At 50.5% G+C, this 63235-nt stretch overlaps 3 protein-coding genes across 6 annotated transcripts; 2 read left to right on the top strand and 1 right to left on the bottom strand.

Moving 5' to 3' along the window:
• Nucleotides 1-15115: 15115 nt before the first annotated feature.
• Nucleotides 15116-21351, bottom strand: MRPL32 (mitochondrial ribosomal protein L32). Of its 2 annotated transcripts, none has more exons than XM_044656772.1 (3): nt 21202-21351; nt 17513-17694; nt 15116-15723 (listed from the first exon to the last, which is right to left on the bottom strand). In XM_044656772.1, exons 1-3 carry the CDS (start codon nt 21293-21295, stop codon nt 15469-15471), a joined length of 531 nt encoding a protein of 176 aa, XP_044512707.1. In that variant the 5' UTR covers nt 21296-21351; the 3' UTR covers nt 15116-15468. The 2 variants fall into 2 exon arrangements, with proteins under 2 accessions (XP_044512707.1, XP_044512706.1); XM_044656771.1 differs by having other exon boundaries at nt 21154-21351.
• Nucleotides 21352-21512: 161 nt separating this feature from the next.
• On the top strand, nt 21513-28013 carry PSMA2 (proteasome 20S subunit alpha 2). The gene is made up of 8 exons (XM_044656773.1): nt 21513-21579; nt 24701-24777; nt 25056-25188; nt 25269-25391; nt 25687-25768; nt 26860-26933; nt 27577-27634; nt 27746-28013. Exons 1-8 carry the CDS (start codon nt 21539-21541, stop codon nt 27860-27862), a joined length of 705 nt encoding a protein of 234 aa, XP_044512708.1. The 5' UTR covers nt 21513-21538; the 3' UTR covers nt 27863-28013.
• Nucleotides 28014-28299: 286 nt separating this feature from the next.
• On the top strand, nt 28300-32294 carry C1H7orf25 (chromosome 1 C7orf25 homolog). 3 transcript variants are annotated; one of them, XM_044656775.1, is made up of 2 exons: nt 28300-28512; nt 30806-32294. In XM_044656775.1, exon 2 carries the CDS (start codon nt 30825-30827, stop codon nt 32088-32090), a length of 1266 nt encoding a protein of 421 aa, XP_044512710.1. In that variant the 5' UTR covers nt 28300-28512; nt 30806-30824; the 3' UTR covers nt 32091-32294. The 3 variants fall into 3 exon arrangements, with proteins under 3 accessions (XP_044512710.1, XP_044512709.1, XP_044512711.1); XM_044656774.1 differs by lacking the exon at nt 28300-28512 and adding an exon at nt 28768-28853; XM_044656776.1 differs by lacking the exon at nt 28300-28512 and adding an exon at nt 28937-29065.
• The last annotated feature ends 30941 nt before the right edge of the window (nt 32295-63235 follow it).

Raw genomic sequence — 63235 nt, forward strand, 5'->3', positions numbered from 1 at the left:
AAGGAAGGAAGGAAGGAAGGAAGGAAGGAAGGAAGGAAGGAAGGAAGGAAGACAAGTATACTGTCAAAGTAAATGAACTTACCCACAGCATTCATAATTTCTCAATTTGTGTCTGCCACAACATAGGTGGTTAATAAATGCCTGCATGGAGGGGAGAGAGAGAGGGATCACTTTCTACCTGACTCAAAGTCCCCCCGTCCACTCCAACGCCTGCCCTCCTATTCTCGGTTTGCTTTACAGACCTTCCTGGGCTTTTTAACTCCAGAGCTCTGCCTCCATCTCTCTTAACCACCCCCAGGAACAGTTGGCCGAGACTTCATTATTCTCCACAAGTGGAGTCAATGGGATACCCTGGGAGGGGGCAGTGGGTTCTCCTTGGAGAGAGTCCAGGAGGTGACAGCAAGTAGGATCTGGGCCAGGTGATGAGCGTTGCCTTTCAAAGGAAGGTGGCTGCTTCTAGGTGAGGGTCTTGGAGGAAGGTGGCACGGGAAGAGGTGTGAGCGCTCGTGGTATAGAAGGGCAGCCAGCACTGGAGAGCACAGCTGGGCTGAGGCTCCCAGATTACTCTGCTGTCCTGTTGAGCACTTTGTGGCTCAGGTAAGTCAGAGGCAGAGGGCTGGGCCTAAGAGAAGGCTGTGACAAGCACTTGCTGCATTTTCGATGTGACGTGCTATTATGTACTGACGAGATCTGCACCCAGAAATGGGCTGCAATTATGGGAATGCTTTTCTCGTGGGCTAGAAAGGCCGCAAAAATCGGCTTTTAGTCCCCAGATGCCTCTTTATCAAGCTTCTGAGAGAGCGCCCGCCTCTCCCCGTTTTTGGTCAAAAACCCCAACCTGAAAGCTTCCCGGGGCCTTCATTCCTCCTTCTTCTCGGAGATTCCTACCCAAAGGGCCCACCCTCTCCATAGAATTTATAGCATAATTGGGAGCTGGCTGGATTCCTGCTCCCAACAACCCTGATTCCTTTTGTGCTTCCCCCCAGGCTTCCATTACTGCTGCCTGGCCCAGAGCTCGGCTTCTTTTGTGACCTCTCAGCCTGCTGTTCACTACCCAGCGGCCTTTCAGTGCAGCTCATTGAAAGCAAACTAATGAGCTTCTCTGGGAGCAGCAACTTCTCCCCTTCTTGTCCTTTCCTCCAGCCCCCCCAAACCCCAAAGTGGAGCCCTTAATTCATGGGGCTTCAGCAGTTTGATTTGTAACCGAGCATTACAAGAGAGGTGTGTGTGTGTGTGTGTGTGTGTGTGTGTGTGTGTGTGAGCGTGTGTGTGTGTGTGTGTGTGTGTGTGTGCTTGAGCGTGTGAGTACAAGTGTATGTGTGAACATGTGAGTATATGACTGTGTGAGTGTGTGAGTGTGTGTGTGTGTGATGGCAGCTGGGACTCAAGGGCTCCTCTTGCTCCTTTTGTACCCCTTCGCTCTTTCTGGAGCAGGAATGGCCGCCCTGCAGTTGCTCTAGCAGAGTCCTCCCCATCCAACCCTGAGAGCCTGTGGTTTCCCAGTAAATACACCTAGGAGGGGAGTTGGTCAAACTAGGCTTTGGGGGGAGCCTTGGAGGGTGTAGCAGCAGCCTTTGATGCCCTGGGTGGGAGAATTGGGGCCACCCGTGGGGGCAGGCCCAGGAGCACCTCCTTCTACCCCCCAACTTGTTTTATTTCATGCCTGGAGAATGTTCTCCCTCCTCATCTCTGCCTCTCGGCTTCCTTCACACCAGCCCGCTCTCTCCCTTTGTCCTCCCCTTGACAAGCCCCCTCCCCCCCCCATTTACTCTCTATGTAGTTCTTTGGGGATCTTTTGCCCAATGTCTTCCACATTGAATTGTGGGGTCCTCGAGGGTCCTTAGCCCAGTGCTGGTGCTGAATAGCTGCTTGCTGGCTGCTCCCTTCTGTTTCCTCAGATGGGGGCGGCTCGATGGACTCTGGCTCTCGTGGGTCCTTCTTCCTTTGTCTGGGTTCTCTGGGACACCCTGCACCAAAGTGATCTCTTAGAAAGTTGCTTTTTGTTTTGTTTTGTAAATCTTCAGAGAGCTGAGCAGAGCCAGAACACGGCAGCAGAGCTGGGAGTCTGGGGGCTGGAGGGGACACACCGAGCAGGGGCTTCAGCAATGGCTGCCAATGGTTCCCCTGATTTATTTCTTTTATCTTTATAATTACTCATCCTCAAATAGTAACTGATCTTTAAAGCAGACTTCAGTGTTGATGCTTGCCCACAATAGCTCCTGAAGGAAGATGGGTCAGAACTGGGCCTACATCTTCCATCTAAATCCATTGCGATTATCCCCATTTCACAGATGAGAAAAAGTTCTATCATGTTTAAGTTACTAGTCTACAGTCATAGAGTTGGGTCGGGGAGTGGAAAAAAAACCACACCACAAATTGAATCCTGCAAGAGCTTACAGGGGTCCCTTAGTCCAATCCCCCCATTTTACAGACCCAAAAACTGTGGGCCACACAAGTAAAATATCTCAAGTAAAATGGGAGGTCTTGAAAATGAGCCTGGATGACTCATGGCCAATGCAGTTGTAAAGACGATGCCGCTCAGAAAGCACAGAATGGAAGGCTGGGAATGAAGATCCCTGCAATTCGGCGTTGGCTTCCCCAGTTGCTCATGGAATAACGTCAGCTGTGCTATTGAAGCTTCCCTATCCTTATTTGTCAAATCAGAGATTTGGACGAGAGCGTCTACAACGTCTAAAGTCGATGACGCTTCGGTCCATCTGGAATCTGGCAGGAGAGGGAGGAAGAACAAAACCCGAACCCAAGAGTTTGGTTCTAGACGAAGCTTACATTTTTACCAAATGACTCCTGAGGCATCGAGTTCAAGCGATATGTGAGCAAGAAGGCCCTCTGCAATACCTCTGAAAAATTGCGATCCAGACTCTGCATGAAGACAGATCTCCACTTTCGGGGAATTCCTTCCCACTCAGAGCAGCCGGGTCCAGGCTTTGGACTCAGCTGTTAGATCGGACCTAACGTTTAGCCTCTATAGAGTCTGCTTGTTCCTCTCGGTTTTTCCCTCTGGGGTCAAGCAGAAGAAGGTGGATTTCTCTTCCACGTGGCAGCCCCTCACATGGTAGGAGTCTCCCTCCGGCTTCTCTTCTGCAGGCTCAGCATTTCCAGGCCCTCCAGCAGGACCTCAAGGCATGCTGCCTCCCCCTCCCCCCCCTTGTGACCCTTGACACTGTCTTCACATGAACGTGGTTTAACGTTTTTCCTCTTCCTTCTTGCCAAATTGCTAAGATCAAGGCAGATGAGTCAAAGACGTTTTGTAAGTAAATAGTAAATCTATTCATTCGTAGGTGGGTGCTGGACCACGTCTGAGTTACTAGAACACGGTGCAAACAGGAAACAACTTATCCTTCTGACCAATATTTGTGGTCAAATGAGAACATAACAATGCTATTCTCCTAAAAGAGAATTTGGATTAAATAATGGACAAAAATGTAACGTAAACGTTTTTTTAAGAAAATGAGACAGGGAGCAGCTGGGTAGCTCAGTGGATGGAGAGCCAGGCCTAGAGACGGGAGGTCCTGAGTTCCAATCTGGCCTCAGACACTTCCCAGCTGGGAGACCCTGGGCAAGTCACTTGACACCCATTGCCCACCCTTACCACTCTTCTGCCTTGGAGCCAATACACAGAATTGACTCCAAGATGGAAGGTGAGGGGTTAAAAAAAAATGGGATAGTAGATCTTGAGGAACAGGATCAAACCATTTTCTCTGAGAACTTTGTACACGTGTACATATATACAGATGTACATGATTGGCTTCCAACTGTGTTTAGTTTGAAAATTCAGGCTTTGTGTGTATTTAAATAATAAGTTCTCAAAGTTAGATGAATAATTTTACAATAAAATTGTATTGATAATTATAAAGTAAGTGAAACTATTTCCCCATTTTTAAAGTATGTGTCTGATAATATTAAAAGGTAGATGGGAGAGTTTGTTTTACAGTTAAACTGTGAATTTTTTTTTTAAAGATTCTTATATCAGGGGAAGCTAGGTGACTCCATGGATAGAGCCAGGCCTGGAGAGAAGAGGTTCAGTCTGGTCTCAGATACTTCCTAGCTGTGTGACCCTGGGCAAGTCACTTAACCTCAGCTGCCTAGCCCTTCCCACTCTTGCCTTGGAGCCAATACTCGGTATTGATTCTAAGATAGAAGGCTTTTTTTTTTTTTTTTTTTAAAGATTCTTATGTCAGGCACAAGGTTTGAACAATAGTAGAAAGAGCAAGTGATATATAAAAACAAAGATTCTCTCAAATTTTCTGTTTGGAGAACCAAATATAAGAGATTGTATTACATTTTACTAAGTCTCGTTACTGGCAGTTTTAATCTAGGAACCTCTATAAGTGATTTGGAACCCCTTCGGAGCTGTCCTGAGAATGAAGCCCGTTCCAGAATGTACAAGAGATTATATCCAGGGACCAGATGACAACGTGAGACATCTAGAACTCAAAACGTGATGATTCCATGTTGGGAAAATGTTGTTAGGAGATAAAGAGACTTGATGTGAACACGGAGGACCATTATTGTAATGGTTTTGCTTCGTGGTGTGTTTTTACAAATTTCCTTGGTGACATGCATAGGTCCCCTTTCAAAAGTGGGTCCCTTGGGAGCCCTCGAAGTAGTTTGCTGTGTAACCTGATTTATGGAAAACCTTAGAGACTTGGCTTATAGATAAGTGATGTGAGGGTGGAGTAGGTGCTTTCCCAAGTCAAAAGGGTTAAAGGAACTGAAGAGAATGAGGACAGCAACTAGTTAATTGTGAGAACTGAGTGAACCACACTGACTCCATCTTGTGACTGTAAAGATTAAAATAAATATACAATAATATTTTATAAAGTTTATTAATAACTACAGTAAAAAACAAACAAATTAGCTAATCCAGCCCTGATGGCAAGAGAAGAGAGGGAGGAGTTACAGAATTTACAAACAATAACATAAAGACACAAGTAAACAAAAAGGGGAACGGAATTTTGGGACGAGGAAAGAATTCTGGGAGATGAAGTCCAAGGGACAAAATTCTCTAACTATACATGACTTGGGCTAGTTTGGTAGCCCTTCTATTCGATTATGGGCCCAGTCCAAATTCTGTTTTGTGAGAAAAGTCTCTTCCATTGTGGGAACTGGGAGAAAACCTTATTGCATTATTTGAATTTAGCCCTGAGTGGCTGGGAAACCCAATCATCTGCACTTGCTGTTTAGAGCCCCTTCACTGAGGACCTCCATTATATTGACCAGAAATGCAGTCAGGTCCATCGATGGACTCATAATTGCACATCGCAAACAACCCATATGTCTTATCTGAAAACTGGTCCCATACTGAATAATCAGTTGTTTCCATGTTCCTTGGGCACGAGTGGGACACTCATTTCCTCATTTCAGAGAATTGTACTTGTTCGCTCTTCCCTTCCCAACTTGGAAAGGCTCTAAGCTTTCATCTAATTAGAACTCAGGTTTCCTAATGTTGTATTATTTCTTTTTAATTAATTAGTCTCATTTGATTAATTATTTTTACTAACAAAAGTCCGTCTTCCCCTGTATTCGGCTCTAAGCTGAGGAAGGGGCCTGCTTCTGATTTGCTGGGCTTAATAAATCGATACGCTCAGAAGATCAAAGCCTCGTCTCCTCAAGTGTTCCATCTTTTGCGGGTGACACCCTCGCCGAGCCGGTCATCTTTCCCGACTTTTTCTTTTTCAGGTAAATGATCTCCTGGGTTTTCAGAGAGCCAAAGACAATCTGGGTTGAAGGCAAGAGGAGGTCCGAAATGATCGCGCTTCTCTAGGGGGAGAGAAGGGGAGGCTGGAGTCCGAGGTGCCATCTACGAAGAGAAAAGGGGATCCAAAAGCAGTGCCAAAAGACTGGGGGGCACCTCAGGGAGTAAGCCTGAACCTATGACACATCCAGAGAGAATTCCTGCCCCAAACCCTGCCAGGTGTTCTCTGCCCAGATTCCAAGCCCTACAGGTTCCTTTTGAACATCAAAATAGCCATACCCACCCTCCATTATTCACAAGATAAACGGATGCTGGATTACTGTCAGGATCAAATAACCTATTGATCTCATGTTTAAGTGGCAGCAAAGAACCCCCGAAGATAATCATTACACTAACAAGGAGAGATTTCCATCCCTTCCTTCCTGGTGGTCTCTAGGGAGGTACCTGGAGGACGGCTTCTTTCTGAGGGCTAGAAGCACCTTTTGGAAGCCTGCGCCCTCCCGCGCTTTAGGACTGGAGGCTTTTGCTGTTGCCAGTTCCTGCAGACATGGATGGGTTGTTTCCTTGGTCTCGTATCTCCCAACTAGAATGTAAGTTCTTGAGGACAGTGACTGCCTCCCTCTTGTATCTGTATTCCCAGTGCCGAGCACATAGTGGTGCTTAATAAATTCCTGTTGATGGAGGGATGGATGGTGCTAGATGTTTTTAGTAGATATTTCTCTGTTCAATAAACCAGCTTGGCTCAGCTGGCACCAATCCAGCATTAATGAGCTCAGGGTAAAAATGCAGGATGCCCCTGGAGGCCAGTTAGTTGTGCTTCGGTGCCCCGTCTTACAAACGGGAGCCTTTGTTGGAAGTAAGAACGCCTAGAGATAACATGGAGAGAGGATTCAAATCCTTTAACTCAATGGGGAAATAAGCCTATCAGCAGCTCACAGCACGTGAAAGATGGCCCGGCATTACCCTGGCATCCCTTGCTGAGATGCATTCCATCCCTCCAACCAGCCTTGGTCCTAGGCTGGTGGCCGCCATTGTGGTTTTTGCCTGCCTCCCCGCAATCCCTCAGGGTGACGGATGGTCCTGGGGGTCCGTGTCGCTCTGGTACAAGGAGCTAATAGAAATGAATCCCTAATCACTGCCAAAGTCAATGGCCGTAACCAGGGATTGCAATGAAGATCCCAGCTAAGACGTAGTCATTAGTGGCACTGGGGTGGTCAGCTGTGAACTCAGCTTCGTAGACACGCCGGAGTGCAGCGGAATTCCTTTTCCTTGGAATTCATTTAAGCTGAAGTCAAAATGTCCACCTGGGTCCTAAGCTGAATGACCAAGAAATATTTGGACACTTCAAGGACTCGTGATTTCTTCTGTATGGACAGCTTCTCCACCCCACCATGACAGGAGGTGCAGTGGCTAGAGCACTGGGTCTGGAGTCAGAAGGAACTGAATTAAAATCAAGCCTCAGACACTTACCATGGGCAAATTACCCAACCTCGACCTCAGTTTCTTCACCTGTAAAATGGGGGTCATAGTAGCACCTACCTCTTAGGATTGTTGTGAGGATCAAATGAGACAACATTTGTAAACTGCTTCACACAGTACCTGGCTCATAGTAGGTGTCTAATAAATGCTTGTTCACTTTTCCTTCCCCTTCCCCATCAAGACTGTATCTCTTCCATGGCTTAGCAGATGACATTCCAGATTTGCAGTGGTCAAAGACTTCATCAGCTTTAGTCGAGGGAGGAGTCTCTCTGGACTTGGCCAGAATGGTCTGGGGGGCAGATACAGGCAGACCATCAGCCCACTGATTGCTGGCTCTCACCAGGGGCTCATTCCACCTCCTGCTCATTATATATATTTTTTTAAACATTTAATTAATTCTTTCAGTTACACGGAGAAATAATTTTTAGCAATTGTTTTCTGATGTTTTAGGATTCAGATTTTCTCCCTCCCTCTGTTCCCCACCTTGTGAAGGCAGTAAACAGTTTGATATGGGTCATACCAGTACTTCCACACAATATAAATATATACATATATATATTTCCATATTGCTCGTATCCTGTATCTTTTTGAAGAGATCTGGATGATCTTCTTGAACACAGTTGTTGGTAATTAATAGGCTGCTGGCTCCCCAAGTCCCCCATGGGTGCTCCTTCGATCTTTGGAGCAACATGCAATTTTGATTCTTTGGATCACGGTGCTCTGTAATTCACTTATACGGTAGGATTGGAAAAAGATTGGTGTTAACCTTTGGCTTTGTTTTAGGGGAAAGCTTGGGGGTCATTAAAGCTGCAGTGCACTTTCTAAGTTAAAGGTTAAATTATTAATAAAATTTAAAATGAAATACAGTACTATGAAACATCCAAAAGGTAATTCAGTCTATTCTTCTTTTTAATTTTGGCCCAACTTTTTGTCCATCTACTGAATTGGTCCAAGACATTCTTACTGAATGAGGAACCAGCTTCTATGGTGTCCATTTAACTGCAATGATCATCTGGACAGTGGGTGGTCTTCATCTACCTGGTCTTTCTGTTTTGGATGGTGAGACAGAACTCTTCTGAATCTTTCCAGCTCTTACCCTTTGAATAGCTGTCGAAACAATCTTTCTAAGGTTCTGGTCTGCCCATAGCACTCCTGCTGTTCCACCTTCCTCAGAAAAACAAAAAAAAAAAAGAAAAAGAAAACCCCAAGAGTTTCCTATTGTTTACTGAATTAAGAACATATTCGAGGGCAGGGCCAAGAGGGTGGAATAGAGAAAGTACTAAAGGTAACTCTCCCAACATTCCCCTTCAAACAACTTTCAAATAATGCCTCAAAATGAATACTAGATGGCAGACAAAACACTTAGGGTGAGACATTTCTCCAGTCCAAGACAACTTACATCAAAAGGAGAGGTTTAAGGCACTGGGATGGGGTTTGGCCCAGAGTCTATTGGCAGCAGCATCTTCTGTGGGACTTGGAGGTGGCAATAGCAACACTGGTACCTTCAGGAGCTCTCCAGCCAGAAATGGCAAGGGGGTCAGCCAACCTGTAGAAAGAGACTACAGCCGACACCTTTGCTATCACTGGGTACAGGACCAGGCGCTATTGGTCAGCTCCCCTGACTATTTAAAAAAAAATCCTATTCTAGTGTCAGGGAAGATCAAGCACAAACTCAGAAAACAATTATGTCAGAACAACAAGTGAAACCTCAACAAAGGAGCAAAATGGATACAGACCTAACTAGAATTCTTAGAAGAGCTAAAAAATGATTTTAAAAATCAGAGAAGAGTAGAGGAAAAATTGGAAAAGAAATCAGAGTAATGCAAGAAAATTATGAAAAGGTAATTAACAGCTTGGTAAAAGAGGCACAAAAATTACTGATGAAAATAACATATTAAAAAACAGAACTGGCCAAATGGTAAAAGAGGGACAACACTTCACTGATGAAAATAACCACTAAAAAAAGCAGAATTGGTAAAATGGAAAAAGAAGTACAAAAGCTCACTGAAAGAAATAATTCTTTAAGAATTAGATTCAGGCAAACAGAATCTAATGTCTTCAAGAGACATCAAGAAATGATAAAGCAAAGTCAAAAGAATGGGGGGAAATCCCCAGAAAACTGTGAAAGACCTTACTGGAAAAGCAATTGACCTGGAAAATAAAGGAGAGATCATTTAAGAATTATTGGATTATCTGAACCCCATGATCATAAAAAGGCACGAATATCATCTTTTAAGAAATTACAAGAAAAACTGCACTGATATCCTAGAGTGAGATGGTAAAAGAGAAATTTAAAGAATCCACAATTTGCTTTCTGAAAGAACTCCCCAAATGGAAATTCCCAGGAATATAACAGCTAAATTCCAGAGCTCTTAGGTCACAGAGAAAATATTTCAAGTAATCAGAAAGAAATTATTTAAATATCACTAAGCTATAGTTAGTAAAATATAAGATTTAATGGCTACATGTTAAAGGATTATGGGGCTTGAAATATGATATTCCTGAAAGCAAAGGAGTTACTATTACAACCAAGTATAACCTATCCAGCAAAATAGGGTATATTCCTTCATGGGACAAAAAGTGGCTATTTAATGAAATAGAAGATTTTCAAACATTTCTGATGAAAACACCAGAGATGAATCAAATACTAGACTCAAGAAAGAAAAAAAAAAGGTAAATGTGAAAGAGAAATCATAAAGGACTCAATAAGGATAAATTGCTTATATTTCTATGTGGGAAGATGATATATGTTACTCCAAGAACTTTATCATTATTAAGAATGGTGTGGCACAGTGGATAGAGTATAGGGCCTGAAGTCAGGAAGACTTCAAGTCTTGATTTCAAATCTGGTCTCAGACATTTGCTAGCAGAGTGCCCTTGGGTAAGTCATTTTACCCTGTTTGCCTCAGTTTCCTCATCTGTAAAATGAGTTGAAGAAGGAAATGTCAAACCACTCCAGTGTCTTTGCCAAGAAAATCCCAAATGGGGTCATGCAAAATCAGTCATGACTGAAATAACTCAACAACATACATTGATAAAGGAAATAAAAATAAGTCAATTATATTGAGGTGATCTAAAAAATGGATGAACAAGGAAAAGGGATGCACTTGGAGAAGGAGGAAGGGAGAGGAAGAATGAAGAAAATCATCTCACATGAGGGAAGCATACAAAAAACCCTTTTACAGTGGAAGGAAAAAATGGGGAGGACAACTCTGAAACCCGCTTTCTCTAAATTGGTTCAAAGAGGGAAGAACGCGCGCACACACACACTTTCATTTGGGTGTAGTAAGCTATCTTACCCAACAGTGAAATAGGAGGGGAAGGGGATAAGAAAAAGAGGGAGGGGAATGATAAAGGGAGAGCAAACCAAGGGAGGCAGTAGCCAGAAAAACACATTTTTGGGGAGCAATAGGGTAAAAAGAGAGAAGGATAAACAGAAGAAAAAAGGATAAAACAAAACAGAGAGAAGCCATAACTGTGAATGTTAATGGGATGAACTTACCCACAAAATGGAAGTAGATAAAAGAATGGATTAGAAGTCAGAATCCATATGTTATTTACATGGTGTGTTACGATTAAACAATTAGGTCCCCAATTCCAAATAAACAGGTGGAAATAGAAAGATACAGACACTGTATACACACAAATTAAAATAAAGTGCTAGAGCAGAATCCATTATGATTCAGCTAATGTAAAAAACACAGGGGTAGAGATCATGATCTCAGGCAAAGCAAAAGCAAAAACAGACCTAATGAAAAGAGATAAGCTTTCTTAATTAAAGGTACATAGAAAATGAATATCAATACTAAATCCATGTGCACCAAATGACATAATGTCCAAATTCTTAAAGGAAAAGTTAAATGAGTTGCAGGAGGAAAGAGACTGTAAAACTACTAGTGGGGAGCCTCAACTTTCCCCACTCAGAGATAGACAAATATAATCATAAAAAATAGAAAGAAATTAAGGAGATGGATAGAATATTAGAAAATTATATACGATAGCTCTGGGGGGGGGAGGGTAGAATAGAAAAGGTATAACTTTTTTTCCTCAGACGTGCCTGGCACCTTTACAAAAAATGGGTCAGATATTTGGGCATTAAAATCCTCCCAAACAAAGGCGGAAAAGCAGAAACATTACCCTTTTCAGACCATAATGCAATAAAAATTATTTTCATTAAGGAACTGTAGAAGCATAGGTTAGAAATTCATCAAGTAAGTCGGCGTTTATGGCCTCCTTCGCGCCAAAGCCCGTGCCAGGCGCTGGCGTGGTCCGGGCTGGCGGCCAGCCTTCTGGTCCTCCCCTCCGGAGAATGGATGGATTCTTATCAGCTCGGCGAGTCCCGGCTGTTTGCGTGGCGCCCGGAAGCACCCGCGAGGCGTTTCTGGCAGGACCTCAGCTTTCCGCCTGGCCCTGGCTAGCCCCTCGCGTGCCCCAGCGCTTAATTCTGCATACAAAAGGCGCAGCTCAGAGTGAATCCAGCCGCTTCTGGCGGTTCGTGTTTGGATCCTAATTTTACGTCACTTTCTAGGTCTTGTCGAAGAAAATTGCTGTTTGCCATAGGAGGTCTCGGTGGAAAATGAAAATAAAGCAAAGTGGGAAAACGAGGCAGAACTGGGTTATCCGCGTAGAGCTGGCCTTGGAATGGCTTTCCATGCTGGAAACGCCTTGTCTCATTGCTTTCCCATGCGGACACGGAGCACGCGGGCCGGGTGAAGCCTCTGCGAGGAGGAGGAGAAGGAGGCCGCTTTACAGCTCCAGAGCAAAGCCACCGGTCCCCCAGGGGCTGCCAAACAAAAACATGGCCGCCTCCTTCCGGAAGTGGTTGTTCAAACTCGGCCTATTTTCCCAGGCTCCTCTTGGGTTCCTCCAGCGGCCCTCCGCGCCAGATACTGGAGAGCCGCCTCTTGGGTCGAACAGCAGAGCCGGGCTGGAGCTTCCTCTGGATGACTCGCGCTCCATCCTACTTCAATCCCCGTTTAATGATACAGGATCAAAAGCAGGGATAGGACCCGGCACAGGAAGGTTCGAACAGCAAAAAAGGCTGAACAATTGCCTCCAAGGAGCTTCCGGTCTTCGAGGGGGGCCACAAGATGAGCACAACACAAGGCAGAGCCTGGCTGGGTAACGGGGAGCCAGACAAACGCGGATACTTGGGGTGAGCCGTGGCAAAGTGAGGAGTCTTGACGGGAGTAAAGAAGCAGGAGCCCAGGCTGGGCAGAAGGAATGGCCCCCAACAACGGCATGGTAGTCTGAGATGGTCTATGCCAAGCTCAGGGAACAGCTGACAGTCTAGTCTGGCTCAGATGTGGAGCCTGAAGACCCGCTGGGCAGAGGAGGAGGGGACCGCACATTGGAGGGCCTTAGGTCCCAGGCTCTGGAGTTTTTATTTTATTCTCCATGTACAAGGGAGCCATGGAAGGTCTTTGCCGGGGAGTCCTATTGGTGAGATCAGTACATTGGGCAGAGTATGGGAAGAAAGTGTTGAAGAAGAGCAGCCATGGGCATGGCAGAGCGAGTCCCAGGTCTGGTTCCAATCTGGTCTCAGATGCTGCCTCCCGGCCCAGCCTTGGTCCTTCTGTCTGAGAGCCCTTACTAAGAGGGAAAGGAAGGGTTTAAAGAGGAAGAGGAAGGCTCAGAGGTCAGCCAGGAGACAGCTGGGCCACAGAGGAGGTAGAGAGTGCGAGCACCTGAGGCCACTGCCAGGACTGGCATCTGGCTGACTCCTAGCCAGGGGAGAGCATCGCCAGGAAGAGGGTGGGGAAGGTGTGAAGGGAGTTTGGGACCTGATTAGCTGGCAGTATCAGTGTGATGCCCCACCGGACACTTGGGAGGCGAGTGGCTGCGAGACCAATGAGCTCAGGTGGAGTCCGTGACATGACTGGGCAGGATTCAGGGCTTTTTTTGCCAGGGACATTAAAGTTACTCTTTTTCTTTGAGAAAAGATTTGCTCATTCCACTTAACTGGAGACTCCTGGAAGGCGAGAAAGATGTTACACCTGCTTCTCGCCTGGTGTCTGGTGCCCCACACCACCAACCAACTGGTGGGGATCCTTGGGAGCTGGCACTCAGGCCACGAGCTTTCTAAAGGGCCTGCAGTGTACCAGGTCAGGGCCAGGGCCTGGGGAGGCCAGTGGGGAGATGCCACAAAGTTCTGGGTCTTCTCTTTTGAACCTTTCGGATCAGGTGGCCCTGGGCTTGGATCCTGAGCCAGAGGGGCCCCCAAGACCTGTGCCTTCCCTCCCTGTTCCAAGGCCAGTGGGTGTGCTTGTCTGTGTCTTGACCCTGGGATGGTCTGTCGGCCTGCAGAGCTCTCAACAGGGCCACATGACAAGCGCAGGTCAAGGAGCAGTCCAACATGGGGCACAGGGCGCAGAATGAATAACCTGGAGGAAACTTAGGAGCCTCAGAACCCAAAGGACATCCTCTGCATAGGAAAGCCCAGCCCAGATGCCTGGTGCTCCTCTTTGAAGTGTCCGGCTGCCCAAAGAGATCATAGATAAACAGAGTTGTACAAAAATATTCATACCACGCTCTTTGTGGTGGCAAAAACCTGGAAAACGAGGGGATGCCCTTCTATTGGGGAATGGCTGAACAAAGTGTGGTATATGCTGGTGATGGAATACTATTGTGCTCAAAGGAATAAAGAACTGGAGGAATTCCATGTGAACTGGAAAGACCTCCAGGAAGTGATGCAGAGTGAAAGGAGAACCAGGAGAACATTTTACAGAGATGGATACATTGTAGCATGATCAAATGTAACTGCTACTAACAATAATGCAATGATCCAGGACAATCCTGAGGGACTTAGGACAAAGTATGCTACCCACATTCAGAGGAAGAACTGCAGGAAAGGAAACACAGAAGAAAAACAACTGCTTGAACACATGGGTTGATGCGGACATGATTGGGGATGTAGTCTGGAAACTACCACACCAATGCAGCTATCAATAATATGGAAATAAATCTTGATCGATGACACAGTAAGAAACCAGTGGAAATGCACGTCGGCTATGGGGGGGGGGGGTAAAGGGGAAAGTAAGAACACATGTAAACATGGCAAATTTTTCTAAAAAATGAAGTGACCGGCTGACCATCTCTGCTCTTGGACTCAGCGACCTGCCCTTGGCTTTTCCTCAATGTGGTGCCCTGGCCGGGGCAGGATGGAGGGGCCATCTCCTTCTTATTCCTGGAAGCGATGGCTCCCACGTGGTCCAGGTGGCGTCCTGGCCATAGGTGGCCCTTCCTCACACCGGGACCCTTTAAAGAGTCAGTGGCAAGCCTTTAAATGCACCTTTACGCTGGAGCTGTGGTTGGCCCCAGGCTGACGGGTCAGTGGGCAGAGGAGGCCCATAATGGCGGCCACACCGTAGCCCGCTGTGACCCACCTTCTCCTCCGGATTGAATCAAGCTGTCAAGCTACAAGCAGCCTCCTTGTTTAGTTCTTACCAGCAGCCTCCAGCATGCCTTGAAGCATTTTCCTAGGAGGATGTGTGAGGCCTTTACCCAAAGCTCTTTCTAGAGTCTCCCCTTGGTCTCCAGGGAGGACTCCGAGGGTGGGAAAGAGCGCCCAAGGGAGAAGCCCTGGGTGCGAATCCTGCCTCTCCCACTACGTGGGCAGCCCCAGAAAATCCCTGAAAACCTGACCTGCTTTCCTCACAGGTAAAATGAGAGAGACAGCCCTGCTGGAGGCACAGAGAAGATTATGGGTACGTGTTGGTTCTACCCACACCGGAATGGCAGCCTTCCAGGACATTTTTTCCTGAAGGAATGGCCAGGCGCTGTTCCCCCCCCCCCCCCCCCCCCATGTTTCATGGTTTTCTTTTTGCTAGCTTTTGCCTTCTGCCTTAGACTCTGTTGGGCCCGTCCCGTCTCTGGGCCTGACTCTCCAGCCACCCCCCCCCCACTCATACAGGGTCTGTCTCATGGTATCGCCCCTTGGGGGAAACTTGGGCTTTATTGTCTGTGAGGAATAGAAGCTCCAAATGAAAATTCTGAACAAAATTCAAATTTCCCCACCTTACATTAATTTAATAATCCCCCAATAAACACCCCCTGCCCCACCCACCCCCAACGTCTGACTCTCTGAATGGGAAGAGCCCGGCCGGAGGCTGCGTCCCCAGTTCTGGGCTCAGACACGGTCAATCTGGCATCCGAGGCTGATCCTTGAGCTGTTCCTGAGGCCCATCCCGAGGGGTGGAGAAGCCAGGGATGGGCCTGGAACCCCCAAGAAGCCCGAGTCGGCGTTCCCAGAGTCGTGCTGGATGGAGGCACTGTCAGCCCCTGAAGAACCAGGATGGCCGCTTCCTGTCCCGTTCGATGATCCTCTTGCCTCGATCCTCCTCCTCAGGACTCTCCCCGCGGTACAGGACCACCGTCTCCACGGCGGGGGCCCTCAGAGGGCCCCCCTCCTGCACCCCTATCTGCCTCCTGATCTGCACGGTCTCGGCACGGACCTTGCTGTAGCAGTAGCCACACAGGACGTGCTTGAGCTTCAGATGGCCACATTCTGGGCACACGTCAATGTTGTTCTAAAAGCGAAACAAAGCAGACGGCCGTGAGATGCCGCATTTCTGGGACCCAGTGTGTGTGTGTGTGTGTCTACAGAGGACGGACAGTGTAGACGGGCAAAGCCAGGAATCAGGGGCTCCCGGTGCTCCCGCTGATGCGCTTCCTCCCATGGAGGGAGCTTCGCATTCATTTCCACGTCCTGTTTTGTGGGGGCGCTACATGCCGTGCTGGGTATGAGGGAAGGAAAAGCCCAGGCTCTGGCCCGGGGGAACTCCCAGGGAATGGGGAAGACACTCTTCTGGCCACCCCGGGCAGGCCTGCACAGTGTAATGGGTGACAATGTGATGATAATATGATGCTGGTGGTAAAAGTGAGTCACCAGCCTGTAGCTAAAACTAGCAGGAGATTTGGGGCTATTGGTGATGAGCAGCCTCGGCTGTGGGGCTCAGTGAATCTCCGCTGTTAGCTGCAGGCTCCTTTAAGCTCCTTTAAGGTGTTGATGGGCGGCCCCTCCCTGCTGAAGTAACTGCCTTCCTATTGGGTGAGAGAAGAACCCAGCAGGAAGTGGGGCTCGAACTTCCTGGTTACAACGGAGACTTAGCTTCCACTTCTCAGTAAACGCAAGTTCTTAATATTCTCTTCCCTCCTCAGTCCCTTTAGCCTTAGTGATGTTGAAGGAAATACAGAAACTCTCTGATTCAGGCTAAGGGATTTATTTTAAACTGGGAAGGGAAAACTGAGGCAAGAGGATTCAAGGTCTTGAGAAGCTGTTGCTAGGGGCAACTGGCAAGTGTTGGCAATGGACCTAGAAGGTCAGGTCAGGCTGAGGGAACCAGCCCTCTGCCAGAGATAATCTGACACTGCCCTGATGTTATTTGATCCACCAGCTAAACAGATGTAGTTGTTAAGTAGGTTTAGGGGTGTCCCTAACCACTAGGATACTCTATGCTAAGTCCTGCCCACGTTCTACAACCCAACCTCCTTTCACCTCCCTTCAACCTCCCGGGGTACCCAAGGGGAAGTCAGGGGTAGCTGGGTGTCTGGGTGAGGTCAAGGAAATCAGAACCCTCAGGTTGGGTTTGCAGGGCCTTAAATAGTCACAGACCAATTGTCAGCTGGTACGTGGGTGGCACCTGCCAGGCCAGAGTTCCATTCTGCTAACTGACAGGATTGCCCAGGGTAATATTGCAAATGCAAGAAATCTTGCATTATAACAGGAAGGCCTGGAGGCAGCCTTTAGCAGAGGCTGGCTCAGAGGGAGCCTCAGCCACCACCAGACCAAGCGCTGGGACTCAGGAGATGGAAGGTCCCAGCAGTCCTGGATGGCGGAGCAGGAACCAACCTTAGGAGGGGGACAGCAAGGAGGCCCAGGGAGGGGCTGGGGAGCAGCTCTGGGGGAAATGCCCCAGGAACGTCCAAGGACAGTGGCTGAGAATGGCAGGGGAGTGGCTGGAGGGGTGATGGGCCTGCTGGCTCGCACCCCATCCTGTGGATAACAGATCAAGCGTGGCTCTCCTCCATTGGAGAAGAGAGTGCTAGGACAAATGGACAGAAGTCAGGGGGTCGACCTCCTGACCCCCTGCGCTGCCCCTAAGGGGGAGGGGCGGCCTTCGGGGGGCGCAAGGCTGGAGGAGCCCCGGCCAACAGGAGGGGTCTGGCTAGCCGGCCTCCCTCTGGGCCCGAGCCTCTGGCATTTGTAGCTCTCTGCTCACCACTGAGGGCTTCCCTGGCAAATGAGGACGAGACCCCGAGACACATCCTGCCAAAGCACTGGCCCGCCTGAGAAATCCCTTCCAGCTTCTTCCTTACCTTTGTTTTCAGCTGCTTCTGGAGGCATCGCCTCCGACACCGATTCACTTCGATGGTGCGCCGGTTCTTGGGGGCTGCCATCCAGAACACACCATCCAGAAAGGCAGGAGGCTCCCCGCCATGGCTGGGGTCTGCCAGGGCCCCAGAGAGCATGGCCGGACCCTGCACAGCCAGCGCCGGGCCTATCAAAGCAAACACAGGAATGAGACAGCTGTGACTCCCCCACCACAACGATGACCGCCAACACTCGGAGCTGGACACAGGTGGTCATCGGCCCCAGAAGGCAAGAGGAGAAGGAAGCCTGACAGGATCCATTCAGGAAAGGGCTCAGCCCCGCTGACGCCCCCTACCCAACACCAGGAGCTTGGATGAGTCACGAGGACAAGGACCCGGAGGGGATGGGGGGAGAAGGGGTGGAGGTTGGGCAAGGAGGGGTGTGGGGGGCACCCTAGGTGGGATCCGGAGAATGAGAACACAGACCCAGCAGAGGCTACTGGCCAGAAGCGCAGGACAGGAGAGGACTGCCCTCCTCCTCAGGCCATCTGGAGGAATCTGCTGCTGGGGCAGCCCCTCTACCCCCGCTACCTAGCTCAGAGGAGGCACAGAGAGGAGAGCTCAGAGGAATGAGGTTTCAGTGGACCCCAGGTAGCATGTCGGGAGTGTTTCCTGTTAGCCCAGGATGGCCCCTGTAGCTTTCACAGGTTAAGAAAACTGGGGCCCCAGCTCTGATGTGGGCTGTCCCTTCCCCAATAGCAGAGGGACCCTGTGAGGTGGGTGCTGTGACCATCTACATTTTACGGCTAAAGAAACTGATGCAAGGGTATGCCCTTCAATTGGGGAATGGCTGAACAAATTGTGGTATATGTTGGTGATGGAATACTATTGTGCTCAAAGGAATAATAAACTGGAGGAATTCCATATGAACTGCAAAGACCTCCAGGAATGGATGCAGAGTGAAAGGAGCAGAGCCAGAAGAACATTGTACACAGAGACTGATATATTATGGTAAAATTGAATGTAATGGACATCTGTACTAGCAGCAATGTAATGACCCAAGACAATTCAGAGGGATTTATGGAAAGGAACACTATCCACATTCAGAGGAAGAACTGCAGGAGTAGAAACACAGAAGAAAAACAACTTCGTGGACACTTGAGTTGATGATTGGGGATGTAGACCTGAAAAGACCACACCCATGTAACTATCAATAATGTGTAAATAAGTCTTGACTGACCATACCAGTGGAAATTTGAATTTATTATGGTGGGGGGGGAGGGATTTGGGGGATAGGGGGGGTGAAGGGTAAAGTAAAAACATGACTTATGTAACCAGGGAAATTTTTTCTAAAAATAAAAAATTATTTAAAAAAAAACACAGACAGGAGTTGGGCTTCTGGTCCCTCTGAACTCCTGGAGCAGGAGCTTTATGTCCTTCTTTGCATGCCAGCACAGTGCCTGGCACCCAGCAGGCCCCAAGGTGCCTGGAGGGTATTAAAGAAATAAGGTGGGTAAAGAGATATAGATGTATAATGATGGTGAGGATGTATATCTGTTTATGATCTTCTCAGCTGAAGTTGGTGGGAGGAACACCTACTCCTATCACCCTGGCTGCTGCTGTAAGTTATCCCCTTTCTCTCTAACAGGTTTGGTTGAGAACCTGTTAGGGATTCTTTAACAGCTGCCCAAGTAAAGACACTTGAGAGGTTAGATAGATGGGAAGGCCTTTTCAAGCCCAACCTGGGGTTGGATAATTGGTAATAGACTTGATCTGCCTTGGATAACGGTTCAGGATCTGACTGTGTTTGACTCCCTTCGGAAGGGCTGTGATAGAAAGACCACTCAGGAAGGTACTTCTTGTTAAACACTCTTTTAACTCTAGGTAGGGAAAGGATAACAAGGTCAAGGATTGGGGATTGGAAACCCTATTGACCTATTATCTATTAGACTAATTAACAATCAGGACTGGAGGCTACTGATCTGGTAGAGGCTTGAGATTTCACTCTCTTGCTATCTCTGGCCAGACCTAGCCACAGCCAAGCCAGAGAGTAGGTAAGGCTATTGCTGCAGATGTATTGATGATCTTTATTCCCTCAGCCCTCTCACCAATAGTGTTGATGATTCACTAGCTCTCACAGTCTAACAGGAAATAGATTCAGGCTTCCCTACCCTCTTCTTCTTCCACCACCCTTCCACCCTTCAGTCAGCCACCCACTGCCCATATTGAACCACAGAGGTTTGCAGAGATCTGTGATCTCCAGTTCTCGGCCTCTGAGTCCAGAGATCTCCTCCAATGTAGATGTCAGGGGGTATATAAATGGTGGGGCTGATTGATGTTTGCCCCTGGCTCACAGCACCTGGGAACATTCCAAGTCCCTCAAATGCCATCCCTGTCGGTCAAGGTGGCATCCATCTCTTCCCAGATTATTGAATATAACAAGGGTCAGGTGAGGAATGGGCGCATTGTGTGGGGCCCTGAGGGGGGGGGGGGGGGCTGGGCTGTCCAGAGTGGGAGAAGCAACCTGGAAGCCCAGCTGGAAGATGGGGTCTGAGAGGCCACAGCCTTGGCTTTTCAATCCCTTTCACTTGTGAGGGAGGGGCTGGAGTGACTGGAAGGATGTTGGGGCTCTCCACATAGGTAGGAAGGCGAGATCTGGGGGTGGGGCTTGGGAAAAAAACCAGACTAAATAGGGGGGTGGGGCAGAGCCCCTGAGCTGGCGAGGACCCACAATTAGGGTGGAAACAGAAGGAAGCCCAGTGTCCACTAAGCACCCACCATGTGCCCAGCACAAGGCTGAGCTCTTCACAAACACAGTCTCATTTGACCTCACAACAATTTGAGGAGTTCAGCGGTATAAGGATCCCCACTGTACAGCTGAGGAAACTGAGGCAAACAAAGGTGCAACGACTGGCCTAGTTTCCACCGCCAGGAAGTGTCTGAGGCTGCACTTGAACTCAGGTCTTCCGAAGGTACGGGGGCGGTGGCACTCGGGGCGGCAATGGAGAGAGCCCCCTCGGAGGCTCAGTGAGGCCAGACAAGAAGAGCCACAAAATGCGCAGTGACCCCTGTCGGACTTTCTTGGGTGCAGCCCGGGCTCCTGCAGGCAGAAGCCCGAGACTGCGCGCTGAAGGGGCGAACTGGCCCTGTCCCCCCATGCTCCCCTCAAGCCCCGGGCAGGAGTGAGTCACCAGCCCCCAAAGTTATGCTCTGGAGCTTGCCCCATCTCTGCCTAGGGCATCGCCCAAAGTGAAGGTGACCTACAGGGTGGAGGCGGCCTGGGAACTGGCCTGATTCCGCCTCACTGACTGCGTAGGATGTTTTACTCAGCAACCCCACCAGAAAGACTAGAATCGGCTCAGAGTTGTTCTCAAGGAAGATGCTCCAGGGATGTAGAAAGAAGGGAAGGGTCAAAGGGCTGGGGTCAGCAGACCACGTGGTCTCCCGCCACTGCGCCGCGGAGGAGCTTGGGAAGAAGGTCAGGCGGGCGGAAGCAGATACTGGGAATGCCCCCTGCGCGCTCCCGTGCCTCCCCGCCCCGCCTTCCTCTTAAGCGCTTCCCACACGATTCTGCGTACTACGCCCCGCCCACACTCTTCCCCGCGCGTCCCTGACCCCGCCTCCTCAGCTGCCCTACAGTAACCTACCCCAGGAAGGGCCCTGGAAGCCGGCTGACAGGCCCGAGGGAAGCGTACCCTCCATGCGGTCCCAGCAGTTCCGCAGCAGGCGCGCGGCAGCCGCCGGCCAAGAGGGCAGGGTTACTCGCAGGCACGCCAAGGCGCGGGCCATGGCCGCCGCAAGGAAGTGGGGGAAAAAAGCGAAAGCGGCGGAGGATCGGCTTCCTGCCCGAGGGACCACGCACAGGAACTTGGGAAGGCGAGGCCTTTTGTACTTTCTCGCGGACTACAAGTCCCGGCATGCCGTGCGATCGCGCTTTAGGCTGCCAATGAGGAGCGGCGCACTGGCGGAAGCGGCCCCGGGCCGGGGTATTGTGCGCAAGCGCCGCTCTTCAGGCCGGCTGCAGCGGGGAAGATGGCGGAACGCGGCTATAGCTTTTCGCTGACCACTTTCAGGTAAGGGCGGCCGGGCCAGCGCGTAGCAGCGGCTTAAGGCCCGATGGGGCTGGCTCTCTGGTGGCTGGAGGCGAGGGACATGGAGCTGCCTCGGAATCCAGAGCCGGGGTTGGGGCCGGTACTGGGGCGGGGGCGGCGGTGCCGAGTCACTGTGAACCCCGCCGGCCCAGGGCCTGGGCCGGAGCTGGGGTATGGGCCGGAGCTAGGGCCGGAGTCGGGGCCTGTACTGGAGGTGAAGTCGGGGCAGGGGCCCAGAGGCGGCGACGCACCCGGCCGGGGAAGCCTGGGGTCTGCGCTTTCACTTTTCCTTCCGCGCCTAGCCGGCCTCCTCCCCGTGCATCCAGCTGGAGGCTCCTGGGCTCGTCCACTCGACCCTCTCCCTAGGTAGGAGCCCCAGCGGGCAGCCCGCGGAAGTTGGAGGGGGCAGGGAGGCCATAGGGGCTTGGACTCTGGCCTGGAAGCGTTCAAGGACTTGTCTACTGTGCCTGACACGCCAGATGGATCTAGGGATTGTCGCTATTGTACTCAGATGAGGATGTAACAGATAAGGAAACAGAGGCAGGCAGGGCTGAAGTGACACTTCCAGGAAGTGTCTGAAGCCAGATTTGAGCCCAGAACCTCCCATCTCCAGGCTTGACTCTCCACTGAGCCACTCTGAGCAAAACTAGGGTAAGTGATAAGCCGGTGGGGTTTATTAAACGAGAGGACACCTTGATTAGACTATTTTATAGAACATTTTAGTCACTAGTGGAGACTGGATTGGGGGGGGTCGTTAGTTGTCACATGTATGTAGTATGGACTGACTTCTGTGGTTAGACTAGGTGACCTTTAAGATCTCTGCCAACTCTAACATTCCATAATTCAGGGAGAGAAACCCAGTAGAAGGCTATTGCAGGGGGCAGTGAGGTGGCCCAGTGCATAGAGAGAGCCAGTCTCTGAGGTGGGTAGTCCTGGGTTCAAATCTGGCTTCAGACACTTCCTAGCTGAGTGAATCTGGGTAGGTCACTTACCTCCATTGCCTCACCCTTACTGCTCCTCTGTCTTGGACCCAATTCCCAACCTCAATAAGATGGAAGGTAAAAGTTTAAAAGAGAGTGAGGCCATTGCAGCAGTAAGAGCACCTGAAAGGGGACTTGTAGGGGTGTGTGTGTGTAGCTTAAGAGTGAGGATCACAATCGATCAGCAAACCTACTATGTGCCAGGCCCTGCTCTCAAGATGCTCCTGATGGGGTGGGGGTGGGGGGTCAGGACTGGAAGGAAGCCAGGGAGGTCAGTAGTCATCAGAGGAGGGATGGGGGACACCAGAAAGAATGCCCAGAGCAGAGAGATCTTGTTAATGGAAAACCCAGGAGGCTGGTGGCCCTGCATGGAAGAGGAATAAGGTATAAGAAGGCTGGAGAGGTATGAGGAGACTCTGGAGGCCATAGGGAGCCATGGGCGGTTTTTGAGTGGGGAGGAGGGTGACATGGGCCCATCCCTTTGGTGGCCAAATGTATAGGGTTGAGGAGAGAGCCTGGGGGCATGTTGCAGTATTCCCGGTGTTAGGTTTGGAGGGTCTGCTCCAGGGTGGGGGCAGTGTCAGAGGAGGGAAAAGTTCTGAGAATTCAGGAGGCACTGCAGAGGGTGACTGAGGCCACAAGCCTGATGAGGGCAGCCTGGGCCGGTGGTGTTGCTCTCTGGAAATAGGGTAACGAGGTCTGTGCTGGACATGGTTAGTTCAAGGTGTCTAAAAGGAGGAGGAGGAGGGATGGGAGAGGCCCGTTTGAGAAGCATCTGCCCAGAGACAACCAAAGGGACAGTGGAGGAGTGGAGAAGCCACTCTCTGGGGCAGCCGGAGCTGGCTCTGGGCCAGTCTGGTGAAGGAGCTGGGCCATGTGTATTGGGCTGCTGAAGAAGAGTGTGGAGGGAAAGGAATGGGGGGCCAGACACAGGGAAAGCTGGAGGGGAGGGTTCAAGGACGAGGAGCCAGCAAGGAACAGCTGGACAGCAGAGAACTCACTCCTTGGGACAGGTGAAAACCATATTGCAAGAGAGGCGGCTAGTGTGGACGGTTTTTTAGGAGTTTGAGAAAGGGAAGGTCTGCTGAGGGGTTTGGGGGGGGGGTAAGTGGACGCCTCTGGGAGAGAGGAGAGGTTGGAGGGAGATGAGTGATGGGGCCTCCTGGGATCCTCCTAGCCCGTAGCTACTGGTGTTACAGGTGGGAAAGCAAAAGCTGCTGCTCCTGCTCCTGCTCCTGCTCCTGCTCCTGCTCCTGCTCCTGCTCCTGCCCCTGCTCCTGCCCCTGCCCCTGCCCCTGCCCCTGCCCCTGCCCCTGCCCCTGCCGGCTTCTTTCTTGAATCTCCAAGAACTGGCTCAGTGATTGTACAGATAACTTTGGGGGCTGAGCGTGAGAGACTCAAGCTCTCCCCGCCACCTCTAGGAAGGTAGCCCCAGCTGTGCAGTTTGGCAGACAGTTTGGCAGACGGGTATTAGACAGGGACTGAGTGCAAGGCCCAGAGAGCCTTGCAGAATGCACACAGAGTCATTTCCCTCCCCCCCTCCCCCCCAAAGAGAGATCCAGGAAGGCCTCCTGGAGGAAGTGCCCGAGCCTCGCCTACATTTACCTTGAGGGTCTGGTCTCTGAAAAGCATGGGGAGGTTGGCAGCCTTCAAAGGGCCCCCCATCTCTGGCCACTGACTTTGGCGCCTGTGGGGAGTTCTGGCCTCTGGCATGAGCTCCTAAGGCAGGGGGAGGGGCCCCATCTGACAGGAGAAGGGAAGACCATGGGAGCCTCCCATTGGCCCCGCCTGCCAGGTGAAGTTGTTACAATGTAGCTCTAGCTGTGGGCAGCTACAGATACATTGTTGCCCCTCAGCCTTGCCTTTGCAAGTGATCTCTGCTGGAGCAGCAGCTGCCGGGTTGGGGCTCTGCCCCAGACAGCCAAGAGGTTTGCGGTTGGTCCGTGTGCCCAGGCCTGTGCTGGGCTGTGTTGACCGAAGGGAGAGGAGAGGAGGGGGCTCGAGGCCTGCCTGCAACGCTTACAAACATTCTGCAGATTGGCTTCTTGAATGACGTCATCCTAGGGATGAGCCGGGCAGACCCTCCGAGGTCCCCTCCTAACCTCGAGTCTTTCTGCCTCTAGTCCTTCTGGGAAGCTTGTTCAGATCGAGTATGCCCTGGCGGCCGTAGCTGGAGGAGCCCCTTCTGTTGGAATTAAAGGTAAAGGGGGGGTGGGGGCCCTCCGGGTACTGGGGGGCTTTTCGTTTCCTCTCTGAGGCCCCCACGTGATTCTTCCTGCGGTCCATCGGATTCTGTTCTCTCGGCTGGCCGTTTCCTTGTACTTGGATGCTGCCTCGTGCGGGGACGCCCGGGGGACACCCCAGGCCTGCCCAGGCCCTCATTCCTCGGCCAAGGGGGGAGCCGCCAGGCAGGGGAGAGAGTCCGGCCGGGGTTCATTTGGGACAGACGGGGTGGAGTCGAAGCCTGTGTCCTTTCAGCGGCCAACGGCGTGGTGCTGGCCACGGAGAAGAAGCAGAAGTCCATCCTGTACGACGAAAGGAGCGTCCACAAGGTGGAGCCCATCACCAAGCACATCGGCCTGGTCTACAGCGGCATGGGCCCCGACTACAGGTCTGCCCCCGGGCACGGAGGGGGGCTTTGGGGTCCCCGGCGGTGAGGCCGCTCTGACCACTTTCCCTCCTGCCCGGCAGAGTGCTGGTCCACCGAGCCCGGAAGCTGGCGCAGCAGTACTACCTGGTGTACCACGAGCCCATCCCCACGGCCCAGCTGGTGCAGAGGGTGGCTTCAGTGATGCAGGAGTACACACAGTCGGGGTGAGTGCCCGGGGCGGGGTGGGGGGGCGTCTCGGCCATCCCTGGGATGGTTCAGAAGCACCCCCAGAGCCTGGATTCCAGCTTCCCGAGTCACGTGTGACCTCTTGGGCTTCTCTGGACCCCCGATTTCACATTCCATGGAGAAAGGCCGCCGCTCGGCGCCTTCCCGCTTGTTGCAGAACGTCGGTTTGGTTTGCTTTTCCGAGGGTGGCGTTTGTCACCTGCAACGGGCACCCTGCGGTGGCCGAAGCTCCCCCCGGACAGAGCAGCCCGTTTTCCTGTGTTCTCTCTCCAGGGGTGTCCGTCCTTTCGGGGTGTCGCTGCTCATTTGTGGTTGGAACGAGGGCCGGCCCTATTTGTTCCAGTCGGATCCCTCTGTGAGTATCAGACTTGAAGCCTCTGTCAGAGAATCGCGGGAGCTTGAGGCAGGGGCGTCCCACGTTCCCGTGCCACCGTCCGTTAGGGCTTCCGGCCTCCATGTCCCTGGGTGTCACATGGGGTGTGCAGAGGCCCCTGCCAGGCCCTCGGCGTTTGTGTGGCCTCCTTGGTAGCCTCAGCCAGTGATTGCCCAGCTGGAGAGGTCCATGCCCTTAGCCACACCTGCCAAGGAGTCTGGGGGGGAGGGGCTCGTCTGCTGTTCCAGCGCCCAGCACGCCGTTTGATGCTCTTCAGGGCCTTGAAATCCCATAGAATCAGGCCGAGTCTGAGTGACTCCAGGAAAAGCTTCCGGGGCGCTCGTACTGGACACCCAGCTCTTAAGCTCAGTCGGGAGCTCCCGAAGCCCTTGTCTAAGCGCAGCTGTCTGTACGGCGCCCCCCCTCCGAGCATCTCCTCTGGAGCCAGAATGAAACGGCTGCTCTGGGACCAGCAGGCGGCGGCGGGGAGAGAGGGGGGAGGGAGGTTACTTTCCTCGCAGCTCCATTTAGCTCACTATTCTGTGGCCACCACTGGAGCCCCCTCACCCCGCTCACAGGGAAGTCCAGCACAAACATGAAGAGAAGAGAGCAAAATCCCTTCTTGCCTCAGTTTATCCAACTTCTCTGCCCACTCACTCTGGCGTGGCGTAGCTCAGGGGCCAGCTGTGGCTCTCTCTTGCCCTGCCTCCTGTCTTGGGATCTCTTGGTCTTTGGCTTCCTTTTTCGGGCTGCCACTCTGTCCTCGTGACCCGACCCACCCAGTGCTCTCCTTTGCACAGTCTCTGCTCCTGGGTCACGTTCACTCCAGCTCTCGCCAGGAGCCGCCCTGGGAAGTGGGGGGCTGGTCAGTTTCCTTCTCCCAGCCTGTTCCCCCCCCCAAATCCTTCCCTGAGAAGATGCTGAGGAGGTTCTTGGGGACTCCAGGCTAAGGGAAGCCGGGTAGTGGGGGTGGGGGTGGGGGTGGGGAGGACCTTCCGGGAGGCGTCTAGGCCACTCTTGGGGCCTGGCGGATTCCCTCTGGGTAAGGCCTGTTCCCTCCCCTTTCTGACTAGGGAGCTTACTTTGCTTGGAAAGCTACAGCCATGGGCAAGAACTACGTGAATGGGAAAACTTTCCTGGAGAAAAGGTGGGTGCCGCGCCGGCTCCTCTGGTTCCCTGTGGGGGTGTGGGGGGGTCCTACGGGTTCGGCTCCTAGACCTAACCTTTGCTCTTGGAATAAATCCGTGGTCTCCTCGGCCCTTGGATTGTTTCTGTCACCGTGAGGCCTGGGGGTGCCAGTTCTGCTGTTCCACCTGATGATTCTCCCCCATTGGGGGGGGCTATTTTATCTCAAACATTATTTGATCTAGAACCAATCCCAGGGCGAGGAATGCCGGCCATTCTGGACGTTTTTGTATTGAAATCTGGCCTTAAAGAAGAGCCAGCAGAGAGCGGCTTCCCTGCCGAGGGGCACCAGGCCGATTCTTGTCCAACTCGCCGTGCAGATTTTTCTCGGGGCTCACTGTGCCATCAGGATTTCTGGGGAGGAGGGGGGGATTCCTTTGAGCTACTCCGGAGGTGACACACAGACTAAGAGGCCTCCTGGCCTTGTTAAACTCTCCCTAGTGGCTCAGTGGAGAGTCCTGGGTTCAGATCTGGCTTCAGACCTCCCTAGCAGGGCCCCTGCCCCCCATTGCTAGCCCTTGTGCCTGGGAATGGGCGCCCAGGCCTGGCCCTGAGAGAAGGAATCTCCACGGAGACTAAGGCCGCCTTCCTTTGTTCCTAACTAGATACAATGAGGATCTGGAGCTGGAGGACGCCATTCATACAGCCATCTTAACACTCAAGGTGAGAGGCCAGTGGGGGCGGGGACGGGGCTTGGGGGCCTTGGGGCGGGGCGTCCTCATTAACGTCAGCGATTGCCCCGCCCTGAGCGTCCTGTGTCCGCCCATTCCCCAGGAGAGCTTTGAAGGGCAGATGACAGAAGACAACATAGAGGTGGGCATCTGCAACGAGGCGGGGTTCCGAAGGCTCACCCCCACCGAAGTCAAGGATTACCTGGCCGCCATCGCATGAGCGTCAGCCCGAGCGGCCCCGATTTACGATTTGAAGCGTTTCCAAATGTTTGGGTTCTTCTGGTTTTTGCATACTTCTTTCTACCTAGTTGAGTGGACTCGAGTTTTTAAAACGACAGCTGTCGGCGATCCTAATAAAAGTGCTCAATCCAGCGTTGTGGTGGTGGGCCAGAAGGAAGGATGTGGGCGGCCCGGCCAGCGGGGGGAGGGGATAGGGCTGGGGGAGAAAGTCCAGAACCCCGAGGGGAGCGGGCGAGGGAGGGCCCTCCCCGAAGTGGCTCCAGGGGCCGAAGTCCCAGAGTTGGACTTCTGGCACCCACCAAGGTCCTCTGTCTGCTGGAAGGAGCCTCCAGACCACAAGGGAAGCCGCCAGGGGCAGGCCAGTGCAGCCTCTGCGCCCGGCCAGAAGTGTCAGTACTGGCGGCCATCCCCACATGCCTAGGTTAAAGGATGCGGGTGAGAGTGCGCAGGCGCCTAGGGCCCCCGGCAGGCGTCGCTGCTGAGCTTCGGTATTTGGTCTGCGCGGTGGCGGAGCGCGCCAAGCTAGGGGCCGCGGGAGCGGAGGGACGGACAAACGGAGGGAGAACCTAGAGCTGCCTGGGCGGTAGCTGGACGGAGCAAGGCCCCCGCCGCTGACCAAAGGGATCCCAGGTCTCTGGGCGCAAATAGAAGGAAAGGGCTCTAAGGCTGATGCAAGAGTCAGCGGCTGGGGGCTAGTGCGCACGCGCGCTACCCAAGGGGAGGGGAGTAGCCGGCGGCGGGTGCCCTCAGCCAAGATGGCTGCTGGGCTGGCTTCTTACGGGCGTCCGCAGGCGGCTAATGCCTGCGGCGGCGTCAGATGGCCTCGGCCATGTGACTTGCGTACCTCCCCTGCCGCGACGGTGGCCGGCTGGGAGCGGCGCGGGGAACCGGAACCGGAGCCGGCCTGAGGCGAGGGGCTGCCGGCGGGCCAGGTGAGGCGTCGCCCGCCAACCCGCCTGCGCCCCGCCGAGGTAGTGCTGGGCTGTGCAGGGGAGGGGTGCGGGGCTGGGCTAAGTGGCCCACTGCAGAAGAAGAAACTGAGGCCCTGAGCGACAGTGGGGTTGGGCCAACTAAGGGCCTCCATTTCTCCCACCCCGGGCGCCGCTGCTTTCAGCGATTAACCCTGGGCTCTGTGCAGGGGCCTGGCGCCCTGCCGGTTTGGGGTGGGAAGGCTCGAACCCAGGTCAGCTCCTCCCCTTCCTGTCCTTGCTAGGGGTCAGGGAAGGGGAATCCCACCCATTGGAGGCAGGGAGGGGTAGGGGCAGAAGGAACCCTGGAAGGCTTGGAGGAGGAGGTGCCGGCTCCCAATCCCCAAGCTGAGCCTTGAAGGCTACCACCAGAGAGGAGCCTGGAGAACTGGCAGGGCCCAGGCATGGACACTGGCGTCTGCGCTTAGGGGTAAAGACTGGGTGTGTGAGGCCCAGGCAGCAGCCCCCCTCCCGGACGTTTGCTCTTTGGAGCACACTTTCCGCCCCAAGGGGCGCCCCAGAAGTGTGCGGAGCCGGGATCTCCTCCAGGAGGGGGAGACAGTGCCCCCTCCCAGCACCCCTGGCCAGGCCAAAGGCGGGAGTAGCATCCGCACCCTGGGGCCCCAGGAGCAGAATTCCCCGTTTTTCTCCCCTTTCTGCTGCCGGGACAGGGAGCCAACTCGGACCTGGCACAGCCTTAAGGTGCCTGGTGGGCCCCAGGGCCGGCCATGGTTCCCAGAGAGCCTCCTCAAGGCCTCCGGCTGGCCAGCGGCCAGGACTTTGGCCTTCTGGGCTCCAACTCAGCCCAGTGGAGGGGTCGTGGAGCCCCTCCCCTCTGCTTCTGCTCTGCCTTCCCCCCTTCTTTTGGTGCGTGCCCAGCCTCCTGTTGGACCATCATGGGGCGCCCCAGCCCCAGCCTCTCTGGGCTTACCTGGGGAAGGCCTGCTAGGTGCCGGGAGGCCAGAGGAGGGGGACAGGCAGCAGCTCTCATCTGGGACCTGTCAGAAACCAGAGCAGACCTGAGGTGTTCCTCCAGCCCAGGGCAGACTCCCTAACCCGGCCCCCCCCCAAAAAAAAAAATTAGGTGGAGGCGGCCAGGGGCTCCCCGGGAGCTGTCTGGGGGCCACAGAAAAGAAAAAGTCAAAAAGCCCCTTACCAGGATCTCAGGCTATCCTTCCAACAACCCCCATCTTGTGGGTGAGGAAACTGAGGCAGGCAGGTGCAGGGACTTGCCCAGGGTCTCCCAGCTCTTGTAGGTCGGAGGGAGGTTCCCTCTGCCCTGGCTCAGGTAAAGACAAGAGTCTGTTTAAGGTCTGGGCCCCAGGACTGCAGAGTCCAGCTGCCTCCTGACCAGTCACCCCCTCCTCTGTTCAGTGCCCCAAACGGCCTCCCCTCCTCATCTCCAGGCTCAGCCAGGCACTCCCTCTCAATGCTTCTTCCCTAGAGGACCTCCTGCTCCTCCTGAGTCTCTGTGGGTGCATGACCTGGGCTGCTCATGCCCCTTTGGGTCCTGGCACCGAGTGGGCATTTGGGAAGTTTATGGGCCCTGCAGCCCTGCCTCCCTGTGTGGGCTCAGTCTCTGGGCGCTGTGTGTGCCCACGTCGGGGTTTGTTGGATCCTCCGTCAGGGACTACTTTGCCCAGGGTGCAGGTGTCGCTGCGCCCAGCACATGGTTGGTATGAGTGGCAGCTGATGGACCGGAGCCAAGTCTGCCCGATTGTCCGACGTTGTGGTGTCTGGTTTTGTGGGAAGTGGGCCAGGCAGAGAAGCTCAGTTTCTGGGTGTCCCCTTGAATCTCTGGCCTTGTGTGGCGTGGGCTGGGGGGGAGGCGCTGTGCCAGGCAGGTCCCCGTGCCCAGAGAAGGAGCCATGGGAGCCCCCCAGCCAGGTGCCCACAGGGCCCGGGGGCCGGCCTGGGTCTCCGGAGGCCCCCTGACGCCGCTCTCCCTCTCTCAGTAGGAAGGATGCTGCCAGCATGTCGGTGCAGTCGATGCTTCGCGAGCGCATCGCGGCGGCCGAGGAGCTGATCGGGCGGGCCGAGGCGCTGTCGGGCTCCCGGAAGGGCGGCGTGGAGGGCGGCGCCAAGCTGTGCAGCAAGCTCCGGGCCGAGCTCAAGTTCCTGCGCAAGGTGGAGGCTGGCCGCGTGGCCGTGAAGGAGTCGCACCTGCAGAGCACCAACCTGACGCACCTGCGGGCCGTGGTGGAGGCGGCCGAGAGCCTGGAGGCCGTCGTGGCGGTGCTGCACGTCTTTGGCTACGCGGATGGGGCCGGCGACAAGCAGACGCTCGTGGTGGACGTGGTGGCCAACGGCGGCCACACGTGGGTCAAGGCCATCGGCCGCAAGGCCGAGGCCCTGCACAACATCTGGCTGGGCCGCGGCCAGTACGGCGACCGGAGCGTGGTGGAGCAGGCCGAGGACTTCCTGCGCGCCAGCGCCCAGCAGCCCGTGCAGTACAGCAGCCCCCGCGTCGTCTTCGCCTTCTACAACGGCGTGTCCAGCCCCGTGGCCGACGAGCTGAGGGGGATGGGCGTCTCCGTCCGGGGGGACATCGTGGCCGTGAACACCCCCCCGGAGCGACCCGAGCGGCTCCTGCCCGGCGATGGCGAGTCGGACGAGGAGGCTCCGGGGCTCCCGCCGGTGACCCGCGTGGACAGGGAGAACGTCGTGGCCAGCGTGGCCTTCCCCACTGAGGTCAAGGTGGACATGTGCGGCCGCGTGAACCTGGACATCACCACCCTCATCACGTACGTGTCGGCGCTGAGCTACGGCGGCTGCCGCTTCGTCTTCCGCGAGAAGGTGCTGACCGAGCAAGCCGTCCAGGAGCGCCGGGAGCGCGTCCTGCCCCAGCTCGAGGCCTTCATGGCCGGCAAGGAGCTGTTCGCCTGCGAGTCGGCCGTCAAGGACTTCCAGGCCATTCTGGACACCCTGGGGGGCCCCGGGGAGAGGGAGCGGGCCGCCCGGCTCATCCAGGGGGTCCGCGTGGTGCCGGACCAGCCCTCCGAGCGGGCCTTGAGACTGGTGGCGAGTTCCAAGATCAACAGCCGCTCGCTCACCATCTTCGGGACGGGAGACACCCTGAGAGCCGTCACCATGACGGCCAACAGCGGCTTCGTGAGGGCCGCCGCCAACCAGGGCGTGAAGTTCAGCGTCTTCATCCACCAGCCGCGGGCGCTCACTGAGAGCAAAGAGGCGCTCGCCACCCCCCTACCAAAGAGCTGCCCGGCCGGTGGCGGGCTCTGACACCTCGAGGGAGGGTCCGCCTTCCCCGGACCCGCCGCCCCACAGCCTCTCCCCAAAGGACAGGATGGAGGACCGAGGGCCGCCGGACGTCCACCCGTGGAGTCCCAGCAGAGGGAGCCACCGCTGTGGGCTTCGTCGAGAGAGGGGGGGTTTCCGGGTAGTTTGTGTCTAAGGCGTCCCCCATTAAATATCTATCTGGTTAAAGAGTCCCCAACTTGGCTTCATTTTTGTTCTGCCTCCCCATTTCTTCATGCGGCGTGGGGGGGGGGGTGAGAGGGAGCTTCTCCAAAGAGCCCGTGAGCCAGAGAGGGGCTCAGACCCCTGCTCATTGGGGGAGGGTAGCGTGGGGGGCCCCTGGGCACCTCCTCCTGAGAACCCGGGGCTCCTGCCAGCAGCCAGGCCAGAGAGCTTTTCCCCTGAAGAGCTGGGGGCTCCAGAGCAGCCTTCCTCCCGTCGGCCCCGTCGGCGAGGGCAGCGAGAAGGCGGTCAGCAAAAAGCTTTGGGTGAGGAGGGGGAGCAGCTCTGGGGTCCCCCCTTGGCCCTTCCACGGAGCAAACTGCTTAGTGGTGGCCCATGACCCATCTGCCTCCTGGCTTGGTCTGTGCACTGGAGGGAGCCGGGGCAAGCCTCCAGGCCTCGGCCTCTTTGCCGGCCTGGGCACCAGCACCCCGGGCCCCTCTGGAGACCCCGAGAGGAGGGAGCGCCCGAGGAGAGCGGCCACTGCTTAGGCAGACGTCAGACATTCCGATTCCATCCAGATAAGGGACTTTTCCCACAGCCTTTGGGAGGCTGAGCTGTGTCCAGCACATGTTAATCGTATGTGAATTAAGGGCTGACTGGAGACTTGAACCCACAACCCAGACTTGATCCTGAGCCTCACTTTAGGATGTTCCTTTGCATTTTAATTCCTGAGAAATCTGCATTTTCAGTGGAAAAGGAAACATCGGGCTTACAGGTTCAATTGGGAGATGTTGGAGAAACCTCAGGACCGCCTGTCCTGGCTGTGAACGGTCGCGGCAGCCGAGCAACGTGGCTCTTTGTTCCTGAGTCCGTAAAGGACACTCGGGGGCGCCTGGCTGAAGCTGGACGTCTGGAGTCTCGGCGGCAGTCAGGAAGGCTGTGCTCTGACAGGGCCCCAGACACCAGTGAGTGACTGTGCCTCTGTTTCCCCATCTGTAAAGTGAGAATAATAGTCGTGTCTACACCGGGCGGTGGTGAAGATGGAGGGAGATCTTTGTAAAGGCCTATGCCTGGGGCTTGCCAGGAATGATCGTTGCCTTCCTCCCGCCACTAATCCTCGCAGCTCAGGACAGCCAGTAGCTTCTTCCGGCTCGCCCAGGCTCTTACCTCCACCATTAAGGCTTGACAGCCCCCAGCCTGAAGATGGCGTGTCGGATTGGCTTGAAGATTCGTCTTCACCATAATCTGAATCCCTTTGCTCCCACTTGCCAGCTTTTTCCTTCGTCCCTTCCTGCTCTCATTTTCTAAATTAAATTGTACTTTCTTCCAATGATCAAGCCTTTGTGTTTCCTCCCCCCATCCTGAAAAAAAAAGGATGCCGAGGCCCTCATCGCACGTCCTCCCTTCCCACTGCTGCGTCTCGTTCGGCCTCCGGACAGCCGGCAAATGCCCGAGACAAGGACTCGGCGGGATACGCCGGGGAAAGAGCCGGGACCCAGAGCCCGGGCGTTCTTCCACTTTCCTCAACGACAGGACTTCAGGGGGTGCAGCTTCCCCGGGCTCTGGTCCTCCAAGGTGGCGGGTTGTGGGGCCGTTTTCTGGGCCCTTCTCGTGAACCATCCTCTGCGTTTAGAAGGGAGGGAGCTGCTATATGGCACACACCGGTGCCTAGGCATATGCAGGGTTTTTGTTTGGTTTTACTCCTTGAATTTGCTGGAATTTTCTAGAAAGGGGTTCTCTCCGGATTTGTCCAAAGGACTCCCAAAGAAAAGCATCAGGGGCAGCTGGGTAGCTCAGTGGAGTGAGAGTCAGGCCTAGAGACAGGAGGTCCTGGGTTCAAGCCCGGCCTCAGACACTTCCCAGCTGTGTGACCCTGGGCAGGTCACTTGACCCCCATTGCCCACCCTTACCACTCTTCCACCTATGAGACAATACACCGAAGTACAAGGGTTTAAAAAAAAAAAAAAAAAAACCTATATATAAGAAAAAAAGCATCAGAAAGCGACTCCAGAGTCCAGCTGGTTCCCTTCCTGCTTTGTTTTGATTTTATCTTGCCTGCAGTATGCTTTCCAAAGGTCAGCCTGTTAGTTTGGGGAGGGGAGCCACAGTTCTGGGATGATTCACTGATCCAAGAGGAGAGAGAAACCTCCTGGAGGCCCCGAGACACCAGAGGCATTTTCTCCTTTTCCCAGCAGATGCTCCCATGTGGCAGCCAGCTGTTTCCCTCCCAGATAGGTTTTGATTAAATTACAATTAGCTAAGCTGACCCGCCTCTTTCTTTAGTGTCCCTTTAGGCTGGGATCCTTAGGAAGGCCCAGAAGCTGGAGAAAAACTACCCACAAAGTAAGCTGAGCTTTGGAAGAGGTCTCAAGGCTGTCTAATGCCACTCGTACATCCCTGAAATCTCCCCCATAGCTGCCCCCAGCGCTCTCCCAGGGCGCATTTTACTTTGGGTCAGGCCTGATGACTAGCAAGTTCTGACATCCAGCCTCCCTTTGCCTCTTTGTCACTTCTCCCCGCTGCCCCAGGTTCTGCTCTCTGGGCCAAACCGAGCCAAGCCAATCTCTTGTGTCTCTGACAGCCCTTCAGACCCAGCCACCTCCCCTTCCCTCTGGTGCTCTCCAGGCTGACCCCCAGGATTCCTCTGGGGTGTTCCATGCTTTCCACTAATCTAGTGCATTTACCCCTTACCCTGGCAAGGGGAGCACCCTGAAAGGCTCAAGACTTCCCCAGTGCCACTCTCCAACCCCTGCAGGAAAATCTACAAATGAGATTTCAGGCCTTTTTACAGAAGCAGGAATTTGCCCAAATAGCCACTAGAGCCCATCCCGAAGATGCATTAAAGGCAACGAGAGGAGCAAAGCCTGGATTGTGGTCTTTGAAGCATCATGATACAGTGGACTTGAAGTTAGGAAGTCGAGTTTGAATCCTGCCTCTGCCTCTTCCTTCTTGTGCGTCCTTAGGGCTCCCCTTCCTGGACCTCAGTTTCCTTTTCTGGAAAATCAGGGATTTGGGCTCGATGGTCACTAAGGTCCCTTCTGGCTCCCAGTCTGTGTTCCTATAGCACACGCTCCATCCAGAAAAGGGGCCTGAGGAGGCTCACAATCCCTGCTCTGATTCCCACCATCCACATCAATTTCCCTCTGGACCTCTCGACGTGGATTCTCTGCTCCACGGCAAACCGGGTGATGCCATGTTGATGGGGTTGCCTAAAATGAAAAGAGGAGCCGCAGAGGGCCTTTGGTTAGCTTCAGACAGGAAAATGGAGCAGGTGGGAGGGTGGATCTCAGCGCCCGGGCGAAGCCAGCGAGAAAGACCGTTTTATAGGCTCCTTGTCCGGAAGCACAAGAGCACATCCTGGAGAGGAGCCGCCGAGTTCACCCGAAACTGGCCAAAGAAGTGGTCCAGCGAGTTCGCTCTTCCAGCTCCTGCAATCTCAGTTCAGGCCAGGAGGCTGCGCTTATGTATTGGTTTTCTTCAAGGAAACCCGAGTTTTCCAGGTTAATCCGAATCCTGTGGCTGCCTGGCTAGTTTAACTGAAACCCACTCTGAACTGCGTTTCGCAAAGTGTAAACAGCAGCCGCTTCTTGGGGTTCCTCCGCTCTTTAGGAATAATACAGACGGTCCTTAAAAGCCCGGCCAAGCCATTTTCCAGAACTTCTTGCTGAAACTGATTGAAGAAACCCAAATCCCCGGATTCAATAAACATCCGGCTCAGGAGGCAGATGCGTTCCCAATGACGGCCTCCTTCCTTTGGTCTGGCACGTTCGCATTTTGTTGTCTCTTCATCTTTTAGAGTCTTGTTTTCTCATCTGCAAAATGGGGGTAGAGAACGCCATTCCATCCTATTAGAGTAGATGAGGTCCCGATCCCCTGCCTGGTGCTGTGGGCAGGCAGAGAGGAAAATGGGGCGGTCTTTCCCCTCAGGGGGCTCATCTTCTCTCCGGGAACCCAGCCTTACTCAGCGATCTGAATATCGGCATATACAAGAGAACCCCGAGTCCTATCAGGGGGCCTCACAGATGGGACCTCAGGCAGTGTCCCTGGCAGTGAGAGAATCCCACAGGCGAGGCGAGGAGGGAGAAATGGGGTGGCGGGAGATCCCGTATGGACGACAGCAAGACAACAGCTCCAACACAGGCTCTGAGAGGGGGAAGGAATCGGGGCAGCGTCGTCAGGCAAATCGAGGAATCTGCATTTCTACCAGGGAACCCCCAGGGAGCCCCTGAAACAAGGGTCTGTCACGGACATCATTTAGGAATATTCCTTTGGTCGCGGTGTAGAAAGAAGATAGAAAAAGCTGGCTGGCAGCTCCCACTTAAGGTTCATAAAGCACTTTATGGTTACCTCTTTGATCCTCACAGCAAGCTCCATTTCGCTTACGAGAAACTGAGGCAGGTTAAATGATTTGCCCCGAGGATGGAGAAACTTGGTGGCTGGACTCAGTTTGGGGGGACGTTGGATGAGAATGAAATACCCAGGGGGACCCCTCAGTGGTTAGCCTTGGTGGCTGGAGGCAGTGTTGGGCATGTTGAGTCTGCAGGACCTCTGGGTGAAGGTGTCCGGCAGAGAGGGGTGCTGGGAGCCCCGGCAGACACCAGAAATGATTTTCTCTGGTGTGAGTGTGTGCAGTTGCCGTGTGTCCTATCTCTCTGTCTGAGAAAGGTGTAGATCAGATGTGTTCTACCGCTTCTCCCCTCCAGATGTCTGGCAGGTTCTCTCTGGCTTCTTCCAGCTCCCCCTCGGAAGGGATTGGTGTAGACATCCGGACCTGAGGCTTTCTGGTCTGGGCCTTGTTAGTAGGTCAGGAAGCAAACCGATTTCCGCCAAGGAAGTAACCTCTTTGCTCCCTCGCCTACAGATGTTTAAACTGAGGCCTCGGAAGCACGCTTGGAGAGTGGCCACCGTTAGGCCTCTGGACGAGTCCGTCCCAGCCTGAGGGAGCAACCCCTGAAGGGTTCTGTCCCTTGGCCCGCTCTCTGCCTGGGGAGGGAAATACTTTATGGGCAGACGTGCCCACTGCCTAGGGAGGTAACGATGGAAGAGCGCAGGGGCAGCTGCTCTCATCCCCAAAGCCCTCTGCAAAAGAGGGAGGACAGGGTGGATCTCGCGCTGGGGAGCCCCACAAGGGCCGGTGCAGCAGGGGGGGGGTGCCAGAGGACTCTGTCCTGCCTTCATCACATCAACTAGAACAAGTTCTTACCTTCTTCCATGGAAAAGAAGACACCCGACTAGATCTGTGTTTCCAACTAATTTAGCCAGTTGGGGCTTGAAATATGGAGGCAAAATTGCTAATGGCAGGCTGGGAACTAGGGGTGGGTTCTGGGGGCAATCCGTGATGATCTCTGGGTTCTCCTTTGGTGCCTGCCCAGGTGTGGGGGCTACCTGCTCTCCTACTGTGGGCCCCAGGTTAGAAGAGACATTTTTTCTTTCCACCTATTTGGTCTTTTCCTCTAGGGATCATTAGGCGGCTCTCGTTTAGAAGGTTCTGGGGATTCTAGAACTTGGAATCACCAGCACAGGGTCACCCCCACACAGGAGCAGCTGGGGAACCTCCCTCTCTGTGGGGACCCCCTCTTCCATTGGAGCCCAACAGAGGACGTCCTACATGATGTGCCCAGACATCTTTGGCGCACATAGACCTCTCCCTGCGTTAGGCTTAGGGTGGAGAGCTTCCAAGCTCACCAGAGTCTCACCAAGCGTTCTTCTATGAACTCTTTACATAGAGGAGAGACACGTTGTTGGGAGGAGACTTTCAGGGTGTCGCTTTTGGTTTTATTTATTTAGTTACAGACAAAATACATAGAGGGAGTCTTGTATTCTTTGCACCTTTCATTAAATAAAGCGCCTATTGAGATGTGGTCTGGGGACAGCTAGGTGGCTCAGTGGATTGGGAACCAGACCTGGAGATGGAAGATCCTGGGTTCAAATGTCACCTCAGATACTTATTTAATGATATAACTCTGAGCAAGTTCCTTAATCCCTGCTCTTATGGTTCTTCTGCCTTAGAACCAAAACACAGTATTGAATCTAAGATGGAAGAGAAGGGGTTAAAAAAAAAAAAAGATGGTCTGGATTTTTATATTTGACAAAGCCTGCCTGTTCCCTTCTGTTTTCCTCAGGGCTACCCTCAATCCGTGTGTAAATCATTCCCATAGGGAATTCTGTATCCATTTAGGTCAAGAGATCGGGGTCTTCTCAGTCTCCTTTTGGTGGTAGTAATATCATGTGGGATTACTTATTCAATTATCCCCTCCCTCAAAATGTTTTAAAAAGATTAATCCTGCTGAGATGTCTCTATATCAAATCAGGTACTTTTCTGCTCTATCTGCTCTCTTCCAGCTTTGCCCCCATCAAGGTCTGAGGGGTTAAAAGTCGTGATCCTTGGGTGGTCCTGGAATGGATTATGAAATGGATCGTTAGGAGTGTGCTGGCCAAAGTTCCCCACTTCCTGCTGATGGTCCATCTGTGAGTGAATCAGACCTGGGCTGACGTGGCTTAGTAGGTTTCTTGCTAAGTTTTCGGCAGGTTTTCTTTTGCCCCTAATGCTTTCTCCAGCCTTGTGAGAAGGCATTGCTGTGTTCTGTCATCTTCCTCTGGACTAGTTAATCTTAATTGATATTTCCTCTGGCTGGAATTTGTCCTAGCTGGGCAGGGAGACCAAGGACTTGCTGTCTAAGGCAGTTTCTCGCCTGTTTTGGCCTTCCCGTTGTGGCCACTGCTTTACATGCTGTTAAGCTTCTTTAGGAAAGTGTGATAAGTTACAGGGATGTCTCCTATATTTTTCTCTCCCTCCCTCCCTCCCTCCTTTCCTCCTCTTCTTTCCTTTCTTCCTTTCTCCTTTCTTCTCTCCTCTTCCTCCTTCTCTCATCAGTTTATCAGACAAGATAAAGTCACATTTGTAATTAGATCAGTCCTTTTGGCTTCTCTTCGCTCCTTCCAGTTTGATGCTGATTTTGCCCTTATTAGTCGAGGGTATCCCGTCTCATTTAGAGCAGCTTCTCCGAAGACTCAGCAGCACATAGGAGGCAGGGATTCCTATCTGGAAAGACGGGGTCAAGTTCTCTGGTCATGTTCTTAAGTCCTTATAGTGGCCTTTCAGTTTCTGAGCCTCATCTTGAAGAAAAATATTCCTGATCTGGAAGAAAGAGGAGTTTTTGCCCCTCTGATCTCATTTGTTTCTTAATCCTCAACCTTATTTCCAGTGTGATTTTCATTCTCCTCGTCCCAGCAAAGCCCCCCCTTCTGGGTTTTCTCTCCCAATGACCACCTGGCACTGGCAAGAGCAACCTCCAGAAGGTGCCCCTCTACTTCTCCTCTTAGGTTCAAACCACCCGGAGAGGCTGGAGATGGTTTTCTGCCATGCTCACCCCCAAGCTCCTATCCGGTACGGCCCCTCCCCGAGGATGTAGCCAGAATTCATTCGATTTTAGAAAAGGGCATTGATATGGTAGAGTAAAAGGAGAAGAGCAGACATCTCCCCCTGCCTCTCCCGGGGGTAAACTCGTCCTCCTGTTTAACACTCTGTGCCCAGGTGGAACAGGCTCCAAGGAGCGCCTGGCATAGTACCCGGCACATAGTGGGTGCTTTTACACATCTGTTCCCTTCTCCGGACTCCCCCCTTTCAAACTCTGAGACGTCTCCTTCACCCACAAAGCTCCCCATTCCTGCATGTGCTTCTTTTCTGCTTTGGGGGAGCCGAGCCAGGCCTTTCGCAGAGTCCTGAAGCTGCCTGGCCTCAGGGTGTCCGGTCTGTCCTCAGTCTGCCCCTCTGCCCGCCCCACGCGGTCCTTGGTCACCCAGGAGGCCGTCCTCCGGTCAGTGGATGAGGAGGAAGTCCTCGGGGCCTTTCCAGCCCTGTGAAATCTGCCGCCCCAGCCCCTGGGAGCCCAGGCTGGCCTCCTCCATTATGGCGAGGCATCCGAGGTGACTGTGTAGGGGACAGCAAAGGAGCGAAAGCCTTATAAGTTAGAACTACACAAGACTTCTGGTGGTCGCTGTTCAGTCTTGTCCCACCATGACCCCACAAAGACCCTGGAGTGGTTGGCCAGCTCCTTCTTCAGCTCCTTTTAGAGATGAGGAAACTGAGGCAAACGGGGAAGTGACGTGGCCAGCGTCACGCAGCTCATAACTGTCTGAAGCTGGACTTTCACTCGGGAAGGGGAGTCGTCCCGATTCTGAGCCCGGCGCTCCATCCACGGGCCACCGAGCTGTTGTTTATTCAGTGAAACCTGCTCTCTCGAAGACTGGCTTTGGGGGGCTCTGGGGCTGGGCCCCACTGAGTAGCCAGCCCGCTGCAGGGCCTCTGTTTGGTCTCGTCTCACTTCCCTTTTCCCTGCCCTTGCCTTGGATGCTTAGAGCTTATCTTCAAATATTGAATTTATTTTTAATGAAAAAAAAAAGTCTATCGTCTCTTTTTCCTCCCTCCTCGCACTGGGGGAGCCAATTCTGCTGAGTCAAAACAGATTCTCCCACCGGCCTCCTCCCTAAACTAGAGCTCCTACGGCCGGCGCTATCGGGAGGGGAGCAGCGGGCTTCGTCTTCCGCCTGCTGGAGCCACGGTGAGCTCACTCTCTGCCCGGGCTGCTGCCAGATCTGCACAAAGTGAAGGCTAAGCCCTGGGCTGCCTCATACCCCGGAGGATGCCTCTTTGAGGCCAGGGCAAGGGCTGCAGGCCTTAGGCAGGCCAGTGAAGCCGGGAGACCCTCGGCCCTTGAGGTCTGGGTCAGTTTGGGCCTGACGTGGAGCCAAATAGGCTCACCTTGGACTCTGCCTCCTCTGCTCTTGTCCCAGTCTCTAGGGGGCCCCCCTGCCATCCCGCGGGCTGGCCATCAGAGGGCGGATAAGTCCGCCGTCCTGTGCTCTGTGGAAGTCTCGGGGTCCCTCTCCAGGGAAACGGGAGGAAACCTCCAAAGGGGATGGGTGTGACCCCGCCAGAGCCAGACAGCCTGAACTTGAGCTCTAGGGAGGATGGGAGGCCGGCTTCAGGGCAGCTCTAACCATTGGAAAGGGGGCCTTTCCCCGCCTCCGTCGGCCTCTTGGGCTCTCAGTTCTTCCTTGGGGCCTTTCCCCACAAAGAGTGGAGGACAGCTACTGTGGACGCTTCAGTCAATCCACATTTATTTAGCACCAGGCCGTGTGCTAAGCACTAGGCTCTCTCCTGGCTTCTCTTCTGCAGCTTCAACAGCTGATCCTTAAGGGATCTTGACAGCCTCGGCCTGGGTGCCCAGCGCTTACTTGGCACAGTGCCCGGCACACAGTAGGCGCTTAATGCCTGCTTGTTAACCTGCCTTGTCTCTTCATTGATTGGTGCCCCCCAGAAGCTGTCAGGCAGGGCAGTGGACAAGGGAATTCCTCTCAGGAGGGTCGCTGCTTCCCTCCTGGGGATGAAGTTGGCCCGCTTCGGCCAGCAAAGGGGGCTCCTCGCCTGCCACCCGGGGACTCCCCCCCCTTTCCTGCTTGGGAGCCAACCCAGAGAAGCGGCTCTCGTTCAAGCCTGCCTCCTCCCGGGGCCCCGGAACCTTGGGATGGCGCGTCCCCCCCAGAAACAACTCGCAGCCAAAGGCTCGGGAGATGTCATCATCCACCGTTTATTGTTTTCAGGCATTTGTGACAAAAGGGGGTCTCTGGCAGCGCCACCAAAGAGAAGGCTGGAGGTCAGAGGAAATCGGGCCGTCTTCCTCGTCCGGGCTCTCGCCCTGGGCAGCTGGGAAATGGGCTGAATGGCACCGAGCCGAGCCGTCTCTGCTTCCACAGCCCGCTCTCTGATGCCATCCGTGTCGTTGTCCCCAGCGCCCAGGGAGCTCCCTGGCTGGATGCTGTTATCTGCCGGGAGCCTGGGCTCCGGGGAAGTTTCTCTGGGCTGGATTCTTAGGCTGGAAGAGGAAGAGAGAGGGAAGAACTCGTTCTAAGTGCAGCCCAGAAAGCAGAAGAGCCTCCGTGTGGGCCGCCTCCTCCTGCCACTTTCCACCCAGAATACCGCCTTCCTATGGCAGCCCTGAGAAGGAATCATGATCTCTAAATAGGAAAGGCCCTCGTTTCCCATCCAGCCCTGCCTGCCCCAAGCCAGTCTCCTCTCTCCCCACTCAGCTCCTGCCCAGTGGTCCAGACTCTTCTGGAATCCCCGCAGGGACGGGGCGCTCACTATCTCCCCAGGCAGCCCTTTCTACTCATTGTGAGGAGATTTGCCCTGACCTCCAGCCCAAGTCTGCCTCTCTGGGACTTCCACTCAAGCCTTTCTTCTTCCTTGTCTCAATCCTCCGGGGCTGTAAGACAGGCAGGATCGGAATGACTAACCTGGCCAGGCCCGTTTCTTTTATTGAAAGAAATACAGAGGCAGGCCATGCCCACCTCTCCTACTGGGCAGACTCCCAGAGCCCGGCGCATCCAGCTAGGAAATGAAGATGCCTGCGGAGGTAGCTCCAAGGCTGGCCCTTTACTTTTCATTAAGCAAATCGAGGAGACAAAATCTCCTCTCCCTTCCCCTGCCAGCTGGGATCCTTTCCTCCTTTTTAATGACACTTCCACCACCAGCACAGTCCCTGGCACACGGGGCGTGCCTAGACATTTCTTGTGGATTCATGGTAGCCTGAGAGGGATTGAACCGATGGACTAATGGATCCTCACAAGGGTCCCGTGAGCTCTCTGTTCTTCTTAGCTTTAGGCTTTAGAGGTGAAGAAATTCATCCTCACCTGATTAAGTGACTTGTCATTAAATGAAGTGGAATTTGAACTCAGCTCTTCCCCATTCCCTGGCAGCCACATCTCTAACCACTGCACCTACCTTCTGAATAGCAATTGCTAAACTATGCCTAACGTCTCAAAGTGTGCAAGGCACTTTTCCTATGTTGTCTCATTGGAATCCCACGAGAGCACTGTGAGGCAAGTAGAAGAAATGATTATCCCCATTTTACAGACGAGGAAGCTGAACCACTGAAAATTAGGCAATTTCCTCAAGATCCCACCCATACACCGAAGAGGACTCCTGACCGAGCCCCCTTTCCCCCTCGCTACTGCTCCTTGTGCTGACCAGACACTTTTTTGCTCATGTTGCTGATTAAACATTTGAGACTTGGAGAGTTTCAGCGACTTGCTCAGGGTTTCATAGCTAGAAGGTGGAGGAAACGTGGCTTAAACCAGATTGTCCACTTGCAAACCAACTGATAGCATGATGCCTCTCTAAGGTATCTCCCCTCCCTCCTTTCTTCCCTTCTTCCTCCCCCTCCTTCTTCTCTACCCTGTCCTTTCTCCCTTCTTCCCCCCTTCTCTTCCTTCTTCCCTCCTCCATTCCCTCTTTCCCCCTCCTCCCTCCTTCCCCGTGGCCTGGGACTTGGGAGAGGACCCAGAAGCTATGGCACTCTCTTACCAGTAGTGGAGCTCTTAGTGGTCTCTGCCGTGGGGGTCTCGTCTGTGACTTCGTAGTTCTCAGTGGTCTCTGCCGTGGGGGTCTCGTAGCTGCCAGTGGGCTCAGCCGTCGGCATCTTGTCTGTGGCTTCTTCGCTCCCCGTGGGCTGGGCAGTCAGGATCTCGTCGGTGACTGTCAGAAATTCTGAGCTTGGTTCTTGGCTCGGCTCCGGGCTGGTTTGCAGGAGTGGCTCCTCACTGGAGCTGGGCCCCTCGGTAGGTTCTTCGGAGTCCTTGGCCTCTGTCATACAGCTGGATTCATTGCAGAGCTCCTGGGTTGGCTCGGGGCTGGCCTCCACCAGCAGACTGTCTATCGTTGGGCTGGTCGAGTTCTCAGTCACCGAGTTTGCAGATTCTTCTGGACAATGAAAGCAGAATTAAGGCCTCTTTTCCTTTGTTCTCTTGGCTGAATTCCCTGTCCCCAAACCAGTTCATTAAGCAGGAGAAATGAGAGATGAGATTAATTGGCCACCATGGGGAGAGCACCCCACTTGAGCTAGGAATCCAAGCCCTGGCTTCAGATTTCAGCTGGGCTGGTGGACTGACTCCCTGGGTGACTTTGGATGAGTCCTTGCCCTTCTCGGGACCTCGGGGTCCTCACTCGTCAACCGAGGGGTCAGGGATCTCCCAGGTCCTTTCCAGGTCCCTATCCTCCGGTCCCTTCTTTCCCAGATCACGCTGGGCCCCATCGGTCCTCCCTTTAGCTACATTTCTCATGGGTTCGGATACAGAGGGAAAAGGGATTGAGGCCCCAAACAGCTTCAGCCTCCCACCATCAGCCTGGCTTTTCTTTGCTTCCATCTACGTTCTCGAGAAAGTTTCCCCAATGGGAGCTTTTCGATTTCGAGGGATGAAAATACGGGCAAATGGGGAAGGGAGGGACAGAGACTCACCCCAACACGAAAGCCCGTTCTGATGGCTCATTTTAACTGAGCGACGGCACAGAAATTCAGAGCTCTACAAGGGGGCTCCCCTCGACTTACCTTGGCCTTTGGTTGAGTGGACCAGGGCCAGGGTCATGAGGCCACAGAGGACTAGGACTTCCTTCAGCATCTTGATGGCTTCTCTTGGTGGCGAGGGCTAGCGGGGAGCCAGGCTGAGCAGCGTCTGGCAGGGAGAGAAACTGCGGTCCTATTTAAGGGAGCGCTCGCCCTTCTGGGTCAGCTCGTGCCTCCGCCCCCTCAGGAGGGAACCTTTCTGGAAACATCAAGTGAGGCAAGGGGGGGGGGGCAACAACTCATTTAGCCTCCAGGTTAATGGCAGGAAAACCTGGAGGGCTCTGAAGGGCCTCAGCCTCCTCCCTTGCCTTGCAATTCAGGTCAGGTGGGAAGCCAAATTATAGGTAGGAGAGATGGAATGAGATGATAGGAGCTCTGCAGAGGTCACGAAAGAGAGACAGCAAGGCTGAGCTGGGTGCTCAAGGGTTCTTGGAGGGTCTTGGGGCACCTATGATTCATCGAGGCAAGTGCTGACCCTGGCCTGGGGTGGGAGAGGGAACTGAAGAGCCAGATGTGATCCACAAGTGATCCCCAATCCTTGCTCCAGGGCGATGGGGAGAAAGCTTGGTGCAGCCAGGAGAAGGATGGATGCCAAGCCCAGAGACCTCAGGTCAAACCAGGGCTCAGAAGCTTAGTGGCTCTGGGATCAGGAGCATCATTCGATCTTTATGAGCCTCAGTTTCCTCACCTGGCTAAGGAGGGTGTTAATAATAATAATGCAGGATCAGATTAGCATCACAAAATCTTAGGGCTGCCCCAAGGACCCTCAGGAACCATGTGACTTGAACAGAACTGAACAGAACCCCTGGGACTTGAACAGAATGTCCTTCACATTACAACCTACGTGGCATCCAACTTTTTCTTGAAGACCTCCAGGTGAGGAGAGCTCACTACCTCTAGGGTAGCCCATTTTGTATTACTCAGAAGGTTCTCCTGGCATCAAAGCTAAAGTCTCCTTTTCACCTTTGATCTTTTGTTCCAGTTCTGCATTATGAGATCAAGAATAACCAGTCTAATTCTTCCTCTGCGTGATAGCTTTTAATTTTTAAAACAATATTCTATTCCCCCCCATTACATGGGAAAACAATTATTTAATATGTTTTTTTAAAGTTTGAATTCCAAATTCTTTCTCTTCTTCTGACTTCCCCTCCCCTCCCCTTTCTTCCCCCCTCCCTGAGATGGTAAGTAATTTGACATAGATTTTACATGTGTAATCATGTAAACCATGAAAATGAAGAAAGAAGTGAAATATAGAATGTTTCAGTGTGCATTCAGTCTCCATCAATTCTTTCTCTGGAGGCAGATGGCATTTTCCATCATGAGTCTCTGGGACTGTCTTAGATCCTTGTATTGCTGAGAATAACTAGGTCATTCACATTGGTTCATCAAGAATTAGTGCTGTAACTGTGTGCAATGCTCTTCTGGTCCTGCTCACTTCACTTTGCATCACTTTGTTCATATAATTCTTTTCAGATTTTTCTGAAATCATCCTGCTTGTCATTTCTTATAGCATAAAACTTGTTCAAATACCACTCGGCTGATGTTGTGGCCCCTCGTTTTCCAGTTCTTTGCTACCCCAAAAATAGCTGCAATAAATATGTTTTATACAAGTAGGTCCTTTTCCCCTTTAAAAAATATCTTTGGGATACAGACCCAGTAATAGACTTGGCTACTAAAATAGCTGGGCATCAATCGAGGACAATTCTGAGAGACTTGTGAGGAAGACTGCTATCCACAGCTCGAGAAAGGACTGTTGGAGTAGAAATGCAGAAGAAAACACATGACTTATCCCTTGTTTACATGGGTATAAGATTTGGGGTTTTGGTCTTAAAAGATTGCTCTCTTATCAAAATGAACAATATGGAAATAGATATTGAGTGATAATCCATGTACAACCCAGAGGAATTGCTTTTCAACTCTAGGATGGAGGAAGAGAAGAAGGGAGGGAGACAACACGAATCATGGAAACATGGAAACAATTTTAAAAATTTGAAATAAGATGAAAAATAAAATGAGTTGCCTAGAACTGGATGCAAAGCCCCAGTCCTTGTGGTGTGACCAGAGCAGAGGGAGGTGAGACTCTCCCCTTAAGACGCAGACTCTGGCCAATGACCGTTAGCTGTCAGATCACACAACTCCCATTGAACTCTCAGTCCATTCCAGCCCCCAAATATTCCCTCATTGGAAATGGCAATGAAAACTAGAGAGGATGCACCACCCTTTGCTTTGCCATTGGGCCCTGAGGACCACGAAGCCTTTCCATTTATAAGCGGCTGAAATGTCTTTATGTGTTAGCTCCCCCTAAGAGAATGTGAGCTCTTTGAGAAGAGGTCCTGTTGGGCTTCTTCAAAATTTGTAACCTCAAAGCTAGACATTTAGTCAGGACTTAATAAATACTTTCTCATTCATTCATTCATTCATTCATTCATTCAAGCCCAGGCAAGACTAATAATAGCTACTAATTGCTCTTCCTTAGTGTTTTAAGTCTTGCCAAGTACTTTAAGTACATTTTCTTATTTGCTCATCCTAACAACCCTGGGAAATATAACTGTTTCCTTTTATAGATTTGGCAGCTGAGACTGAGAGAAAGTAAATGACTCACTTAATAGCAAATGATTTGGTAAGAGTCAGAAGGCAGATTTGAACTCAGGTCCTCTGTAATGGGAGATGATCTTGACTTTGAGGAAGAGAGGGAAGGTCAAGTGGCTAAATGAGGGACTAATTCTCTGGGTAGGTTGCTGAGGTCCCTTCCTCCACCCACCTCTCTTCCTCTGTCCTGTCCTTCCTTCTTCCTTCGTTTTCTCTTGATTTCTTCCTCTTCCTCTCCTTTCCAAATGTCTTCCTTGTTGTTTGGATTATTTGCTTGGCCCCTGACACATGCTTGGTTCCTGTGGGTAAGATTTCTTTTTTCTTTGCATATGACCATGCATAAAGCTAGATAGAATGTGAAGAACCCATGAACTCTTAGTCAAGAGATGGAGAGGGAAGATACCAACAAGGATGTGGCTGCAAGAAAAACCAACGGGTCTTCTCCTAGTGGCTTCCTTGAAAAAACCTCAGACAAAATAACTTCTTTTTCTTAAACAAAGTTTAAAAGACTTGAGAGAAAATGCTCCCACACTCTCTGCTATACATATCAAAGAAATCACAGTAAGTGCCTGTTGTGAAATCGAGGTCTAGGTGGTAACTGAGAGTCCACTTCGAAGAAGGCACCAGGCACATGGGGGGCTTTTCTCTAAAGGCCCCATGGAAGGGTTTGGGCAGGCGTTGCATGGGATGGACTGGCATGGAAGGATCTACAGCACTGGAAAGAGGAAGGACCCACATTGTGGGGCTCTGGTTAGAGTATGTTTGTTGAGAAAGGGGATCCCTCTCCCCCGGGAGGGAGACTTCAAATGACTTTTTTGTTTCCTTGTATGAAGTCTGGGCACATCCCTTCTAAATCCTTCCTGTTTATGTCCAAACTCCCCATTGTTTTTGTCTGAACAAACTTCTCCAAAGACCCAAGAGCTGGTTCTGGAAGGAAAATCTCTTCTTAAGATAGCTTTAACATGAACAGAAGAGGACAAAGATAGAGGCATTGGAAATTGTTGAGAGATTTCTGCCAGTCTTTAGCCATTTGGGCAAGACACTCGGGATGTTGTGAGCATGGGTTTAAGGGCAAAGGGACAAGAATCTTCCATTCTTTGAGAGCTAGATGGGTGTCATTATTCTGGCCAGTGACCTCTCCCAGCCTTGGATGATGCAATTTTCTAAGTATTTCCTAATACATAATCTTATTCCATCTGAGAACAGGTCAGGAATCAAGATGATTGCTTGTTGGTCAATTGCTGACAATCTCACGGAGAGGAAGTGGCAAAGCTGGGGGCCAGGAAACAGGTCTCCAAGATGCTTTCCATGCCTTTTTCATGCCTTTCCTGCTCCAGGCTGCCTATATCAAGTTAGCCAAGATGCTGGCTCATGGGAATGTTGATGGTGCAACATGAACTTGAATGAGATGCAGATGCTAGCAGGAACAGTAGAACAGCCACTGGGTCTGGAGTCAGAGAGCCTGGGTTCATATCCTGGCCCTGCCACTTGCAGTCCTCGAGTAGTTCCTTTTCCTTCTGCCTCAGTCTCCTCCTATGTCAAATGGAGGAGCTGGGCCAGGTAGCCCTTGAAGTTTTTTCCAACTGTATGGCTATGATAATCAAGTCTCTGTGACAATACGATAAGCAAGGAAATAGCAATTTAGTTTTCGAACAAGAAGAACAATCGTACGCTCCATCTGATTACACAGCTTTACCCCTGGTTTCATTTATTCCTGAGATAGAACTCAGGACAAGAGTTCATTTCCCCCTTGGAAGCCTTAACCAGGATTGCATCTATGGAAAACAGGGTCACACTACTAAAACCAGGCTGAGATAAGGGAAGCCTTTGTCTCTCAATTATAGGCTCCTGTGGGCCTGCCAGAACCCCCAGATTCAAGCTGTAACTCCTTGTCTTGTCACAGGATGGCCACTTTTGCCAGGCCCGAAGGTGAGGCAATGCTATGTGATTCATTCAGTTAGCTTCCTGATGGCTCCTTCCTGAGTCCAGCCAGGGCACAGGAGAGATCTCAAAGGGCTGGAGCTGGTGGGACAGGTACCATGCTGGAGTAAGACTGAGGGGAAGAAAAGTCTGCCAACCAAATCATCTGGACAAGCATCCAATGAGGACCTTCTGGGCAAAAAAACCAGGCCAGACAACAGGACTATGGGAGCTAAGATCAATGTAGTATTTATAAATGTTAAGCAGGCCATCACCACATTTGGACCAGCATTCAGGGCCCGCGATGACAACATGGTGTCAAGCTCCTTCTCCAAGATTCTTTCCCAAGACTGCCTTCTGTCCACTCCGTGCTGCAGCCACACTGGTCTTTTGTCCACCTCCCCTCACTCTTATTCCCCTCCATCTAAACCCATCCCTTCTATTTTCCCACCTTCTTCTTCTCAATACCTGAAGTGCTACTTAGCCTTTGAAAGAAGGCCACTCTCTCTAGGAAGTCTTCCATGATCCTCCCTCCATCCACCCCTTTTCCCACTTAGCAACCACATTTTTCAACCTGAACCCAGATGGGGGTGGGGGTGGGGGGGAGAGACAGAGAGAGACAGAGACAGAGAAGGAAGGAGGGAGGTCAGGAAGCCGACACCAAGATGACTTCAGGCCTAGGTAACTGCTAGAGAAGATGTTTCGATAATTGAGTCCCTTATCACTACTATATCAAACCTCTGCCAGACCATGATCTCTTCTCCAAATTCCTCATGCATTAGTCTTTCTTTCCAGATCATCCGTAGTATACTCTGGTAACAAAATTGTTACTATTTCTCCCTCCTTTGATCTCTAGATCTTCATCATGCTTTGCCTATCTGATTTCTAGACCTCACACAAGTCTATTTTTTTGTATTTAGAATAGTACCCTACTCCCTCCCTGTCCCCAATTCTAATTCTTTTGAATAAGCTAAATGTATTTGGAGACACATACCAGCCATGGTTTTCATCCCACACAGTCACAGGAATACCCTTGGGGTCAAATTTCTCTGTGGGTAACAGAATTCCTAGCTCGTTTTGCTAATTGCCTGAATTTTGGGCACACCTCTCTCGGCATTCGAGGTCCTTCCTTGTTGGATACCATCTCCTTCAAACTTTGGAGTATCTCAGCTCCTCTTCCTCATGATCACTGACTTCTAGGGTGTCTCACTTAGTAGCTAGACAAAGAGGGTTTGCTCTCTTCCTCATCCTTTATATATATTTTTTAATTTTAAACATTTATTAATATTCATTTTTAACATGGTTACATGATTCATGCTCCTACTTTCCCCTTCACCCCCCCTCCCCATTCCCCCCACCCATCTCATCCTTTATATTTTAAAGCTTTTTTGATTAATTCTACAAGGCTCCAGGCAAATGCCTTCTTATCAGGCTTTGTAGAGTTTAGCTCATTCCTGGCCAGGAACCCGTCATTCCTGTATTCTTAGTTGTAGTCCAGAAATCCAAACCCCATCATCAGACCTCATTGTTTTAGTGAACTGTTCACTTTCTAAATCAATTTTTTTTCTTTTGTGTCTCCTGTTTTCTATGTGAGGCAGGGAGGAAAAGACACCCAGTGCCCCTCTGGTCTGGCGTCACCTTCTGGGTTCCTGCTGGCAGAACTGTGTGGGTCCCCCAGACTCACCACAAATAGGAGGCAGCTCCTTGTTTGGACAAATCTAGGGAGGCTCTTTGCTAGAAGTCATGAGAAGATGGTTGACCTCGATACTCTTATCAGATTGATCAGCAACTGTCTTCCTTCTCTGAGCATGGAATCGACAGCCTTCACTAGCCTCTCTCTTCCCTGGGCCTTTACCCGATTGTTTCTTATTTCATGGTTTCCATGGATTACTTTTGCTTTTTAAATCCATCTTTGGAAGATAAGTAAACTTGTCCTTCTCCAGCCTGCCAGCTTCTTCCTTTTTAGGAGTAGCCGCTAATGTTTGTTATTTTTTGCTTTGTTTTAGTTCTATGTCAACAATTGTCCTTTCTCTCCCATTCTCCCACTCTTTGAACTCATTCCAAAAGTCATGTTTCTGCTTGGCCAGATCTGATCCCCCCAATTCTCCTTCCCAAATTCAACCTCTGACTTTCTTCATGAGTCCAAATCTCTTCCAGAAGATCCTGATGGTGTCTCTCTCTTTTTTCAGCTTGTCTTTTTTCTATTATATTTGTTTCTTTTCATGTTTCTCAAATATTTTAAATTTTCAATTACATACAAAATTTTTTTAACATTTCAAAAGAATCTGAGTTCCAAATTCTCTCTCTCCGCATCCCTCACCTCTCCACTCATTGACAAGGCAAACAATTTGATATGGGTTATAGATGTGCAGTTGTGAAATACATATTTCTGTTTTAGTCATGTTGTAAAAGAAAACACAGACCAAAAAGAAGAAAGAAAGTAAAAAGAACTCCATCAGTTCTTTCTTTCAGTGCAGATAGCATTTTTCATCAGTCCTTTGACATTGTCTCAGATCATTGTGTTGCTGAGAATAAATCGTTCATAGTAGATCATCATAAAATATTGATATTGTTCTGATACAATATTCTCCTGGTTCTACTCATTTCTCTTTGCATCAGTTCATGTAAGCCTTTCCAGATTCTTCTTTCAGCCTCCTGCTCATCATTTTTTAGAGCATAAAAGTATTCCAAAAGAATTGCTATAAACTTTTTTATACAAATAGGCCCTTTTCCTTTTTCTTTGATCTTGTTGGGACACATACTAGTAGTGGTATTGCTGAGTCAGAGAGCACGAATAGTTTTATAGCCTTTTGGTCATAATTCCAAACTGTTCTCCAGAATGGTCCAATCGATTCACAACTTCACCAAAAAGTTCAGCTCAAGTCTTTCTATCTTCTCCTGCCACCTTCCCTTCAGTCATCACTAGTGAGAAGGAGAGGACATTTCCAAGAATGAATGACAAGGAGGAGAGATGACTCAGGAGAGATGGGATCATTACCTTCCAGTTTCTGAATAGCTGTCACATGGAAGAAGGACGTCATTGTTCTACCAGACCCTGGAAGACAGTACTAAGAACAATAGGTGGAAGCTGCAAGTTGACAAATTTGAACTGGATAAAAGCAAAACTTTCCTAACTATTGGAACTACCTCAAAGTAGGATGGGCTGCTTCAGCAGACAATGGACTCCCTCTTAATGGAAGCAATGACTAGATAATGAATGTCCTTGTTATTCAGTGGTAGAAAGGAATCTTGTTTAAGCACAGGTTGGTCTAAAAGGCCTTGGGAGTCCCTTCTAACTCTGCAATATTTTGATTCTAAAATCCCCAGAGAAGCACAAACATAGAGAAGTGGACCTTCTCTTTGCCAACACCAATATTTCTATGTGACTCTTGATCCAATCCATTTCCATATTCTCCAGTAGATTGTCTCCATTATCCTCCCAGTATCTCACTAATCTTTAATCGCTCTACCTTCTGGATTCTTCCCTTCTTCCCCACTGCTTAAAAATTCATCCATGTCTTCACCTTCCTAAAAAAGAATTCTTACTTGATTTTATCATCTCTGAAAACTATTATCCCATATTTCTTCTCCCCTTCTTCTCCCCTTCTTCTCCCCGTCCCTTTGAGAAAATCAACTACATTAGTGGCTGTCTTTTTCCTCACTCTTTTCTTTTTTCTTTAAAATTTTTTTAAAATTTAGAATATTTTTCCATGCTTGCATGATTCATGATCCCCACATCCCGCTCTTTCCTCCCCCTTCCCAAAGCTGCCAAGCAATTCCACTGGGTTATCCATGTATTATTGTTCAAAATCTATTTCCATGTCATTCATATTTGCAGTAGAGCAATCTTTTAACATCAAAACCCTAATCATATCCCTATCGAACTAAGTGATCGATCATGTGTTTTTCTTCTGTGTTTCTGCTCCCACAGTTTTTTTCTCTGGATGTGGATAGCTTCTTCTTATAAGTTCCCCTGGATTGTCCTGGGTCATTGTGTTGCTGCTAGTAGAGAAGTCAGTTACATTAAATCGTGCTACAATGTATCAGTCTCTGTGTACAATATTCTCCTGGTTCTGCTCCTTTCACTCTGCATCAATTCCTGGAGGTCTTTCCAGTTCACATGGAATCCCTCCAGTTCATCATTCCTTTAAGTACAATAATATCTTTACTCTTTTCTAAATTCTCTGCCATAAGGTTTTTTACTTCATCATTCAACTAGATCTGCTCTTTCCAAAGTTACCAATGTTTTCTCAGTTGTCAAATGTGATAGCCTTTTCTTAATCTTTTTCCTTTGACCTCTCTGCAAATTTTGACATTATCAATACTGCTCATCTTCTGTATACTCCCTTGTTTTTCATGATATGACCCTCTCTTCCTATCTATATCTCCAATCACTCCTCAATCTCCTTTGCTGATACTTTCATCCATGTCATGCTTTCTAACTAGGAATATTCCCCAAGGCTCTGTCCTGGCCTTACTTTTCTTATCCTCAGTATTATTTTATGTAGTGATTGCATCAACTTCCATGGGTTCAAAGATCACCTCTAATGTAGATGATTCACATATCTAGTTATCCAGTTCCAACATCTTTCTTGAATTCTAGTTATGTATCATCTGTTGCCTTATGAAAACCTTAAACTGGGTTTCCTATTCTCTCAAATACAAAATGTTCAAAACAGAATTCACTTTCTTTCTCCCAAGCCCTTCCATTTCCAGAAATCACTGATTACTGTTGAGGGCACCACCATCTTCCTAGGCACCCAGACTGGCAGATTCTATTATTCTGAACTCATCACTCTTACTTTCACCACATGTTCAATCTATTGCCAACTCTTGTAATTCTGTCTTCAAAGTATCTATAACATCTGTCCCTTTCTCACTAATTATACCTCTTCTCTGCAGAAATACCTTATTATCATCCTGGCCTTCTAAACTATTTCCCTGGCCTTCAGGTTATTCTCCCTACTATAATTTCTTCTCATTCTGGTCTATTTCCCATTCTTCTGCTATCATTTTCTTAATGCACAATCTAATCATAACACCTCTCTCCTGCTACCCTTCTTAGCAAACTTTCTATTACCTTCCAGGTATAACATGAAATCCTCTGGTATTAAATGCCCTCCATGACCTGCTCTCTTCTTACCATTCCAGGCTTCCTATTCCATTTCCTTCCACATACTCCATGATCCAATGATATTGGCCTTCTTGGGTGCCTCACACATGATACTCCCTTTCCCTGTTCTATGTTTTCCCTCTGATTGTCCATTCCCCCTTGTCTGGAATGCTCTGCCTTCTTGGCTCTGCCTCCTGTCTTCTCTGGTTTCCTCAAGCTCATCTCCAATCTCTGACTTTGTGGAAAGCCTTTCTTAGCCTCCACCATGGCTAATGCCTTTCCTCTGAGATGATCTTCCATTTGCACTGTCTAGCTTTTTATGTTCTGAGTTATTTACTTGCTCTCTCCTCCTTTGAACTGTGGAGACAACACGTGTTCTTAGCATCCTGCCTGACACCTAGTAAGCACTTAGTAAGTGCATTTTCGCTCACTAATTCAGTTGTTTATTCATTCATGTCCCATAAGATCCCTCCAGTAACTCTGTGCTGGAGGCACTGCGGATCTTAAAGTCTCCATCTTATAGGTGCCAAGACCGAGCGAGGTCTAGGTATGGGAGAGCTTCTTTTCCCTGATCAGATACAGGATTAGAACATGAATCTGAAAACATGCCGATTCAGATGGTCTTTTTTCCGGGCTAGATGTGAGTTGGAGGTTGTATTCAACTCTCTTTGTTTGTCAGGTACAGGTGGAAGTTTGTTTCCCACAAACAAATCTAGACTCTCACTGCAAAATTCCAGAGGAAAGGCTGCTTGTGGATCAGAGGAGACAGGAGAAACACCCAACTTGTATCTCAATTGGCAAAAGCCCATCTGCCTGAACATGTTTTCCCATTCGTGTTTAATCCTGTCCCTGATGGGCAGCAGGTGGCTTCTGCTCACCTAGACTTCAGGTTGGCCCTCTGTATGATACAGTCCAGAGCCCTGCAGGGAGCAGGTCCGGACTCAGTATTCATTGAAGGAAGGAATAAATGTACGTGTCTATCTGCAGAGATTAAGAACACAAAGTCCCTGTTTCTACGGGGCTAAATTTATGGTTTACAGAGTGATTTCCTCAGAACATCTCGATGGGGTAGACCAAGCAAGGAAATTTTTTCCCACTTTATAGAGAAGGAAACTGAGGTTCAGAGGGGTCACCTGCCCTGCGCAGGGTCACCTAGCCAGTAGGTGGGATTTCAATCCAGTTTTCCAGATTCTTGGTTGATTATCTGGTACTATTCTTGCTGCTAACACTTTCTCAGACTCCCAATGGCAGAGAAGCATCCTAGTGGGTGTATTCCAATGGATATCTCCTATTATGCTGGTGAAAATTAGCATCTTTGATGAAAGTCTTGTCTGCTGTAGGCTCCGGTTTCCTTCGTGAGGTCACCTGCAGACCCTGACCTCAGGTCCTGGGCTCATGAGTGTGGAAATTAAAGAACCCCAAGAGCACAGGCCTGGAGCCAGGAGGACTCCATAAAACGAGCATTTATGCAGGAGGATACTGAGTCCTTGAGAGACTGAAGGCTACACATCAGGTCCATAGCATCATGAAGATTAGAACTCAGGCCCTGGGCTTCCAAGGCTGGGGTTCTTTCCCACGTGGATCATGGCTAACTTTCTTGCTGAGGTTGTTGTGGAGTTGTCTCTGTGACCCCACTGGGGGTTTTCTTGGCAAAAGTACTGCACTGGTTTGCCATTTCCTTCAGAAGCCCATTTGACAGAAACTGGGGCAAAGAGTGACTTATCCAGGTTGACCTAGCTAGTGTCTGAGGCTGGATCTGAACTCAGGAAGAAGAGTCTTACTGCCTCTGGGTCTAGCTCTTTATCCACAATACCACCTAGCTAATGAGATTTTCATAAAGTGCTTAACAGTGCCTGGCACATAGAAGGTGCTAAATATGTAAATGCTAATTATTAATATTAAATTGCCTTTAGGGCACTGTCTCATAAAAGGGCTACTTCTAACTGATGCCTCCTCCTTTCTGCCCACAAGACCTCCCAGCTTACTGGAATCAGGAAGACGTGAGTTCCAATCCTGTCTTAGGCAGGTCACTTACTTCATTTGCGGTGTCCACTTATCTTCTCTGTGTCTTGATTTACTCATCTCTAAAAACTGGGATAATAATAGCATCTACCTAATGATAGCTAACACTTATATAGCATCTAATATGTGCTAGGAACCAGGCTAAGGATGTTACAGTTGTCTCTTTCCCTAATCCTGTCAGTTAGCCAATCAATGAACAATTATGAAGTGCCTACTATGTGCCAAGCACAGGTGCTAAGCACTGGGGATAAAAAAGGAGGCTGAAGACAGTCCCTGCCCTCAAGGAGCTCCCAGTCTAATGGGGGAGACAACACGCAAAGAACACAAAGAAAGCTTTCAGGATAGGATAAATAGACAACAATTAAATGGAGGGAACTGGTCAGCAGTAAAGGGGGGAAAGGTTCCCTGCAACAAGGCAGGATTTTACCTGGTACAGACTTGCCCATTTCTCAGATTGGTAACTATGGATGGTTGGCTCTGTCTGTCCTGTTTAATGCTGCATGAAGCTTTTTTGCTAGCAGCTCCTTTCTTTAAGGATCCAGGCAAGTCCTCTGTCTGGTCCCTGAACGCCTTTGAACCTCGCTGATCCTGAGCTCCTGGTCCAGGATCCGGGGCATCGTGTCCCAGGCGAGCTCGGTCAGTGCATGGAGGGCTCATCGCATACTCATACCCTGGCCAGGCCAGTTGACAACCGAGGAAGCTGTCCCGCTTCCTAGAAGGATAATGACAACAGCCATAATAGTGATAGTTGGCACTTACATAGTGTTTCAAGATTTATAAAGCGCTTTATAAATATTAACTCGTTTGATCCTCACCACACCCCTGGGAGGTCAGTGCTACTATTCCCCCCATTTTGCAAGGGGGAAATGGAGGCAGACAGGATAAATGAGTTGCCCAAGATCATACAGCTAGTCTGTATCGAGGCAATATTTGAATTTGGGTTTTCCCGTGTCTATACTGAGGATTCTTCCCATCACATCATCCAGCTGTCGATCAGAAAGAAAAGAGGAGGATTAGGGTTGGGGTGGAGAGGAAGGCACTTAGGAAATAATATCACCCCAGAAGAAATGCTGAAATGGAGAGTTTCAGCTGAAGCCAAGAAGGCTCCATGGAGAAGTAGGAGAACCATTTATAGGATGGCGACAGCAACAATATAAAGAAAGACAATAACGAAAGGCTTTAGAACTCTGGTCCAAGCAATGATCAACCCTGATGCCAGAGGAGTGAAGACTGAGACCCATAGTCTGGACAGGGCCAATATGGGAATTTGTTTGGAAAGACTATGCCTATTTATAAGGAGGATTTTTATTCTTATTGGTCTCTAGAGGGGGAAGATAGTAAGAGATGCACGCAAATAAATACAGCGAAAAAGGAGAAAAGGTCACTACACTGAGTGATCTCTCTGGAGAAAGAAGGTAGGGAAACATTGAGTAATGAAGTTGAGAGTGAGACAAAAGATTGCTGAAGAATGACTGAGAGAACGAGAAGTGTAAGCACCAATAACTTTATCAAAGAATTTAGCAGAGTGAAGGAGGAAAGATAGAAGATAATAGCCAGGGGTGTGGTTGGATGAAGTGGAGGGTTTTTTAAAGAATGGAGTGACTCAGGCCAGTTTGTATCAGGAAAGAACTAGCCCACAGGGAAGGAGAGATGGAAGTTAAATGATAGGGTAGGGATGATAAAGGAGGCAAAAGTCTTAGAGAAAGTGGAATGGGATGGAATCACTTGTGCATGTGAGACAGTAGTGTAGAGGGGGATAGTGGTAGAGGGCATCTGAGAGATGCGAGATGAAGAGGAGGGCAGAATTTAGCAGCTAATTGCAGTTTTTTCAGTGATGTCCTCAGGGCAGTGAGTGGAATGGTGTGTACAGCTTGAGGAGAGATGAGAAGGTTTGGAAAAGCCAAAGAAGAGAGTGGGAAAGGGGAAATTATTGTTCAATCCTTTTCAGTCATGTCTGACTCTTCATGACCCCATTTCAGGTTTTCTTGGCAAAAATACTGAAGAGGTTTGCCATTTCCTTCTTCAGTCTGTTTTTCGGGTAAGGAAAATGAGGCAAAGAGGATTAAGTGACTCGTCCATAGTTACATAGCTAGAAAGTGTTTGTGAACAGATTTGAACTCAGGAAAGTGAGTCTTCCTGACTCCCAGTCCAGCACTCTATCCACTCCACCACTTAGCTGTCCAATGAATCAATTAGGGAGCCATAGAATCATTACCTTGCTGCAGTGAGGGCCCACTTGAGATGCCAGAAGCCATATACTTGAAACAATATCTGAAAAAAAAAGGTCTCTTCTACAACATATCTGACACATGGAAATCTTGCCTTCGGTTGAAAACCAATCAACAATAAGGCAGCCTATTCTATACTTGGAGAGCCCTAGTTAGGAAATAGCATGAAGCCTCAATTCATCTCTCTGTACCTTTTACTGTGACCCCTAGTTCTGTCCTCTGAGTGACACAGAACAGCCCTAATCCCTCTTCTACTATTGCTGCCCACACACTTTCGGATATTTAAAGCACACTCTCATTTTCCTTCTGATTCTTCTTTGCTTCAAGCTGAGCATCTTGTGTTTCTTCAACTGATTCTCTTCGGACATAGGCTCAAAGCCATTCGCCAACCTGATTTCCTTCCTTTGGATGCTTCTCAGCTTATTGTCATCCTTCCTAAACGGCTGCTTAGTACTGAACCCAAGACTCCAGATGAGGACTGATGAAAGCAAAGGACAGCCTCATAGTCATTACCTCCTTAATTCTAGAAGCCAGCCCATCCCCCCTCTTAATGCAATCTAAGACCCCATAAGCTCTTGGGCAGACATCACACTCCACTCACACTGAGCCCTGAAGCCTCTAATCTTCATCAGACAGCATTCGGCATACCCCACGCCCTCTTCCACCATTGAAGGTGATTTTCCAAAAACCAAGTACAAACATTGTCTGCTCCTCACCAAATTGCCTCGACTTGGCTTTGTACATTGTGGGTCTTTTGTGCGTGGGACATCCTTTTTACTTTTCTCCTTCACCCTCCCTGGGTGGGAAAAGCCTAGACTTGAAGCACATAATCATTTCTTTAATTAACAACTGAACAAGTGGCACATTTCCTGGAAATCCAAGGTAGGGGTGGGATGGATCACTGAGGAGCCTAATCCCCCCTTTGAGAAGTCAGACAACTCTAAAGCAATGAACACAAGTCAAATCAGAATGGCTGATAAAGGATGGGGATTGGTACAGCTCTGAAGTCTTGTGGCCTCAGCTAGCCGCTGTGCTAGAGGTAGAAACCATCTTTGGAAACATAGTGCTCTTGTCTTTTGCCCATCACACTTCTCTCCATTGGGAATTTCCATTAAGGAAAGTTACAATAAACCAAATCAGAATGTGAGGATAATAAATATATTTCCTTTTTTTTAGAAAATTCCTATTTCCAGGGGCAGCTGGATGGCTCAGTGGATGGAGAGCCAGGGCAAGAGATGGAAGGTCCCAGGTTCCTATCTGGCTTCAGACACTCCCTAGCTGTGTGACCCTGGGCAAGTCACTTAACCCCCATTGCCTAGCCCTTAGCACTCTTCTGCCTCAGAACCAGTACACAGTATTGATTCTAAATCAGAAGGTAAGGGTTTAAAACAAATGAAAATTCCTATTTCTAGACCTAGCAAGGACCCTAGAGATGATGTAATCCAGCCTCTTCATTTCATAGAGTACAAACTGAGGTCCAGAGAAGGGAAGCCACTTAGCCAAGCCAGTTGGGAGCACAGCTTAGACTAGAACTTGTCTCCCAGTTCAATCCCATGTTCTTCCCACTATTTATCCCATATTCATTTTAAAAGGGGGCAGAACTCAAGCCCTAGAAAACAAGATTATACTTGTGGAGCTTTAAGCACCAGCAAAACACTTGGAAAAGGCTTTATTTAGGGGTAGACGAGGAGGAATGGGTCAGAAGGGCTCCTCTGCACTTTCGGAAATCACACCATGGAGGCAATGCCTAGTCCCCACACATTGACTCTACCTCTAACTCTGCATAGACTAAAACAATTTTCTTCGTGTTCCTGAGGTCCACGTGATCTCTAGGGAGTCGATATGATATTACAAATAAAGCTTTAGACCTAGAAGCAGGAAGACTTGCTTCCAAAGCCTGCCTTTACACTTTTTAGCTAGGTGACAATAAGCTAATTCTTTTAACCTCAGTTTCCCTCATCTATAAAATGGGGATAACGATCTCTTTAGCATTTATCTGTCAGGGTTGTGTGAGGATTGAATGCCATGATGTGTGGAAAACACTCTAGGGAGGTCAGCTAGTTCTCTTATTATGTGCGGAGATGTGTGCTCGGACCTAAGTTGCCAAGAGAGTTCAGATGATAGAAGCCTCCTGTTCAACCGAACAGATGGTTGTCTTCTCTGTTCTTTGAACGCTGCCTGAACCTGAAGCCAGCAGAGGTTTTGTCTTCTGAGATGGAAGGGAGTTCATTCCAAATAAACATTTCATCTGGGGCTGAGGGTGCCAGATGAAGAGGCTCATTCCCCAGATAAGCTTTGGCAGCTGCTTCTCAGCATGGTCACAGCCCAAAGGACCATTTGGAGCCTTTCACAATGAGTTGGGTGCTTCAGGGTGGGGAGGACTAAAGCAGAGCTTCCCAGACTTTCCAAGGACAGTCCGTCCCCCCTTTTCATGCTGCCCATTTGCATTTTCTCCATGAACAGGAATTGATGAGACTGTCTGATGACTGAGAAAACATGAGGTGAAAAAAGCAATTCAGAATCCAGAAAGGCTTAAAAAAAAACCTTTTATATTTTTTCCAGATTTCACATCGATACCATTTTTAATGCTTATTTTTTTGACATTTCACAATCCATTTTCTCTCCTCCTCGAGATGGCATGTAATATGACATAGGTTTACATGTGTTATCAATCATGTGATACATCATGCTATGAAAGAACTTACATCAGACAACAATTCCTGGAGGAAATAAAGTGAAGAAGAGTCTATTTCCATCTGTCAATTTGTCTATTCCTTCTATGTGACGGAGAGCCTTTTTCATCCTGAGTCCCTTGGACTTGTCCTGGATCCTGGCCTTGCTGATAATAGTTCAGTCATTTATGGTTGATCATCATACATTATTCCTGTTGGTGTACACTCTTCTCCTGGTTCTGCTCACTTCGCTTTGTATCACTTCATATAAGTCCTTCTAGGCTTTTTGGTGGTCATCTTGTTTGTCATTCCTTATGGCTCGATGGTATTCCATCATAATCATATACCACAATTTGTTCAGTCATTCCCCAATTGATGGACAGCCCTTCAGTTTCCAGTTCTTTGCCACCACAAAAAGCGCTGCTAGAAATATTTTTGTACAAACAGGACCTTGATTTTATAGGAACATTCCTCATGCTTGACAACAGTAGCCTTTGTACTCTACAGTCCAGTGGACCTGGGAGCTCATTAATACGGGCATTCATTCTGATAAGGCAGGGGACATGCTGCCCCATTTTTTTTTAAACCCTTAACTTCTGTGTATTGGCTCCTAGGTGGAAGAGTGGTAAGGGTGGGCAATGGGGGTTAAGTGACTTGTCCAGGGTCACCCAGCTGGGAAGTGTCTGAGGCCGGATTTGAACCTAGGACCTCCTGTTTCTAGGCCTGACTCTCAACCCACTGAGCTACCCAGCTGCCCCCTATGCTGCTCCATCTTGTGGGATTCTTGTCCACGGCCTCAGAAAAATGCCCTACAGAAAATCTAGACCCCTCCAAAAAACTTCCTCTTACTGCTAGGGATACCACGATCCTCAAAGTCACCAAGGCTCAGAACTGTTGTGACCTCTTTGACTTCTCACTTGCACTCACCCCACATAGTAAATCTGTTGCCAAATCTTGTCATTTCCACAATGACTCTTGCATAAGTCTCCTTTTTTTCCACTTCCACAGCCACTTCCCTAGTTTGAGCCCTTGTAAATGCTTGTGTGGCTCTACAAGAGCCTTCTAATTTCTCCTTATTCACTTTCCCTCCATGGATATACTCCTGACTTTCTGGACTTTAAAACCACATCTGTCTTGCAATCTCATCTTGGAAGTTCCCTCAGAGGCTGGAGTCTCCTTACTCTGGAACATCCAATTGTCTATGTGGCCTTCTCACTCCAGGATATTTCACTGCCATGTCTCACCATTTCTCTCATTAGTGAGTTCCTCTTGGGATCTCCATTTAAAAAAATTTTTTTTTAAACCCTGACTTTCCATCTTGGAGTCAATACTGTGTATTGGCTCCAAGGCAGAAGAGTGGTAAGGGCTAAGCAAGGGGGTGAAGTGACTTGCCAAGGGTCACACAGCTGGGAAGTGTCTGAGGCCAGATTTGAACCTAGGACCTCCTGTCTCTAGGCCTGGCTCTCAATCCACTGAGCTACCCAGCTGCCCCCTCCTCTTGGGACCTCCATTTTAAAAATAGATCCAGGGCAGCAAACTTTCATTACCTCCTTGGTCATACTTCTAACTTTCCTGACTTCTAAGTCCTGTGCATGGGGAGGTAGAATCAAGACGATGGAGAAGGTAGATGGATCCATCTAATTTCTATCAAAATACCCTCCAAACAACTTTGACATAAATTATTTTGGTGACAGGAAAGATTTAAATGCAAACTCAGAAGAAGACAATTAAGTCAATTTAGCTGCATCCAAAGCCTCCAAGAAAAATAGGAATAGGCTTCAGGCCTCAAAGAATTACTGGAGAAACAAACAAAAAACAGTAAAAAAAAAGTAAAAATCAAATAAGAGAGGTAGAAGAAAAATTAGAAAAAAGATATGAGAATTATGCAGGAAAATAATGAGAAAAGAATTAACAGCTTGGTAAAAGAAGCACAAAAATACAGAAGAAAATAATACTTAAAAAAAAAAAAGAATAAGCCAATTGGTAAAAGAGGCAGAAAAATATACTGAAGAGAACTTTT

Source organism: Gracilinanus agilis, chromosome 1 (genome assembly GCF_016433145.1).
Source record: "Gracilinanus agilis isolate LMUSP501 chromosome 1, AgileGrace, whole genome shotgun sequence".
Taxonomy (NCBI): domain Eukaryota; kingdom Metazoa; phylum Chordata; class Mammalia; order Didelphimorphia; family Didelphidae; genus Gracilinanus; species Gracilinanus agilis.

Bases quoted from the DNA above. Each gene is read 5' to 3' on its own strand.
- C1H7orf25 (XM_044656775.1), top strand. From the start codon at position 30,825: ATGTCGGTGCAGTCGATGCTTCGCGAGCGCATCGCGGCGGCCGAGGAG.
- PSMA2 (XM_044656773.1), top strand. From the start codon at position 21,539: ATGGCGGAACGCGGCTATAGCTTTTCGCTGACCACTTTCAG. The intron at 24,778-25,055 runs GTAAAGGGGGGG...GTGTCCTTTCAG, and splicing joins CCCTTCTGTTGGAATTAAAG to CGGCCAACGGCGTGGTGCTG. The intron at 26,934-27,576 runs GTGGGTGCCGCG...GTTCCTAACTAG, and splicing joins AAAACTTTCCTGGAGAAAAG to ATACAATGAGGATCTGGAGC.
- MRPL32 (XM_044656771.1), bottom strand. From the start codon at position 21,295: ATGGCCCGCGCCTTGGCGTGCCTGCGAGTAACCCTGCCCTCTTGGCCG. The intron at 17,695-21,153 runs GTAGGTTACTGT...TTGCTTTGATAG, and splicing joins CTTCCAGGGCCCTTCCTGGG to GCCCGGCGCTGGCTGTGCAG. The intron at 15,724-17,512 runs GTAAGGAAGAAG...TTTCGCTTTTAG, and splicing joins AGAAGCAGCTGAAAACAAAG to AACAACATTGACGTGTGCCC.